The 54,914-nt window shown below is 40.4% G+C and overlaps 4 protein-coding genes across 5 annotated transcripts; 2 read left to right on the top strand and 2 right to left on the bottom strand.

Moving 5' to 3' along the window:
• The first annotated feature begins 1,226 nt into the window (after positions 1-1,226).
• On the top strand, positions 1,227-4,906 carry LOC121294586 (phosphatidylglycerophosphatase and protein-tyrosine phosphatase 1-like). Its single transcript, XM_041218425.1, has 4 exons — positions 1,227-1,452; positions 1,851-1,931; positions 2,572-2,763; positions 3,073-4,906. The coding sequence occupies exons 1-4, from the start codon at positions 1,306-1,308 to the stop codon at positions 3,202-3,204; spliced, it is 552 nt and encodes a 183-aa protein (XP_041074359.1). The 5' UTR covers positions 1,227-1,305; the 3' UTR covers positions 3,205-4,906.
• Positions 4,907-6,110: 1,204 nt separating this feature from the next.
• kbtbd4 (kelch repeat and BTB (POZ) domain containing 4) lies at positions 6,111-10,664 on the bottom strand. Of its 2 annotated transcripts, none has more exons than XM_041218422.1 (4): positions 10,576-10,664; positions 9,202-9,805; positions 8,714-8,820; positions 6,111-8,626 (listed from the first exon to the last, which is right to left on the bottom strand). In XM_041218422.1, the coding sequence occupies exons 2-4, from the start codon at positions 9,803-9,805 to the stop codon at positions 7,766-7,768; spliced, it is 1,572 nt and encodes a 523-aa protein (XP_041074356.1). In that variant the 5' UTR covers positions 10,576-10,664; the 3' UTR covers positions 6,111-7,765. The 2 variants fall into 2 exon arrangements, with proteins under 2 accessions (XP_041074356.1, XP_041074357.1); XM_041218423.1 differs by having other exon boundaries at positions 10,556-10,636.
• A 162-nt stretch (positions 10,665-10,826) lies between these two features.
• Positions 10,827-14,631, top strand: LOC121294584 (NADH dehydrogenase [ubiquinone] iron-sulfur protein 3, mitochondrial-like). Its single transcript, XM_041218424.1, has 7 exons — positions 10,827-10,961; positions 11,488-11,550; positions 12,255-12,352; positions 12,712-12,861; positions 13,123-13,248; positions 13,635-13,754; positions 14,366-14,631. The coding sequence occupies exons 1-7, from the start codon at positions 10,907-10,909 to the stop codon at positions 14,504-14,506; spliced, it is 753 nt and encodes a 250-aa protein (XP_041074358.1). The 5' UTR covers positions 10,827-10,906; the 3' UTR covers positions 14,507-14,631.
• A 7,744-nt stretch (positions 14,632-22,375) lies between these two features.
• On the bottom strand, positions 22,376-38,294 carry LOC121294377 (complement C1q tumor necrosis factor-related protein 4-like). The gene is made up of 2 exons (XM_041218004.1): positions 38,044-38,294; positions 22,376-24,696 (listed from the first exon to the last, which is right to left on the bottom strand). The coding sequence occupies exon 2, from the start codon at positions 24,689-24,691 to the stop codon at positions 23,582-23,584; it is 1,110 nt and encodes a 369-aa protein (XP_041073938.1). The 5' UTR covers positions 24,692-24,696; positions 38,044-38,294; the 3' UTR covers positions 22,376-23,581.
• Positions 38,295-54,914: the final 16,620 nt, after the last annotated feature.

Genomic DNA, 54,914 nt, shown 5'->3' with positions numbered 1-54,914 from the left:
TTATTTGGCAGACTCTTGTATCCTTTATATCAGACTACTAGGCTTGCGTTTGACAATGGTGATGTAATATCAGTGCAATCCATTATTATGAATTGGCCTTGCAGACTTCATTTTCTGATATAAAGTCGACAGTGCACGAGGCAAGAGCTGCTCTCAGTGGTTTGTTGGAACCCTCTATTCTGTAGTTTCCTTGGAAACATTAATGCGCGTTTCATAAGTCAGGTCTTTTGCTAAAGTCAGGGAGGTTTGGCCACATTGTAAATCCCAGTCAACCACAGCTTCACCTATTGTGGCTGCAGGGTGTCTGCAGCACTGGGACAGAATAATAATCTCACATGTCAAGCCTGGGTGATATGAAAGTGTTCTTGATGGATCTCTGCGCATTTCAATTTGATGTAATAACCAAGACTTTAAAATACATTTTCAGGCTTCTCATTAGCATAGTACCTTCCTTCCAAGTCTCCTTTATCATTCTGTAGATTTAGTTTCTCCAAACCCCATCTATCTTTCACTTTCTAGTGAAGCTAATTTATCCTGATATCACACTATAGATTCACTGCCTGTGCAGCAAATCTTACTACCCCACCTGACCGTCACACCATCCTTCAGGTGGGGTCCTAATACCTGCTGCACAGGAAGCTCATCTAGTGTGGCATCAAGATATAGGATCATTTAGATTTTAAAAGCACCATTTTTGACTTTATGGTGTGCAAGTTACTCTGTTGCTATGGCTGCCAATTATTATTGCTTTCCCTGTTGATGTGTGAGCTGTTTGAGTTGTGGCTTATTCGCTATGGCAAGCCAAATTATCATTTAGCGATATCTCAAAATGCATTTCAAGATATTTTAAATTCAATTGCAGATATCTCAAACACATTTTGAGATATCTCCAATTGACTTCCTGTCCAGTTTGAGATATCTTGAATTGAATTTGAGATATCTTGAATTGACTTCCTGTCCGGTCTGAGATATCTTGAATTGAATTTGAAATATCTTGAATGGACTTCCTGTCCAGTTTGATATATCTTGAAATGGGCTGGAACTGGAAGAGAGTGTGATTGTAGGTTTAAATAGTATCGAAGCCTTTTGTTTTTACAGGCTATTTTGGAGGCCATAAAACTCCACAGAAGAAATACTGAACCCTTGCTGCCTGTCCATTGAACAAACCCGCATTCTTACAGCTGTGTTATAAGTCCCCCTATCCACAAGAGAGAGCACGTAAAGAAACCACTGATCGATTTTACACTATCAAACATGGCTCATGTGAATGTCCTAAAGTAGAGATATTAGTTTTTAGACTTTGAAATGGCGGGGGTGTCGGCGAGATTTCTGTTTTATCCGACCCTCGCTTACAATGTTTGTATGTTGAAAATATCGGCGAGAAGGTGGTTTGACAGAATAGATCAAACCGTGATTCTCGGAGCTCTGCCTTTTAAATCGATGACGCAAGAGGTAATGTATTGACTTTAGTGGGGTGAATTGACATTCGGTTACGCGACAGTGTGGAATGTTTTGCTCGGCATTTTTCAAGAACAGGTTTTTTTTTGGGGGGGGGGGTAACTGCATTTCCAAATTAAAACAAAATCACATATATAGAGAATAGTGAATGGTTGTGAAAGTTGCGGGAGTAGTCGATATGCTACGTTTCATTTTTCAAATGTACAAACGTTTAGCTACAAGAAAATACAACCTGTATTGCTATCGGTTCAAATGTACAGCTGTTGGTTAACTGAATATTTTGCATTTAGGGTGGAGCCACATCTATGTCCAGTTTATTCAATGGTATTTTTCAGGGATAAGAAGTAGCACCCCCGTACAATTCTTGCACATTACTCTTACATTTCTCGCAGCTGGTGGAGAAGGAAAACGTGAAAGGCGTCATTACCATGAATGAAAAATATGAGACTAAATACTTTTGCAATACTGCTCAGGTAAGATCCTGATCCTGTTTGGATTAATTTGAAATATCAAATGCAATTCTGCTTTTCCATACGGTTCATGAACCACCCTTGTTTTCAGTTTATAACCAGGTAATGATTTGGCTAAAATTTGGCCTTTGATGAGTTTGGTGGCCGAAGCTGGCAATTCCACTCCTGTGCTGAATTGTTTTAAGTGAACCAATTAAACCTCCTTCCAGACCCGTAGTAGTTCATTCTCTCATTTTACCCATTAAACCTGGAGTGGAATGGCCCTCCTGGACTGTGATTGGACATTCCTGCCTTAAGGGGTATTGATTCTCATAGTCCACAGCACCTACAGTCCAAGTCTTTGCTACAGCCGTGTCTTTAATTAATTTTCTTGGAAGTATAAAATGGCTTAATACGTACCTAATAAATCTGGGAAGTAACGTCACTCCAAAACCAAATTTTCCTAACCTTTTTAGAGATCAATCTAAAAGAGTAAGTACATGCTGGGATGGGAATAAGACTTCCATTGCATAGCAGTTTGATCTGCTCCAGGCTTCACTATGAGTTTAATAAGACACAATTGACCTTGTTACCTATACACTGGCTAATCAAGCTTGTATTAAAACCTGGAATGGGTGCATATCTCTCTCTCTCTCTGTTTCAGGAGTGGAAGTCTGTGGGAGTGGAGCAGCTGTGTCTGAGCACAGTGGACTTCACTGGAGTTCCCAGCCTGGAAAATCTCCACAAAGGAGTTGACTTTGCCCTGAAGCACAAGGAGCAGGGAGACAGTGTGTACGTTCACTGCAAGGCTGGCCGATCGCGCAGTGCCACTTTAGTAGCTGCATATCTAGTAAGGGTGAGTACAGAGCACGGAACACATCAGCAGCAACAACAGCCCTAAATCTGACTCTTAATTTACAACTATAGGCCCGATATTCCACAGTACGCAGTTTGATTAAGGGGGAGATTATAGGCCTGTGTCCTGTTGGTCTCGTTTCTGTGCTGTGCTTGCAGTATTGGCCAGGGTTTGTCAACTCCTTTTAAAGAATGTAAAGGGTTCAGTCAAGCCCCCCTGGTTCTCCAGTCTTTGTAGCTCTAAGCATTTGATTTGTGATTAACACTAAACTGCAGCTTCACTGTCTTGCTGCCTGTCTTCCCCCTGCAGCTGCACTGCTGGAGTCCAGAGCAGGCGTGCAGTTTCATGGCGTCCGTCCGTCCTCACGTCCTCGTTCGACAGGGACAGCTGGAGGTGCTGCACCAGTACCACGAGCAAGTCTGTACTGCAAAACCTGTGTGACACTGGACTGATCCTCCATCAGAGAAAGATACAAGAGTTGAGCAAAAACAAAGGAGAAATGCCTGCCATTGCACTGAACAAGGATGTAGGGTAACTGCGGCTGGGCAGGTCAGTCTGCAAAGATAACCATTCATCTGTGATTTACAGTCACTGGTGTCTGTCTATCTCTGTATCCTGCAGTATACCCCTATATATATATATATTACATTTTTTTTTTAACAGCACAGTGATTTTGTGCATGTTTAAGAGTGAAGGTGGGGGTACAGTTGGTTCAGTGGCAGCTTCTTAGCATGAAATGTCATGGGCAGAGTTCTCAGGCATCATTCACTTTTGCCTTGTGCTGAATATTCTTCATACAGAACTATACTGGTATTAATACTGGACAGACAGGATTTTGACAGTAAGGTGGGTTTACTTGCCAGACCGGACATAATCAAGAGGAACTGAAATATGTAGTTAAAATAAATCAGCCAGCAACTGTTAATACTCTGCCAAAAATACATAATACACTGGATATATATATAGATATAGATAGAGAGATAGATAGATAGATAAACATTTTATTGATATATTTAGCTATTCTGTAGTGAGAGAGTTCTGCAGACATATTTTAGCACTGTGGCTTGTTTCTTATATAATTGTGCAGGGCAAGGCATCTCTTTCTAAGCCAATCATGTATGGCAAAAATGTATCCAGTTGTTCTCAAGGCGGGTTTGTGCAGGATTGTTGAATGCATCTAGCATCTTCCCTGCTGCATGGAGAAAATGGGTTCTGGTTTTCATGCCAGTGGCACCTTTTGTTTGTACAGAATAAACCTCGGGCATGTGCACCCTGTCTTTTAAAAACTGGGTGGAGGAGTTGTATTCAGCAGCATGCATTGCACATTTAACAAGTTAAGAGCAGAAGAATACATGTCAGGAGTGGTCTGACTTCTAAAATCTTTAAGGTAGGTAGATACATAAAGTTCAAATTATTTTGTGATATATAATATGTTCTGGCCAATAGGTTATTTTATTCATTCTGTGTTTAATCTGGGCATTGACTTGGTTTACAGTAAATAATCCATCCATGCATTATCACAAGTACAGTAGAAATTCAAATAACTCATGAATGCATGCAAAGACATTATTGTGCAGCTTTGCACCTGCCACTGGGGTTTTCTACCTTTTTTCAGTTTCCCTTCTCTGAGAAACCTGCTTTTTAAATTCCTGTAACACCTGTCAAAGTTTGTTTAATTTGACATTTCAGTCTGCCATTGCTTTAGCCTGTGTAACCGTTAAATCTTCAGCTGTCGATACACGTTTTATTTATAATGCACAAGTAATTGTGCTTGAGAAAGTGCCACTATGCTGTATCTATGCATGTAAACTATGCTGTTGCCAACTGACAGTCCTGGCTCAGTATTTTAAGTAGAACATAAACTGAATGGCAGAGATTCACTTTAACTTCTGTCTCCAGCTTTGGCTTTGTCTATTCTTGAGTTAATTTTTAAGATTTTAATTTCCTATTTTAAGATGCTGACAGAGTACTTGGGAGCCTTCTGGCTGAATCAAGCACACCTCATTTCTGGTAAATATAGTATTTATCTGATAGAAAGTATTCAGTAAGTGTTGCTATATTTCCATGCTGCAATCTGGGACAATAATCCAACCCCTGAGCAGTGCTTGTCATAAAAAAGAAATAAAAGAAAGCACAAGTTGAAGTCTTGCCAATTTGGCCACTTGATTCTCAAGTGTGACTTTTGTGTAATATCCCTGCAATGGGAGAGGCTTTAAAATGATTAATGCAATTTTACCACTTGTGTTCTATCGCTGTTAAAATGAAATCTGCAGGCAACAGCATTCGGTGAACTGCTACACAGACGTACAACAAAACTACAGTCGCTTCTTAAGAATTTCAGGAGAGTTCTCGTGTCCAGTCGTCACACCTGTGTTTACTGTACATCAGTAGTGATGGTAATGAAGTTATATAATCTCTTATCCGCCAGATGCCTTGTGTCCTAATCAACCAACATGTGAAAAGGGAAAGTACAATTGTATGCACTCTCTGAATTATCACCTGCCGAAAGTCTCGTATACAAACTACAACCACTGATGCGCTGAAGTAGAAAGTTAAAATTTCTAGGGGGGTGTGGGACAGTATGTTAAAATATCTCTGATTATTGTAAATCTGTAACCTGCCAAAAGTCTTATCCAAAACAAAACCAACAGCACCCAAAAATAAACAGGATAACTTGGTTTAAATGACCTCTTTCTAGATCCTCGAGCAATACCAAAGGAAGGTATTTTTCAAAAACTAAGATCTGTCTATCCATGTGGTACTGTTCATAAATGCAATATAATTTCATTGTTACTGTCAATTGTATTTCATTTAAATTATATGTACACACTACTAATAACTATTTGAGTCACCAATGTAATATCTTCAGTGTTATGGAAACTCTTCTGGTAAAATGTAACAGTAGCTTTCCCTGTTACTTACGTCAATAGCTGACTATATGTGGATTTGGCTAAATTTCAACACACCCTAAACAAAACGTGCTTCACCTCCAGTGCAACACCTTAAGATACACAAGGAACTGAGCGGCTGTTCAAACAGCTTCTTCTTCAAATGCATTTGAGAGATACTCCTTTATAAAGAGAAAACAGACCATTTGGATGTCTAGGCCCGACCTGTCCATAAACTGTAAAACATGTTTGGTGCACCTCATTGCAAAAGTGAGAAAGGCACAAGTCTGTTGTACCTTGAAGGGTTAAGACATAAAAAACATTTCTTGTAATGTTGTGAACTGCACAAAAAAAAAAAGTCATAATGAGAGAAACAAATAGGGAGGGATATATATATATATATATATATATATATATATATATATATATATAATAATAAGCATTGGAAGCAAAATTAAGTAATTATAGTATTCTTTTACTGTGAGACTTGCATGCATGTCACACACGCACACTCCATGATAATAAAAAAAATGATTCCCTCTTCACCAAAGCCCATTTAAACATGCCCATTTTATATCACTTGATAAAGTATTTCTCAGAATGAAAAGACACAAACTGTATCTACCCCTAAGTTAACACTTGACACTACGCACCTTCCTTCCAGGCCTACATCTTGGTGAGGGCACAACACGCCCTTTAAACATTCATACATTTAGACCATCGTTTCGATATGATGTCAAAGCCTTTTCCTCTTCGATTACACAAAGACTGCCAAAGAACTCGAAGTGCTTCTCTAAATATGCAGCAGGAACGGCTGTGGAAATGGACTGTCCCTCACCTGACTATTTAATTATCCCCACACCCAGGTGTGCTCTGCAATTTATAGAAGCTCCATCCCCTTGTTGCAAATCAGTTTCAGTAAGATGGGCAAGACAATAGCTCTTAAAAGGTGCTTGGTTGGCTGGAGCGTGTGTCTCCAAAACTGCATACATTACTCACACCAGGACCAGCCTCAAATGGAAGTGCTGTAAGTGGCCATTCTGGAATCTAGAGAACAGAGTTGACTGCAGATGTCAATCTCCTCTCAGTTGAAAGCAATCACGCGATTCATCCGTTAACTATTTAACACTACAGACGCCCCTGTTGCGGCTGTAAACTCTGACTGTGTTATGTCAAGCCTTTCTGTTTTCGTTATTCAGCTCCAGTATATTAACTATAATTTCAATGTGCAGCTTCTGAGGCTGTAGCAGACATTGAGTCGCTTCACAGAAGCCATTAAAAGAATAAAGAGAATTGTTTTGTGCTAGGTTTCAACTGAATCCAGCTGTGTCCTAAGTGCTTCTTTATTGTAATTCCACTTGTTTGTCTTTTCTTAGCTCTAATGACACATTAGGCAGTTGTAGTAAATTGTGAAAATCATGAAAGAGAAACAAAAAAATATATAGGGTCTGCCATTAGGGTACTTTGACGGCCTAATGATGCTTACAAGAGAATAAATATGCCATGAAAATTGGTAAATTTTAAACATCACACAAATGACAAGCCTCAGATTTTGGTGCTGATGGAATATCATAATACACATAAGTTTGCATCAAAGTGTTGAGGTTGTCTGATTTAATGTACTGAATTAGTTACCCCAGACACTAAGCTACCAACAGCGGGGTTGGAGTGACAGGGATGAAAATAAATGATCTATGCTCAATAATCAGCATCTGTGCGTTATGAGGCTCGCAGTAAAAACGGGAACAGCTGGAACTAAGCTATGGAAAGAGAATCTTTTTTATTTCCCCCCACCCCCCCATCACTGCAATAATGCAAAGATCACAGTGTGGGAAAATTTGAGAATCAAGAGTGGTGACTTTATTGTGCACCAGAGACAGAGCGCATGAGCAGGAATTGCACAGGCTAATGCAGTGAGACACACACACTGTTCCTCACCAATGTAAACTCCACCGCTCCGACAACAATACTGCAACCCCTACAAAACGGGAGTGGGGACATGTGGAGGAAGTAAATTTGTCTGTAACTGAACCTAATAAACAGTTAAATCAGATTAAGCTCCCAGATTCAGGAAAACAGCTTGTGGCATAACAATTCCTTCCATTAAGATGGGGTCAAGCCAACACAAACTGCCAGTTCGTCAGGAGGATTTTGATCCCCCTGATAACAGAGACGACGGAGGTGGCAGGGTTGAACTTGAGCGTGTTGGCGTCTCCCTTCTTGCACTTGTCCCTGAAGACATAGATGCAGCCGTTGCAGCTTGCCACCTTCCAGAAGGAGGGCATGCAGCTCCACACCTCGGGGAAGCGCAGCCGGGTGAAGCTCTCCAGCAGGGGGTTGTAGCACACCAGCGAGTCGCCCTCGGCCACAATAAAAATCAGGTCCTTGTGGGCGGTTGCGTGCATGCAGCCAGCAAAGGGGAGCATGTAGGGCTTGATGTGGCACTTCTGCGCAGCCGTGTCAAAGCACTGGATAAGCCGGGAGGGCTTAGTGAAGAAGTCCATGTCATTCTCCTCTCCACCTAGCAGGTAGATGGTGCCACCCAGGTTAACCCCAGCTGCTCCGGACACAGCAGTGTCCAGCTGGCGGGTTTCGGTCCACATGTTGTCCTGGACAGTGTAATAGATCACAGCGTTGGACAGGATGTCCTGCAGCGTCTTGCCACCCAGGGAGTAGATGGCATCCTCCCCTGGCACAGAGACCAGCGTGTGCTGCAGCCGGTCGCGGGGCAGCGGGGCGCAGCGCTCCCAGTCCATGGTCTGCATGTTGCACTTCCACATGCGGCGAGGGATGGAGCCTCCAACCACGTACAGATCGCCCCCATGCTTGCAGGCTGCAGTGATCTGGTGGCACAGGCTGTTCTGCCCACTGACGCTGATGACATCGTCTTCCGTGCAGTGCAGGGACATGGCCAGGGAGTGCGTGCGCGTCTCCTCCTTCCCGATCAGGTAGATGTGCACGTTTTCACCAATCTCCTGTTTTAAAAATACAATGAAACACAGTTTACTTGAATATACATTACATGCAGTAGTTTACCCATTTTAAGCAAGTCTATACGGTACCTTCAGGCTGTCCAGCAGCATGACAGAGTAACCCTCTCTTTCTTCTTTACTGTGGTTTATCCATGTTTCTATTGCAACGGTCGGGTTCTGTGAGCTTGGAACACCATCTGTAGGTTTAAAGAATTTTTATTTTTTTTTTAAACTCAAGCAGCAATTAGACTTTCAAATCAGACTTTTTTTCAACACATTTCATGGACCATACATCAGCACTTACATTGGACTTACAGTAACATTAGTAAAGTCCAAGATTAGTGCCAAGTGGGCCCTATGAAACTAGTTTGTTGAGACCCAAACTTAGATTAAAAAGAGACTTAATTATATCAATAAAATTTAAATGCGAGTCCCATTCGTCAGCATTGACACTATTCAAGTGCTATAGAAGGCTGATTTAAAAAAAAAAAATCTTTCATGAAAATGAAGAGATATAGTGTGTAAAGTCAGTTAGATGTTTTTTTTAAATATATATTTAACATGCTTCAAGTGCAAACCCTTGATGATGTCGGTGAGCAGGCGAAGAGGCAGGTTGAGGAACTCCTCTGTGTGGTGGAGCTGCACCAGATGGATCTTGGCGCAGTGCTTGGCTGCGGTGTACAGCTCCTGGTCGCTGTGCTGGTCAGCCAGCCACATCACCTGCAGGCAGCTCCTCACCTCCACCGTGCGGGCCAGAAAGCGGGAGCACTCCTCGAACAACGCGGTCAACTGGTACATGTCAGCCATCTCGTAGGTGTCCTGCAAGTCCTCCACCCTCAGCTTGATGGTCCCGTGGTAGATATAATCTACCAGTAGCTGAAAGACAGGGGCACTGACGTCCTTCAGCTCGATGCTGCGGTTGTGCGCCTCCTTCAGGTTGGAAGTGAACATGGAGCGGAAGAAGCAGCTCTGAGCCGAAAGCACCAGCCTGTGCAGCTGGAACTCCTTCCCGTCCACCGAGACGGTGACGTCAGCAAAGAGCCCGTCCTCCAGGCACAGGTCCATGATGCTCTTCACCACCCGGCCCGAGTGGGTCCGGTCCGTGAAGGTGTAGCTGAGGAAGTAGTTTTCCTCGCCAGAGCCGCTGACATTCAGCACCCCACTGTCCTCATTTGACTGCATCTGTAAATTCAGAGATGACGACAATAACAACAACAGCAAATAACAAAATACACAGCTCCCCCTTAAGTAACCTAGTACTCCCTCAATATTTCAAGATTCACTTTCTTGTGTAAGATAGAAGACAGTACTGTACATATTATTTGCATTATTAAGATATTAATATCTTATACATTAGCTCGTACAGAAAATCTGATAAATCATTGGATATTTAATGATACATTACATCAATTTCTTTATATATTAAACTAATTTCTTTGCCATTACTGCAATAACATTAATTACAGTCACACATTCCAAACATCACCAATTAACTTTTTCTTTGTTACTACTGTTAGAATTACCACAATTTAGAGAATGACTCAGTACATAAACACAAATACCAAAATAAAGCATCAAACTCATTCTGTTTACATTCCTTGATGTCAGTGGAAAAATAACCTAGGCAAAAAAATAAATAAATAAATAAAAACCACCAACAACAACGTTTATATGTGGAGAGGTGTTCTAGATTTGTTATTTGCTTCAATTATATGTATCAACAAATTCAGATTTATTCCAGAAACACACCACCACAGGCCGAACAGATTTCTAACAAAACACTGCATTTTATATTAGTATTTACTGTTTGCTAGGAAGTACCAGTGTGTGCCTCAAAAAACATGACGTACTAATCTAAATTAGGATAGATAGACAGAGTGTTTAAAACAGAATGCTGGCAGCACTAACAAGGTGTTATTGCATTTTACGCACATTTTTCTTCGCCAAATTACCTGGACTTTGGAAACCTGGCTGTTTTCTTAGTGTGAATACCGTGCGAGTATTTTAACGCTGTGGTCCTTCTCAATTATCAGCCAAGACGAGCAGAGGCGCACCACGGAGCGGCAAAGATAACGAACCTCTCCCAGCACTAGCGAGCGTGTAACCGTGAAAACAGGTCCGAGAAGAAACCCTCTCGACACACCGGCGCACGAAAGCGGCTGGCCCGGTTAGATATGGACGAGTTAACGTCTTCTTGGGTTGCGGTTTGCATTTGAGTCAGGGTGCATTTCCTCTCTAGTTTGGTTTCTATGACATCACCGTGAGCACCGAGTTCCGGCAAAGATGGCGTCCTCCTTGTGTCGGTTTGTCCGCGGAGGATTCAGCAGGAATTTCACTTGTAAGTCAAAACGATAAGGTTGATGACTAAATAGAAAAAGAATGCGGCGTTTTTTGCTTGCAGCCTTCTTTTGCTAAAAACGGGGCAGTATCGTGATTTTTTTTCAATTTATTTTTTGCTAAGGTACAGTTTCAATAATTGGTGCGGGTGACCTTTCCATGATATCGATTCTGCTGTTCTTGTGTGTCCTTTTCTACACTAGCAACGATAATGTGAAAGGGACAAAAACGAAACGCCTTTTCTGATTGATTAAAAAAAAAATCCAAATACACTGTTATTTGTTTGAAGTTGTAGCCGGAACATTCTGTATCTTTTGCTTAACGGTGCGCGTATCGGGTGGGTCGGCTACTTACACTTGAACACTTACCTGTGAGTGAATTCAAGTATTAAGATTACAGGGGAACCGGTCTCTCTCTTTATTTGAATCGCAAGAGCTGAATGCTGCATGTGACTGGTGGGCAATGCTTGCTTTGCTCCCAGTATACCCCATTAGTGATTGAATGCATTTGCTTTCTATATGTTTCAGTTGTCAGTCGCAGTCCTGCTCTGGTCCAGGCCAGGTTTGACAGCACAACCACAGAGACAAGACGTGAGTATCGCGAACAATTTCACATGGATTGGTTTTGGGCTTTTTAAATTGACCCTATGCATCTTATTTTTAAATATTTTAAGGTGTGTGTATATATATATATATATATATATATATATATATATATATATATATATATATATATATATATTATGTATGTATGTATATATATATATATATATATATATATATATATATATATATATATATATATACTTGATTGGCCACAACACAGTAAAATGTCATTGCATTTATATTTTTTAAATAAATGTAAAGCTGATTTATGAAATTACCACAACTATCACCTTTGTCACTTTGTGCATAATTGTACCACGCTAAGTTTCCAATTTCTATATCTTTTAAAAGTATTTTTAAAAAGCATGTGTAGTAGTTGTGTATATCCATAGAGAAACTTGCTGATTCATTACATGTCTGAGAAGTTTAGGTCCCAATCAAGCTAACTGAGTGTGAAATTTGACTTGTTTTCTTTCCTTTTATCTTACATATTCTGTGTGCAAAACAGAATCCTTTATTACCATACTTTATTTCAAGCATTGTACAGAAAGCTGAAGACACAACAGCTTAGAGTGCATGATATTTTTAACCCTAACATGCCACTTCTCATCACTGGCTTTGCTGCCTTGTGGATTATTTTATTGCATGAGAAACAATAAACACAAAAATAGAACTTCCCTGTTTTTCAGCGACTGTCAGGCCCAAGGATCAAGTGACCCATAACCAGCTGTCAGCGTTTGGAGAATATATCGCAGAGATCCTGCCCAAATATGTTCAGCAAGTGGAGGTGTGTTTCCAGATTCACAGCACAGAAACTAAGTGTGGTCCTGTACCAGTCAAGTTCTATATGGATTTTAAGATCCTTGTATTTACTTGCAAGCCCTTCATGGATTTGTCCCAGCTTTGCAGTGCCTTACGCACCTTGTCTTTAGTCCACTGGGGGAGGGGAGGGAGAGGGGGCTGTGTTGCTTGATGCTGTCACTGAGGGAAATTAGTTTGACACTTCATATAACACATAGAAATTGCATTAAATGGTATAACAACACCTGATTGCAATTGTGAAGACTAGGAACTAAAGGGTAAAGTGAAGAACGAAAGGTGTGTTTGTGTTGCACGTATAGGTGCTGATTTTGTGTTTCTTTCCAGGTGACCTGTTTTAATGAGCTGGAGGTTATGATCCACCCTGATGGGGTGGTTCCAGTTCTCCAGTTCCTGAGAGATCACACCAATGCGCAGTTTAAAAACTTGACTGACCAGACAGCGGTGGATGTGCCCTCTCGCCAGAACAGGTTTGAGGTAAAGCACAAGAAACCTTTTCGCTACCTTGGCTAAATTTTGTGCCATTCCTTGTGTGCAGTTACCTGCCTCTGTTATGCTGTTTTGCAATACATCCTGTCTTTGTTTTTTTAATTTCCTAGCTGATTAATCACCATGGGCATGTGGGTCAAATATCAAACCATAGTTATTGTTTTTTAAAAAAAGCCACACAGGAGTCGGTAACAGCAGGCAGGTGTTAATGCAGATTAATCCCATCTGACTTTGTCCACTTCCTTGCAGCTTGTATACAATCTCCTGTCTCTGCGATTTAACTCCAGAATTCGCATTAAGACCTACACTGATGAGCTGACTCCTGTGGACTCTATAGTCCCGGTCCACCTGGCAGCCAACTGGTATGAGAGAGAGGTGAGAATCACAGGGGTCTAGACAACGTTCTAAACAGCTGCAGATCCGATGAATCATTTAGTTCTGTGTTATTCCTGCTTGTAGCTTGAAGTAAGTATGATGTGTCCCATTCAGTCTATGTACAGTATATGAGAGAGATGGTTGAATGTATTTTGAAACAATTAAGGGAAAGCATTGTGGGCTTCGGTTCCATGTCACTAACTTTTTGGCCAGAGTTGTAAAATTTGAATCTGTCGCCATAGAGCAGTGAAAAAAACATGTCTGGACCTAGTTAAGGGTTTGCTTTTGCTTTACACTCCAAAACCACAATCCGTTTGGCTTCCTTGTTGGACGGATATGAAGAGACTTTTTAAATGTCATCTTTGTGTGGTGTTTCTTGCCCTCAGATTTGGGACATGTACGGTGTTTTCTTTGCAAACCACCCTGACCTGAGAAGGATTCTTACAGACTATGGTTTCGAGGGTCATCCATTTAGAAAGGACTTCCCTCTCTCTGGATATGTGGAAGTAAGAACTCTCTTATTCACTTTTTTTATTCGAGGCTGTACGTCCTGTTTTTCTTCATCCTCACAATCCCATGTTGAACATATAAGCTTTACAGAAAATATAGGACTAAACCATGGAATAGTCTGTAGCCCTGTAAATCTACATTTAACCGATTCAATGTTTATTCCTTTTGTGTAAAAGGTATTTTTTTCAATGAGCAAGTAGACTTGATTTTGTATTTTTAGTCATCCTTTTAGTCATTCACACAGTTGAATTATGGTGGTTTATGATGCATCGATACAAAAAATGATGGGCAATAGTGGGGATCTGTGATTTTAATAGAAATTGCTTTAACATAAAATCCTCCAAACACAACTCTGGGATGGAAATAAGACTGCAGTGCTCTATAAAAGTTACAGGGCTGGTTATTGCTTTCCTTCCCTGGCAAGTCTCCAGGGAGCTCTGGGTCATGGTAGTCTTGCAGCTCCTTACAGTGGTTTTACTATGAGTTAAATAAGACACTGTGGCTAATCAAGCTCGTAAAAAAACCTGGAATGGGTGCAGCGGCTGTGCAATGGGAGTGTTATTCCCCGATCTGGATCGTGCGCTCATGCCTCCTCTTCCCTCTTCAGGTGCGCTACGATGATGAAGTGAAGCGTGTGGTGGCTGAGCCTGTCGAGCTGTCCCAGGAGTTCCGGAAATTCGACTTGAACAGTCCGTGGGAGGTGTTCCCTGCGCACCGCGAGTCCAAGGAAACTCCAAAACTAGAATAAACCGAATCGGGATACCGGAAACGTCTCGTTGTGTCTGCAGAACCTCAGAGGGATGTGTGTGCTCCTTCCTGTTTCTCTGTCTCCGAAACAAACATTTATGTAAATAAACCCAATTGAGATACCTACCATGAAGTCAATCTGTCTTTCTATAGCTTTTCCCATCTTTTCACCCTTGCATGTGGTTTAGCAGGAAGTAGTGTCGTCTTCTTAGTAGTTCTTACTGACGTCACTACAATATTGTGTTTCTTTGCTTTTTTTTTTTTTTTATGTCTGAGCTGCGCTTCCATTCTAGATCAAGTCAAAGCATCTTTATGCAAGGGCCAGCGCCATCTAGTGTACAGCAGTGTATTGCCAGCAAATACACTGCAAAAAAAATAAAAAAAGTAAATTTGATCCAAAGCAGTTGAGCACTAGATGGTGCTGACATTTTCTTATGTAAACACATTGGCTGGTTTGGCCTGTTTACATACATTGTCTACAGCAGGCAGCTTCCGGACAACTGAAGAGCAGCTCCTCCACCCAGTGACACAGACTTATCAACTGAGTAATTGCATTGTATTTGTCAACCTAATAAAATGGCAAGGGTTACAATAAAAAATGACGTTTTTGAAGATACTTTAATTTGCATTATAGTGTGCACGGTGGAAACAAAAGCCTGTTCGTTCACAGAGAACGGCTAGTTAAGTAAACTTTTAGATGGCCTTTTTTTCTACCCTTCCAGTTTAAAAGGGCAGAGGAGGTTGGCCAGTAGAAAGTATTAATCGCAGACAGCGAGGGAGAGCTCTTACTTCATTCAGCATGTCGGCAGTGAAGCTGCTAAGAGTCTGCTTGTGAGTCAGCCTGAGCGCCTGTGGCTTCAGGGGAGCTAGAAAGAAGGAAACAGGTGGGCTGGTATTAAGAAATGCACTTGCCTTTCTCATACAGGTGCTATGCTGCCTGCCTATTGATATGCAGTTAGCTGGCAAGGAGGTTTACTGTGCACGATGACATAATAACGAGCTTAAATTACCAGGCTTTAAAAATAAAAAGTTTGTTGGAAGGAGCGTTGAATGCATGTGATGTTATTTATTAAACTTTCAAAAAGTTTGAAACAACTGGTTGATGGTTCAAAATGTGAAGAAAATAACCCTCAAGAACTTTTAGTTTAAGGCCTATGAAATGACGTTCCTAGCTTTGTAGCATTAACAGATTGTTGTGTTTTTGTTCTTAGCACTGTGTTCCCATCATAGTCATTTTCTTTTGTTATTATAAAACTGGCTTGCTCAAGTAACACATTATTAATAAATCAAAGGAGCAAACCTTTTGAGTTTAGCAGTGGGGAGATATTTATTGTGTGGTTTTTTTTTGTGATGAGACATTAAAAACTCGACAGAAATTGTAATTTGGAGTGCGCTAACACGGGTTGAATGAGAACATCATAAGAGTTGAAGTGTTGTGTATTTATCTACTAGAAATCTAGCAATTAAAAAAAAATGTCGGTCAAGTACTTTGTAAGGAGAATGAAAAGGCATTTGACATAACATGCTAATTTTAATAACCTTTAATGGAATATAAATTAGTCTATTAAAATGGTATATTCATATATGACTATTTATCAAACAATTTACAGGAACTATCCTTGCTTCGAACCCTCTTTCAGGTAGCTTTCAGCTTTATTTGACCTATTTTCTGTATTATATAACATTTCTATTTTCTGAATACTTGATGCATAACTCAGTAAAACCAACCCACTTTCTTTTTTAACGTGGCATATTCAGAATGAAAAAAAATAAATAAAATCCGCACAGAGCTCTCCAGGGTTTGTTTGTTTGTTTTCAGGGAGTCTTCTATTTTCATTAGAGATGTGTTCAGTAGCACTGAGGGAAAGCAGAAACCGTTTAGAAAGGTATAGCAGAGCAATAACGGTGTGGTTTGCTTTTACTGTATAGAAAACAGCCTGGCGTGTTACACAAACTACGTGTGTTGAGATCTCCCTCTAACAAATGTAAGGTAACGTTATCCTACAGCAGGGGTACCCAGCAGGCCGGCCAAGTCATATGCCAATCTATGTTTTTACTTGCATTCTCAAATGCTGTGAATTTTTCAGACAGCATCGCTCTTATGAGTGTGTGGTACGCGAGGGTGCAGTAGGTGTCGCTGTGCTAGTAAGTAGCAGATACAGAATGAAACTAAATAGTCAACAGCAATTTTAGCAGCTCGAAGGCAGAGAAGTTCAGTGCGTTGGGTGCTGTGGCCTGTTTTGTAAGCGTCAACATATCCCGTCTATGGCTAATAAAACAACCGTCATTAGTATATATACATAATACACAATTATGATGCCATTTTCAAACCTGCTACGAGTTCAGAAAATCGCACTTCTCAAAGACCCAGAAAACAATGACGAATGCTAGTGCTGCAAAGCCCATTTTGTTAAATAGCTTTTCCAAGCCAATTAAAAAAATATTACCCATAAAACATGTACTATTTTTGAAAAGACTAACGATGCAACGCGTATTAATGTTACGGTTGGTACTCTGACTCGTGTGAAAACACACAATATGTTAAGGTACTGTACTCATCCGTACAAAACTTCAGCAATGGCAGCACTTACTGTGCACAAAGCGTAGCGGTGAATAGATTGGTGATTAAAATGGTCAAATTCCGCGATCTAAGTCAGGCTTACAACACATGCAGTTGAAATGCTTTCTATCTTAAGCATCTGCAGACCACATTATGTGTGCGGATATTCGTTCTCCAAGACGAACATTATTAATTTTAATATCAGCGTTCTGTTCTGACTGATGCAAGTCTTTGCGTCTCTATCACTCTTGCTGAGTGCACCTGTAATTCAAGGCCCTTGAAGACCCGCCACTTCTCCCACTACTGTAACTATTAGCCGATTGGATGTAAAATGAATGTATTTTTTGTAAGGTGATTATATTTTTTAACTCGCTTGAAAGAGAAAACACAGTGGATTTTTCAGTTCAGTTTTTTTTTCTTCTTGTGATTCAGTTTTGTTTGCTACAATAAGCTTTGTTTTTGCAATGGTGAAACACAATGTTTGGCTCTGCTACGCAGGCACACAAGAATACAGTAGTTATACAAGTCTATGGTTATGGCATGGAAAGAACTCTTGCACTAAAAAATTAGTAAAACTTGAAACCTAGTGAAGAACTCTCAAACCAACAACATGTGTAAACACTAGATATGTGTAGCTCTGTGTTTGTTTGTCGGTATGGGGATGGGAGTGAAAGTGTGCTCCAGACCTTGACCCTGCTGTAACCAAGAATTCTGGACCTTCACTAAACTAATTGAGTACCCTTGTCCTACAACATAGGTAAGCATGAAATAGCGAGGTATGATAACGCATATTAATAAACATGACAAACCAGGGTAAAACTACAAAAGGAAAATACCATGCTACACTTTCATAAGAGAACACTTTTATTTACAAGCAGACTAATGCAACTGTTGCACCACTTTAAGAAATAAAAAAACAAACAAAAACTATTGTAAACAAATATAATTACACAACTATAGACTATAGCTTTTCTGTTTGCTAAATAATCTGAAAACCAGCCTGTCACAGTAGTATTTAAAGATCATTTATAGGCAACTAGAATAAATAAAAAAAGGCTTTTATTATTTAGCATTGTTCTCATCTACATAACCTGTTTTGTACTGTTCATTCATTGTGTCTTTTCAAGTGTAATATTAAATAGCTTCCTTGTAAAAGAGGGAGCTGCAGCCCATAAAACAGGCTGATACCAAATGAGTAGGCATCTGCCAAACAAAACATAGTCTTTCTCCAGTATCCACTAAACTGAGAACAAACATGAAATCCCATTGCCTCATTCCCTTGCAGCTCCAGCCTGCCCTGCTGTTGACAATGCTTTTATAGAATCCCTTGAGCTGTTTCATAACCGGAACACTCATACCAACAGAAGAGTTCTGCATTCATATTCGCGTGCTCTGTGAACACTGTAGGGAGCTACATGACTACTGAGAATCAGAGTTCCTTGCCAGAGAAGGGAAGCAAGAACCAGCCCTGTATAGCACACTGCAGGCGGATTACAATTACACTGGTTGTGGCTAACGTTACCATAGTGGTAGGAAGCGAGCTTGAGAAATCCATTCTTCAGCACTGCTGTATAATTTATTTATGGGAATGAAGCTGAAGAGTCAGGCTGAGCTATAGCTGCACATACACTTCATAAAGGAACAGGTTACTGGATATTCACTGTTCATAGACTAGTGCCCTCTAGTGAAAAGAATAATTGCATGTGTTAGTTATTAACTGTTAATTAGAACCACAAATAATGTAAAGATTATTATTATTATTATTATTATTATTATTATTATTATTATTATTATTATTATTATTGTCTAATGATTCTCCATCCCTTATAGTGTTAGCATTCTAAATGCACAATGTTAAAATGTCATACTTATGAGTTTAATTATTCATTTTATATGAGAAGTGAGGAATGATATTATTTGAACTGCTGTTCATTCACATGTCCCTTTAGTGCAGTCAAGAGCACAGAAACCAGTCTTCTGTTTCACAAGACCGTGAACGATGCTCACCTGATGTATGAGGTAATAACATACAGATACATATTGCATGACTGTAATACACATGTGTCACCTATGGGTTAGAGTAAAGATCTTGCATTGGATATTGCAGGGGTTCTCAAACTGGGGGTCGCAGAGACCGCTTGCATTTTCTCTATAATATATATTATATATTAGGCAGGGGTCACGGCAGGCCAGTTACTGGAGGTTCCAGTTTGAGAAAGTTACAGAGCTGCTGGGATAGTGGGTGTGTTTCTAATATAAGATCTGGATCACCAGGGTCATTTCGTCCTCAGGGAGAGTGGGCAGTAGTTGGGGTGGATAGAAGTTCTAAAGGAGCAAAGCATTGCAGTCTAAAGCTGAGGGAACACAAAGACACTTTTTCAGGAACAACAGTGGCTTTAAACCTGGATCCAGAAGACCGCGAGACCTAGTTTGAGGTGGCTCTATCAAACCCCCAAGTCTCCCCTGGTGTGCCGTGCAGTGCCCTGAAACCAAGTCTCCTGAAACCAAGTTCCAAGCCACAAAGTGGCTTTCATGTTCCCTCAGCTTGAGGTGCACCTGCCTGTTATAGCCAAGCCCATTCTACTGTCTGCAGTGGGAGCTCTTTCCATTTTAAGGACTGGTGCTATGAAAGAGATCCATCTGCACTGACCATCTGCTTGGAATTTGTATAGGAGCAAAATGGACAGTTAGTCAGAAATGTGTTCACCCCTATACTCCTTTAGCATCAATGATTACAGCTGAAAAGCCTTCAGAAGTTGATTTAAGCAGCAAATTATGCTGTTGAAAGTCATTTTATTAACTGGATGAAAATTTCTTTTTTTAACAACAGGCAATCCTGCTGACCATCATGTTTAATAAATGCCGCTTGCAGATGCGTACAGTATGCTGGACTCAAAGGCACTAGAACCTTTCTAAAACTGGCGGGGCGGCTAGGGCAAGGTCTGGGGGTGATGGTGTTGCAATGTACAAAGCAAGTGAGTGCAAGCATGTTTAGACATTTGAGGCCAAAGATTTCTGCACTGTCATCACACCAGTTATTTTTCAATATGTGGGGTTTAGGTTACTTTAAAGTACTGATGGGACTTTAAATCTCCATTTACCAAAATGTAACAAATATTTGTGGTCCTGTTCTCATGTAAATAAAGGAGTTTCTTTTTTAATTATATATAACTTGTACCTTGTTTTCCAAAGAAGTTACTGTAATTTAGTGTGAAATTTGACTCTGGTTTAGATTCTGGCAACCCGTATATTGTATATGCTGAACATTTAGACACGGCACAATCTGCAGACTCAAATTAGCTTTCGTACCCGCGTTTAAGGATGGGCTGGAACAAGTAGCTGCTGCAAGTAACTGTGCTGTGTTGTTTTGAATTTCAGCAGATAAAAAGATTTCTGAAGCATCTGGAATCCTTCAAATCCCAGTCCTCTTGACAGCACCCATTTCTGGAACTGTCCGTTCCACTGCCTGAGCGCACCGTTTCAGCGCTGCTGGAGTTAGTGAGCAAACACACCCTCGTTCACCACACACCAATGACAGCAATTTGCTTTTTCAGCTCAGTTCAAACTGATAGTCAAAACAACATGACAAACAGCGTGCTTATATTTTCAACGTAAGGTCCACAATTATGAAACTTACAGTTAGCATAGGACCATAAACTAGCACACTTCGTATCAAATTTACGGTGTCCTGGAACCACTAGGCAGAGCTCAATTAGTTATATTTAACATGTAGCAGGTTATCTTTTCTTTTAGTGTATATATCTAGTATATTACTGCTACTAAGTTTGTGTTGTTTAATTATATTACCCTAACCCTAACCCTAACCTTAATTGGAATGAATGCATTTACTGGTAAATGGAGAATAATGCAAACAATGACCTTGCTAATTACTGTGCTAATCGTTGCCTGGTTAATGTACAGAGCTGTGTTGATAAGCATTCTAGTAGTAGCCTATCCATTAATGAGCCAATGCATTGCCTTTGATCTTCCAGTTCCTGCTCGGAGGCCTGGATATCGACACTGACTACATGATCACCCTGCAGGATGAGGAGCTGGGCTCCCTGCGCCGTGGCCAGGCCTTCATCTCCCTTCTGAACGACGACTGCGTTCCCAGGACTCGCAGCGCCGTGGACCACTGGCTGGCCGTGCTGCAGTCACAGAGGCAGCCTCTGGAAATGGACAGCTATGAGCAGCTGGTGCTGGGGCCGTGTGCTCCGGGTACCAGGTGTGGCTCAGCCGGCGGGACGGAGAGGAGCAGAAGGTTTGGAGCGGGATCTTCGTCCGCCTGGTGAACACCACGCTCATAGACCTTCGTAAATAGAGTTAGTGGGACAGACAGGCACAGTGGCAGGAGGAGGAAAGGCTGTGGTATGCGTTTTCAGTGCGGTAATTGGATTGTTGTGGATTGCGGGAACAGCTCTGAGTACACAATACGTGTATCAGTGCCCCGGAAGCAGCTTGTTACGGACACTTCCATCCAAGCTTCTCTGGATTGAACCATCAGGCAAAATGCTGATTAGAGCAAATGTTTCTACATCCCTGCTGCAATCTGTCTCATGGTGCGTCTCAATCAACACAAATCTGGCTAAACGGAATAACCCTCGAGGTGGGTCTCTGCGAGCCTGGATAACCCGGTTCCGAGCCGGGTATGTGGTTTCACACTACACAGGCCTGTGACCCAGTTAGCCAGGATTTGGGTTCAGACCCAGGTGGGAGTGCCAGTGTGAAAGGGGCTCTAGTAAACTCACAGCAGTTATGTGTTTTGCTGAAGCTAGCTACTTGCATTATCACACCATGTTTCCAGTTTTTCTTTGTCTCAGATTTCTCTATAGTGTAGAAGAGATTAACGCAATAAAGTTAAGTCCTTTTCATCGTAGTTGGGGTTTCAAACCTTTTACAAGGTACCAGGTTATACCACAAAGATTAGTGGGGAGGGAGTGTGGGTGATGCAGCTACGTTATTTGTCGGATCTGCTCACAGACCATAGACTGGGAACCTCTGCATTAGTGAATAGATTTTAATAGAATTGCCCATTTAGGCAGTCTGTCTAGTGTGACAATGGACCTTGAATTACACACAGTAGTTCACAAAGTAAGAAAGCAACTACAATGTATTTTCAGGTCTGTTCTCTGCAAATAATGAATCTGAACTTGGCTATTTGGTCAATGGAGTGGGAAAGTTGTGAGGTATGTAATTACCCTTGTAAAAAAAAATAATACAAATATGTGTTTTTTTCTTAATTATGTTAGTGGGAGAATAGAAACTTCAACGAAAACAAAGAAAAAAAAAACATTTACCTTTGTGTCCAGCTCTGCTACATTTGTCTTGTTACAGTCACCTTTATTTTCATTTAGCATTTCAAAAAGGAAATCAAAAGCGTGTACATTTCAGACCAAACAATTAATCAGAAAGACATTTGTACAGGAAATGAGAGCATCATACACTATATCCATGTCTTACAAAATAAATGATCAATTTTAGTGCATGACCATGTAATATTACATGTACAAATTACCCAAATACCACATATACCATGATATAATATTTCACCTTCCTACAGAAATGATGAGAAACAGTAGCTGGGCATTATATCGCCTTATGATATTTTTAAAATTGTGCTTGTAAAGCTGTTTAATAAAGCACACTGTTTAACTCTGTATTGAGTGCTAAAATAAATTACTTTTTTTCTTAAGTAGTTTTTTTTTAATGAAAATGACTTTTTTGCTTATTGTACAGCTTCCAGTAACTCATTTAATAACAGCAGTTTAAGCTTCATCGAGCGAGCACCCTGCATGTAGACACACGCCCAGTGCCTGAACCCTCCTAATGATGCACGAAGATGTAAATCTACTCATTTTAGAAAAGGAGCCTGCATTGAAATAATTAACAGGCCCTGAATAGATAACAGGAGTATTATACACCTGTCAGGCAGAGGCTGGGACATCCTTTCTCCTCAATTGGGTACTAGAATGAATATGAGGCTGCACTTCATCTCACTGCTAGTCTAGTTTGTGTTCCTGATGAATGCTTAATCACAAAGGAATCGCTCTTTAGGCATTTTGCAAGGCAAATCTACAACAAGTGGACAACTAGAAGGTTTCGAATATTCAAATGCATTCCAAAATAAAAACAATTCCAGTTTTATATGAGCACGGCATTTAAGAACAACAGAGAGACGTCCAAGTGGAAAAACAGCTAATCTTGGGCTTTGATCAGTTGACACAGCAGACAGTGCTTTGTAATGCCTTAAAGAGCTCTGGATGCTCAGCATTAATGGTGAAAAAAACCCCACTTCCAGTCAGTCTTAGCATCATGTCTGTTAAGCGCGCTCATCATAATACAAAAAAAAAAAACAACAACATCATCTTAATAACAGCCATCTGGGAAGCCTTTAACATGCTTCTGAATTAAAAAAACAAACAAAACAAAGCAAAACACAAAAGATAGCTCACATCGGACACACTTTCATTTTTTTTTCATAAATAACTGGTTTGTTTTAATCTCAAGGCGTCTGATTTAGTTTTTCTGTCTCTGCTCCGGGTAGACGAGGAATCCCGTGAATGTGATGTATTTTCCGTGGTTGCTGTAGGCCCCGAAGCCGTCGTGCTGGTGGCTGTAGAGCCAGACTGTGTCCCCTTTCTTCAGGGCAAGCATCAGGCTCTGGCTCTGCATCTCCCTCCTCTTGGAACTGCTGTCATCGTATATCATAGCCTGGACTTCCAGGTGGTTTTTCATGAGCTTCACCGACATGGTCTTGTGCGGGAGCTTCCCGATCGTAAAGGAGAAGTAGTAAGCGCCAGGGACGCGGCAGGTGAACTCACCCGCGCTGGTGTTGAAGTCAGCCCCAATATTCACGAAATCCGTGTCGAACGTCATGGGCTTGTGCTGAAATATGCCCTGGTCCTCTCCCAAGACACTCTGACTCCTGGCCACTGAGAACGCAGACCTGAGGTCATCTTCTTCTTCCTCTTCCTTCTCCGCCACTGCCATCGGCTGATCAGAGAGGATGCGATCCTCCTTCTGAGCGCAGTCTTTATTTCCAACAGTAACCTTGGCATCAGAGGCATGGTTTGACTGCTGATCAGCTGCCTTTTGGTCACTCAGACTGTTTCCCAAGTAGGATGAGGTGTCTGGGTAGATGAGATATCCGTTGAAGGTGGTGTACGGGCCCGTGTTGCTGTAGAGGGCGTATTTTGGGTCCCCATGCAAGCGCAGCCACACCGTGTCACCATACTCCAGCTGCAGCATGGCACTCTGGCTCTGCACCTTCCTGTCCTTGCCGTGGTGCTCGTCGTACACGATCACTTGCACCTCGTTCTTGTTTTTCATCAGCATCACCGAGAGGTTCTTCCTGGGGAACTTGCCCACCGTGAAGGAGAAGTAATACGCCCCGGGGACCCTGCAGCGGAACAGCCCGGTTTTGGGGTCGAAGTCGTGGCCAATGTTGACGTAGACCTTGTCGAAGGTGATGACCATCTTGGGTCCTCCCTCCATGCTGCTGGTCCTGGCCACGGAGAAGGCAGATCTCAGCTCGGTGGCACTTTCTGCGGCTGCGTGGCTGGGAATCAGGAGGCTTGTCACGTGGCAGAGCAATCCGATCAGGAGCTGAAGGGTTGGTGACATCATCTTTCCTACACAAAAAAAGAATAAAAGACTATAAGAATAAAATGTTAGCTGTACTGTAGATTCTGGTTCTAGCAAGAGATTAGCTGCATATATAAGCGATATAAGGGTTTTTTAACCATTGTGACTGCAAGAAAGAAATATATGTTTACATCAAGCTAGCCCTGTTTATTTCTTTTGTAGGAAAATAAGTGAATTGTATTAGACTATTTGAAATGTGTGTCCACACCTTTAAATCACAGGTTTGAATTTAAGCAAGTTTGCATTTGGACTGTTAGGATTCCCGTGTATTGATGTATATTCATGTAGGGGATACAGGAAGTGGGAATGAGAGAGAATTGTGAGTGAGACTTGTAAACAAGACCAAACAGCTGCCCTATCCTCTTTTGCTCTGTCCAGCTCCTCATACCATGGTCTCTCTTTGAATCCGCTTATTGTGTATCAACAATTAATACAGTACACTTTTATAAAAAATATGATATTTGTACTGTATCAAATGCTTCACAGACATGACCTCTGTTTTCCATCAGTACTGTAGCGACTGTACCTACTTCAAACACTGTGCTGTGGTAGGAATAGGAAACGTATTATCGTTTTGTGTTCAAGCAGTGATTTGAACAGAAACCTATTCACCACTATTCTGTATCACTGGTCCAGTAAGAATGCCGAGCTCCCCTCCTTGTCCGTGCTCTAGGTGGCACTACTTCATCACAAACCATCAGCCAGACCTGATCCCAGGACTTCTGAAGTCCATTCTAAATGACTTGTTTTCCTTCTTAATAAAGGTCATTAGCAGATATGAAAAGCAAAAGATTTGGCCCTGCACCAAATATCACTCAGTGTATGAATGTGCAGTTTTAACACCAGCCCTCCCCTCATCGCCTGGGTACATTACACAGGCAGGTACATTATTATCTTATTAACATGCTTTCCATTCTCAGTAAACTGGCATGCTGTTCTCTGATCACTCCGGAAAAATATAAGCTTTATAAATGGCCCTCCCGTGTCTCTGACATTCTGTGATACACAAGGATTTATTGCAGGTCCTGTCAACTGTTTCTTCTATGTCACTTTCCCTGGGCTTCTACTAAGACGACTCCTGGGGTCTTGGCTTACAAACAGGTGAGCATTTTGGCCAGAAACCCAGGAAAAGAACTAAGCTCCATCTGCCTGGAAAAGGGGGTGTAGTAGACAGAGGACAATGTGATCTTTACCAAGCTTAAAGGCAGAAGGTGGATTTGTAACACGGCTCTTGCCCTCTCCTTTCACTCTCCGGAGCGCAGAGACTATTCCAAGCCAGACTGGCTACCTGATACCCATGAATAGGTATTAGAAAGTGCCCATTATGGTTTCCATTCAATAACTGTGTGACTAGCTATGTCGGCTCTTGAGTTTAGCTTTTTGCTGAACATCAGACTGATTATTTTAAGAAATGTTTTTAAGCTTTTAACCCCATCTCACCGACAGTAGACAGGACAGAATCTGTAAGGGCAATGCGTCCCACAACACTACCGGTATGTTCTCATCGGTTTAGATTTTAAGCCAAGCATCTCCAGTGAAATTGAATTAGCACACGACCGAGGCTGTTCCCGTCAGCCACTGATAAAACACCCCCACAGTCAGAACATCTCCGAGCACCAGCTTCTTAATTAGCGTGCAAAGTGCATTCCCAACCTAGGCAGAGTTTGTTATTAAAGGTACTTTAATAACATGCAAATGATTTAGAAGACCGCCGCTGTGTGTATTTGTTCGTCCATTGATAATGCTAATTTGAATTAGACCTTGATTTTAATTGCTTTTTAAGTTGAATCAAATCCCTGCACGTTGTCCATTTCAATTCATTGTAATAAATGTTATTGAGTCATGAGCATGCACATAGATTGAGTTTGAAAATGCCTAGCCCTCTAAACTAACAGGGCTTCAGAGATTTGAAACTGTTACTCAATACAGCCTAGTTTAAAAACCCTTGTTTGGATTAAAGCACATGGATCTGGACTGTTAGGGTTCCTGTATATCGACTGGGGGTTGACCTTCATGTAGGAAAGTGGGAATGAGAGAGATCAACTCATATAGCAGTCATACCCACAGCAACGGACCTTGTCTTCAGGTCTGGACACACAGCTGTTGCCAAGGTCAATTTCCTTGCAGGTAATGCCTGCTGTGTTTGATAATAGTGCTTAATTAAACACTCCTTGACTCTGCTGGCGCTTGGCAAGCTAATCAGAAAACCCAGTGAGCACTGTGTTGAGCGGCTGCTTGTGAACCGAGAGAAAACCAAACTAAAAGATGTTTAAAAATTCTTTGTTTACCAATTCCATCCATCAGTCCAGTGTTACTTTCCCAGCCACATTGCCCACATTTGCTGCCTGTGAGAATCTACCACCTTTGACCCCTAACATCTGACAAGTGTATATGTAATGCTTTTTTCCACATCCTTGTAATAGATCTCTCTCTCTCTCTCTCTCTCTCTCTCTCTCTCTCTCTCTCTCTCTCTCTCTCTCTCTCTCTCTCATTGTAAGGTGATTACACAGTTTTTTTAATCGATCTACGACCACAGGGGTGATTAATCAATTAATCATGAATTGATTGCCACTCATTTCTCATATAAAAAAAGCTGTTTGAAGGTTTCTGTTTTACAGCCATGACTTGCATTCAGTTTGAAAGACTGCCTCGTACACAAAGCTGAATCTGCTAGATCTTCAAAGGGAAGGATGAAGTCAGATGAGCAGGAAAGGTGATAGTTCAACCAGACTCACCTCTAGAAACCCATCCTGCGGGATTTCACACCTCGCACATGAAAAGCTGACCCCCAGACACCCTTTCCAAGTGTTCGGTACGTCAGCTTTTAAAATCTTGAAGCACGAAGACCACAGACTCACTCAAACAACAAGTTAAAAGACGATGCTTCCTGAAAGCCTTGCAGAAAGCTATAACACTTCACACTGTCTTTAACTTTATAGCAGGGAGCAGGGAAGTTATTCCAACAGTCACGCTTCAAGCACTGCTATTTTTGACTTTGCAAATGTTTTTTACATATCTATAGCGACACTATAACCTATTCATGTGCAGAAAAAAAGCTGTTAAATTATTGTCCACAATCGCTGTTTCCTCTTTTCATACCTCATTTTGTTATTTCTTGTTTCCTTAAAAATAAAATCATGAATGTTTTAGTACAACTTTTTTTATTGGTTCCATATGCTTGCACTATATGAAATGAATTTAATTGGAGCAAGTTCTATGCATAAACTCATTATATTAATTTCCTCAGAAGAGGGGGATTTGTAATGCACTGTATTTGTTATACACAGCTGTGTGTTTAACAATGCCCTGGCGATAATCGTACTGATCATTGCATGCATTTCCACATCTCTAATGCTGTTTCTAAATGCTGGAATAGTTTCAGTTTTTAAAAACCTCATTCGGCACAGATAAGGGTGGCTCTTTCATCAGTTCTCTTTGAAGGCGGCAGTCCTTTATCTCGACACATAATGAACTCCTATTCAGATTGTATGAAAAAAAAATCTGTTGACCTGAATAACAAACTTAAATACAGTATATATTATTGTACAAGCTTTGTATTCCTGCATAATCTCAGGTGGTTAGCTCTGCACTATTTTGGCACAAATGCGCTCATAACTTTTGTGTTATCCTGCCTCCCTCTGCTTTTTCAAGGTTAGAGTTAAGTTGCTGGGGTTTATAGAAAGCTAGATGAGAATAAAGCAATACTATTCCTGTGGTTTGACAATGGAATCTGTCATAGTCCGAAACTGGTACACTGTGCCACTGCCTTCTGTTGGAATAAAACACACACACACACACACACAAAGCTGCAGGAGATAAATGGCACTATTAATCACTGTCTCTGTTACAAAGAATCAAATCCCATGGAGAATGGCTTGCTTATCAGAGCTCTCTTGAAACAATCGGGAAAGGTTGTTTAAAGATATGAATAATACATTTCAGTAAGCAACAGAACAGGTGAATATTATCATAGCATTGAATTAAAAAAGGGATGGCTGTTCTATGAATCTTCAACTATATTGCAGGTTCCATATAGGTGTTCTAGAATCAAAAGCAAGACAGAGAAAACAAATACTGTTTTGTGGGCTGATTTGGCCTTGTTAGTTTATAGATGCAATAATAATAATAATAATAATAATAAATAATAATAATAATAATAATAATAATAATAATAATAATAATAATAATAATTACAGTGGCAATGGCAAGATGAATTAGGCTAGTCTAGGACCATGCCTCAGGTATGCACTAGAGAGGAAAGCCAAGGGTAAATGTTTCAATAACTTGAAGCTTCAAGCTGTAATCCAGACAAATATCCCTCCAATAATCAACAAGGTAACAAGCAAGTAACCAAGACCCCATTCACACTTGCAATTTAAGGCAGCCTTTTCTCATATGTGAACACTCCAAAAAAGAAAAGGCAGCCCAGGGCCAGCCTAGGCTTAGGTCACTGTTTTGGGCCAGCACAGTCGTGTGAACAGGGTCTCGAGCAATAAAGACATCCAGTATTTATGCTTATAAATAATTATAAAGACTGGATATGAGAAAATAAAAGGTTTAGCCTCCCTGAGTGTACAGGACGTATTATTCAACCACAGGGTTCTTCATTTGTTCTCAAATAAAGGATGAAGAACGAATGCTTCTGTCTCCAGGCTTTATCACTTTGTAATGTTTTCACATTTGCAATTCCCTATTCCCTCCACCCCAGCCCCTTAATAATGTTTCGCTGCTATCTTTGGAACCCCCAGAGGAAGACGGCATAAACAATCCGTTTACTGACAATTAAAGAGAAAGAAACGTAACCCATTTGTGATGCCACGAGGGGGGAGATTAATCCCAAATGTCTGGTGGGTGGGCCCTTTAGTTCTTAGAATTCTCTGCAGAGAGGCTGACAAACAGGCAAAACAAGATCCTATCCGCAATGCTTTTTATCAGCTCTCCTGCATTGGTCTTTTCCTGAGGAAATGTCCTTTTTTTTCAAAAGCATTAAAAACTCATTATAGAAGTGAGAAGTCAATTAGGGCAATATTTTTTAATACAAGCTCCATTCATATAGAACATACGTGGGTCTCAGGCGAGGGAAATGACACTAATTATTGACGTAGTGAGTGAACTTGGAGCATGACTTGTTTAACTTCCCAAACAGTAATTGTAATGACAGTTACTGTAGGTGTCTGCAATAGAGTCCAGCAATAATGCTGCTAGAAACCTAACAAAGCTTTTTGTTTGTAATGAAGGCATTTATTAAAATGTGTTTTATGTTATATTTTGGCCTGGATTGTAAGTTAGCTCACTGAGGACATGTCTCAAGACTTAAATAACGTAAACCCTACCTTGATACACAGAGCTATCAGCTTTGAAGGCTGACCTTTTCACGCTATCACGTAATGGAAGAACCACCTCATCATAGCCAATTAATGCTTGTGTTTATGCATTTGCTGTATCTGTACTTGCCTTGCGCCCTGTGCAATGTAAACTACTCAATCCTGAATTAATCATAGGTTGTAAAATGGTAGGAGATTTCTGTTTTCAAAGTAGATTGTAGAACGAAGGTCATTTTGAGAGGCTCTTGATGTTAATGGGCTCAGTGCAATACTAGGTAAGATTGTGTGTGTGCCTGAGATTCTTATCTGTGGGAGTTGAGGAGTACTGCTACTCCTCCAAGGTTAACTAAACAGTCTAGATGAGAAAAAAAAAAAAAACAGGATTGCGTGCCTCTCCCTCGTTCTTATCCTGCCTGTGGAAAGAGCAGATTGACAGACATTAACCCTATGGAGCTGTACTGGATGAGATCAGGTGATCTACAGCTCCTTCTGGATAACTGACTTCAGTGGGCACTGGGGTTATATAATATCTGTACTCCCACAGGCAGGAGCGCTGGAACTAGAGGTGCTGGGGGTGCGGTAGCACCCCCTTGGCTTTGCATGGCTTCCATCATATACAGGGGTTACAGTTTTCTTCAATGGCCTTCAGCACCCCCACTATAAAAATTGTTTCAGTGTCTCTGCCTGCAGGCTGTTATTAATATAAACTGTATGAGCCCTTTGCAGATGCTTAATTTGAGGATGACAAATGTATTAACGAACAAGTTATTAATGGTTATAAAAACCTTTCACAAATGCTTTGTAATGTGTTTTTGCGGGGTCACCTTTTTCCTGCGAACACCCACATTCCATCATTAACATGGGGTTTTATTTACATTCCTCAAGGATTGCCCAAGGATTATGACTGCCACTTTGCATCAGTGCAATTATATTGGTCCGTGAGGCGTCTTTTGAGTGTAGATTGCAACTCAAGCGGATTTACTGTACAGATCAATGTTGCCAAACTCGTAAATACAGCAGCTGAAGCACAGTCATCATGACTGTAATACCAGATTAAAAAGAATCTAAACCCAGGTGAAAAATAGACACAGATCAAGTGTAATTGAAACTCATCAGCATTACTGACAGTGGAGAACAGAATGGCATATAAATGTGCTGTTTCATATGCACAGACAGGGGAACGAAGGCACTTACAATGAGGAGGTGATCAAAATGTTCTTCTGACATTTGAGGTCAATGAGTTTAGTAAAGGGTGACTTTTAAAGTCAGTCCCTGTGCCACCTTTCAAGAAGAAGTACGAAATGGTCAAAACGATTCCCGGGATGTCTGTCTGGCTGTGTGTTATGGCATTTATTGAAATATTTATTAACTAGTCTTGTTGTTAACCCTTAAAATATGCATTTGTATTCCATTGCAACGTTGCCTGCTGACGTTTTCCAGACCCTGGATTTCTGAAGTGTATTTAATCTCTATTCAGATGATTTATATGGTCGTCTCAATAGAACACATTTCTATTTTCTCATTTTTCCAGCACGCAGTTTGACAGGTGTGAATGTGACGCGAGTCGATTTCCCAGGAATGTGAAGACACGCTGTATAAATATAGAGCAATTTGTTCCATTGTGATGCAGACCGAACACGATGAGACACGGTATTAACTTGGTTTGTTCTCTCGCTCTGGAGATTAAGCAAACACCCTAAGGGAGTATGTGTAGGGAAGGATCATCTCTTAAAAATTGCTCAAGTCTGTCATCCCTGTACAGTATGTTGAAACTTATACAGCCCCATTTGTTCAGGCTATGCAGGAGCAATATTCTAGCGCCCTCTCTAGTGAGGGACCCAACACAAGTGACTGTTTGAGGAACCTCTTAGAATGCTCTTAAAAGAGAAATGCAAACAGAACGCTAACAGTCTTTAGGGAGTATCTATTTCTGTAAAGGGCTTCCTCCAGACTTCTGTTTTTACATATGGAAAGTGTTATGTGAAAAACAAAGGTCTTTTTTTCTTTTTTTTTGAGGGGGTGGAGGGCGGGTGAAAGCTTTTGAAATGGCACACATGCTACTTTATTTCTTTATGCTTGAAAAATTCCATTGCTTTCCAAAGGACATTTCAGGCTGAGGAGCCAGCAGGAGCCAATTGTGTTTATTTTAGTCAGGTTTCCTGGGGCATCATATTGATTTGTGTGAATTCTATGAATTTCAATACAGGATTTAAAAAAAAAATGTTATTCATTCTTGACAAGGAAATGCTTTTAACTTCCCTGTTCCTGTCTAGAGACTCTCAGAGTCCAGCGTGCTTCCTTGCAGCACAGGTTCAAACAGCTAACTCCACACACAGACACTGCATGACCCCACTGCTATTAGAATCTAATAGTGTTATACTACAGCACACCCTGCAGTGTGTGTGTGTATTGCTAAATACATTAAAAATGTGTTTCTGTGAAGCAGGGCTGTTTTCTCTTCAGCCTGTCTGACTCATTGAAGTCCAAGGTTTTTAAAAGGTTTGAAAAGATTGTAAGGAGTCTTAGGTGGAAGCAAGCTAGTCAAACTGCAGCATACTAAGGTGGTGGTTTTAATTAACAGAAAACTGTGTCTGTGTAGCCCGTCCATCAGTCTGTCTGACTGTCTCTCTGTCTGTCATGCTGTAGATGATAACTGCCTTGATTTGACTCTTGAATTTTCAACAACCTCTGATCACACACTCCCAGCCCCCCATTTTCAGATTGCATTTGGCTATAATCCAATAAAATAATTTTATGCAAATATTTTCAACCTTTCAGGTCTTGCCCTCTAAGTTATGTTGCACTTTGTAATCAACAATCCGTGAATGAATCAATAACACTTTTTTTTTTTAAATGTGGACCTAAGAAAATGTGTTCAGAAGGGAGGAAAAGTTATTGATTACACAGTATTTAATAAGCAATACTAGTAATTGCAATGTCATTTTAGCTTCATTTAGAATTAAGGCCTGTTCCAGTCCAGATCTGTTGTATCGAACCAATAAAACCCTGGCCTTGCTCTTTAGATGGTTCACTATTTAAGTGGAATGCCCAGAGGACTTGTCTAGTCTCTGCTCTGAGTCCTTATAAATGACAGATGATAGCCCGTCTATGCAGACGCTACTCAATAGCACTGCCCTGTGAAACAGCATGGATTTACAGCTGTGTAATTGTGATTTGGTTCTGATTTAACTGGGGCCTGAGAGGGAGCTGCATTATTGCAGATAAGAGATGTCTCTGCAATATAACTCATCGTTAGAAGATATCTAAAGGCCAAGCAATCCTAGAAATTCAATCCTTGCGATCTTTAGTTCAGTTTTACAGTAGTACTTAATAGGAACGTACATGTTCAAATGTAAATATTGCCTTCAAATTCATGCATGAACCTGGAGCTGTTATGACCGCTGGCATCACACTAATTAAAATACTGTATCTAATAACAGCTGCAGGCACAGTATTTCACTAGTGTGCATAAAAAAAAGCTGGAAACTCATAGTGGTTAGTGAGTCTGTGTGTTTCTATGTGTGCACTAATACATATAACTATCCTTAAGAGTAAGTTGCTAGTCTGTCTCACCTGAGATAATACATGAGATTTAAAACACTGGAACTAAATAAGCTAAAGAAGCACACATCTGTATATGAAACATCTCTTTACTATGCACTTATAGAAGGATACAGTACAAAGCAAATACAATGGTAAAGGGGCACTTACTGCAGTGTACAAACATTAAAAACAGGTTCTTTTGTATGTACACAAAGATTAAATATTTCAATATTTCATGCATGACGAATTGGGGAGCCTTATGGTTTCCTATAAGTTATTGATCAATATCTTGGGTGTCGCACAATTAGTACATACAATGTGTACACACGCATGCATGCACACACATATTTGTTGAGTTGCTTTATTTGAATGATCCTACACATCGAAATGAATCAGATTAGCACTCAGCTGACAGGCTCCCACAGGGAGTTTTTATGCATGTTCTACTTTTGCACAGTAGATCAATGGACGCCAAAGATAACTGCAGAGCCGTCTTTGGAAAGATCAGTGAGTTGCGAGAAAAAAAAAAAAAAAAAACCCGACAGACAGAAGCATTGTTCCAAAGCATCAGGGACCGCGGCGGGAACCCCATTCTGTCGTGGCGGGAACGCCAGCCTGTCGCAGAGGGCCAGCCGGGCAGTCTGCCTCTATAAAGAAACTGCCTCTCGTTCCTCAAGGTTCATCTCTGCCGTGCTCTCATATAACTCTCTCATGATTCACTGTCTCTGATACTGTCAGGCTTCCCTGTGGAAGTCAAGCAGACTCGCATCAAAGACAGCATGAAAGCCAGCTTCAGTCTGACATGCTGTTTAAAGAGGCAGTGTCTCTGGTACAATCTCGCAATATGTTCGCACTCTGAGGCTTACATTAGAACGGCTCGTAAATAACAAAACTGCACTTGTGTGTGAGTTGCACCGGAAATATTAATGCTTCAACAGCGATGGTGTTATTTGCTCCTGCTACGAGGAGTGTGTGTGGCTGATAATATCATAATCTTGTTCTCAAAATAGCAACCCTTGTAAGTCTTTAAACTGTGTCACTGACTCAAGATGGCAGATCTATATTGGTTCAGCGCCCATCAATTACACCCAATTAAATAATATCTTATTAATGAATTCAGATGCATGGCAGTAGTGTTGCATGGAATATTACTCAAAGGGAGTTTTATTTATTTATTTTGCCATTGCCTGTGATGTAATAATGTTTTACTCTCTGGCAATATAGCTTGAATGAGTTTAACGTGTGAAACAAACAAAACACCAGCTCTTGGCTTCACCAGTATACTGCAATATACAACGCAAAGCAACGATACTAACGATACTACCAGACAAAATATTCAACCTTATGCCAAAAATGCAAAAACCTGTAGGGGCTAAACTAATTAAAGCAATATGCCTGGTGGATGAAAATAAATAGCACCAGGGCACTGCATTTATGTATTCGACAGAACAAAACATTGAAAATAACGTTTACTCATGTAATTAAATAAAGCCTATTGCCAATAGTGATCTGTCTTCCAAAAGCTGTTAACAATGTGCGTTTGGTTAGTGCTGTGGAATGCACTGGTGCATTTTCTTATCAGTGGGTTTATTCAGACCCTGCATTTCAAGCTGTGCTTCTGTAATGCACATTGCAGTCTCTCCTCTTGTTATAACTAAAGCTGAGGGCGCTGTGTGCAGGTGCTTGGCAACAGGATTCATGCATTTACAATGCTGCTGCTTCATCAGGGACAGATGCAGAAAGCAACCCTGTTCTGCGTAGTGCTGGCTGAAATATTTTACCTTCTTAATACACCAAATCCCCTTTCATGGAGTCAAGACATAAGGGTTTGTTTAAGGAAAATGCTACTGGATCTTAAATCACATGGTAACAGGGTAAAGGTGCATCAAAACAGCCCTTGTGTTAGCAATGCCTTTCCAGCGTAAGATTGCTTTGTGGAAGCTTAACATGATAAAAGACATTGGGAGATAGATAACACTTTACACGAAGTGTCTCTAATTACTGTGTATTTACATAGTAGTTACTTAGTAAAAACATGTGTACTTACACATAATTACAGTGTTAGTATGCATAGTTACAATGCACTCAATGTGTAAATCTTTTTTGCGCAATATAACCCTAACCCTTTTCTGATACAATACTTACATATATCATGCAAAAACATTTACACATTAAGCACATTGCAACTATGCATAATAACATTGTACTTCTGTTTCATTACACATGTATTTACTAAGTAACTACTATGTGAATACACAGTCATGTAAAGTGCCTACCAATCACACTTGCTACACTTATAGCTGTTCCTTGGTACTCTTAAACGTGTTTGAACATTGCACGACGATTGAGCTGAGAAAAATTCAACCCTGGCGATCGTTCTCTCTTGGATTGCAAGCCAGTCACACGCCTGGCGACTCGCCCACAGCGCCGGTCGAGCGATCGAAGTGTGAACCACCCTTTACTTAAAGCCTTCGGTTGCTTTCAAGCTTTCTTTTTCAACGCTACAAGCAGAGGTCCAACGTGACAGTGTGAAAATCCCTGCAAATCCACTTTCACCCGACCAGATGGACTCGGACAGGCAGGAGCGCGGTGCCAGCAGCAGAAAAATGAAAGCATTCCCAAGTGGTCTGCGGGTGAGGAGGAATAATTACACTGACGAGAGAAGGCTCCCTCCCTTGCTCACACGTAGATTAACTTACAATTGGAAAGTGCACTTGACATTAATTCCTGGATAATACTGTTCTGCTGTCAGACGTCTATGTTAATTGCCAAAATTATTAGCTCAAAGAACAGACCTTTTCAGTTTAAAGATAAAAGCATTGTATGTGTCCTGTGTAGCTGTATGGTTCCTTAGGGCTTTTTCTGTATTGGGTCAACAAAGAAGCAATGTTCTACAGAGAGGGTTCCGTATGAAACCGAAAGATTCTAAATAGAACCACAAAGAGTCCAATGTTCCAATGCTTACGGTTAGTGTGTGGGTTGTCACCAGTAGTTCCTTGCATGTACAGTATGACCGCAAATCCATATGAATTACAATGGAATAGCTGTTATAGCCGTGGCGTTGCAATTAGTTGGCAAACATTACACATATTTTTTATATTCATAATGGGAAACTTCACCCCTAGATTGCATATATATATATATTTGCATTTGTGTTGATATTATTAAAAAATGTTCATTTTTTGTGTTCAAAATTGTCCATTATGGTTGAGATCACTCCATAGCACTCCCCTTGAGACAGCAAATCTGTATGTTCAAGCTGGGGTCTCTGCTGTATTCATTCAGGCTGTTCTTTGTGCTCAACCTGTGCGTTATTATTCTAAAGAACTCACTGAAATGCCTTCTATGTGCTGTTGTGCTACCCTTGCTGTGAAGCCAAGCAGGGGACACTAGAACTGGACAGAACCGCTGAGATACAATATCTCTTCTTTCAGGGATCTCTGTGTCTGGGAAACGAGGGATAAACAACATCTACAAACACATGCATTTAAAATGTGTATCTCTATACCAGACTGGGGAAATCGTTTCTAAAGATGGAAATACATGAAATAAAAAAGCTGTTGTAGCTAATCATGGTGGTAAGACTGCCTTGGCACTGTGTCCCAACGAATGATGCAGGCATTCTCACGAGACAATGACTAGAAGGAGATAGAAGGGTACATTTAGTCAGAGCAAAGGGCATGGAGCTGACCCTAAGGTTCTTTTAAATCATGCATGGTATTCACAAAGTATTCAGATTCGTAACGCATTGTGCCTGTAAGTATTTTGCAGTCTGATGTGTTCACTGGTACGCACATGATTTATGAATAGAGCTCTGTTGTTAATTGTACTAGTGTTCTTCGGAACTGGGCAGGGGGTGATAAAGATACTCTAAGTTCCATTGCTGTAACAGCATTCTTACTTTCTGTGTACTATCATATCATGCAACAAATGCTCCCTTGAGATACTGCATTAGTCAACTGCATTAATAATTTATCCCCCACCCGCACCAGAGTATAGTTCATGTAAGTTGTGTATAAGTAAAGTGCAATTAGATCAGCAATGCTGAAGTTTTGTTAACGACTACTGCTGAAATTTTATTTTACAATGCTTGCTATAGAGCTTTGAACGAAAAACAGCACACTCAAACTTCTGCGTTTCCCTGGGTTTGCTTCAAGCAAAAACAAAAAGCACAACACATTGTATCATCCACATTTACTGAAAATAAACAGCAGCAACAATCTACCATTGCAGCTTGGCATGTAATATTACACCAGCCGCTACTACACGCTGCAAAAAGACAGGTGAGCCACTTCTAAAACGGTTAAGGTTCCTTGTTCATTATTAATGCCCATTTGATCCTTTTAGATAAATTATGCATCATCAGGAATACATTAAGAATTAGATTGATATTAACATGCAGTTGCAATAGTGTGCATTAGCAAGATGATGCATAGAATACAGGGCTCCCCATAGTTGTCACCTTACCTGTAATCACTGGGAGGACACTAGAAGTGCTGCCGAGTTTCTCAAATTCAAGTTTTCCTTCCAGTTAAATTCCAGCATGTAGCTTTGAACACCCTTGCAGTCCTAAGTGGAGCTGGGCTAGGGGTGGGGTGGAGGTATCAGTCCAACAAGCCCCTTACTGTATTCTCGGAAAGCTGTCCTTACTGCTATCTGGCTGCTCTGTGTACATGCATATACGCTGAAAGCACCAGTAGAGGGATTTAAATACAAAAGGGGTCCTTGTACTGTTCAGGGGGGTTTGTGAGGGGCTGTGCCTAAGAGCAGGAGCACTTCAATGAATGCAGGGGGGCTTCCTTATTGGGCAAGGGTGTTTCCAAGGTTCTGAGTACATCAGACCTCTGGGAATGGAATGTAACTGGGGGTTAGGTAATCAGCATACACACAGGGGTGGGATTGAAGCCCTGAGTACACAGAGAATTAAAACTAAAGTATGTGTATGGGAATACAGATGGGGGGAGGGCTTTGATAAAGAGACTAACTAGGTGTCATGATTTTACTGGGCTTCTAATGCGTGTTTCCCATGCTTAACTCTGTCTGGGATATTTTCCTGCCTTCAATGCATCTACAGTGCTTTACTGCTCTATTACTGTGTGATACTGCAGGCCATGAGCTGTTATTAAAGTGCCCTCATGCATTGTTCATACAGGCTCTTAAAATGAAGAGATAATAATATTAGAAAAAATATTAACAAAGATAATAGAGTATGATAAAGATTTATTTGTGTTTATCATAAGGTTCAGGGAATGGTCATTTTTTTCTCTCTTGTGAGATTTAAACACAGTACTTATTTTGTGCCATGTGAAATACAATAATGTTAAAATACAGATTCATCAAATGACACAAAAGCGAAGATTGAGCTGTGGTTTGCAATGGCTGCTTCATCTGTATTGCTGTGCTGCAGATTATGTCAGCATTGAAGACCTCTGATCTCAGGCATGTATAAGAAATCACATATAATCCGGCTTGGGCTCAATTCCTTTTTTAAAATCAATTCCCAATTTCAACCCCCTTTAATCGGTTCCAACACATCATTGATTGCAATTGCAGTCAGCAGTATTCTGTTTAAATGATCTTCACACAATGGCAACATACTACTTAAATTGAAGTCCCTGTTAAATTTGCTTTAAATGAAAGCAGTTGAACAATCAAAACAATTATTACAGCTTTAAAATACCAATTCCAATTCCTATCAATATAATAGGATTGTAATTACACTGTAATGCATTGTTGGTCACCACTAAGTCCTTTAATAACACATTTATAGATGTTTTATAAATGGAATGAAACACTTAAGTGCTATCATTATTTCTCTAGGATAGACTCTGTGTTGTTTGCAGAAGGTCTTGGCTGGGAAGCTACACAGGGAAGTAAAGAGACTTGTCCACACGGCAAGTAGCAGAGCTGGCATTTAAAACCAGTATCTCTGAAGACCAAGTCATTAGCACAAAGCACAAGACTGCAGTAGGCTATAGTCTACTGACTCGATCACATTAATCTTCATATTGAACCTCTCACTGTCATTGACTGTGGTCCCTCCAGATCAGGGGGAGAAAGATTATAGCACGGAAGCTTCTTGACTTGCTTTTCAGTCTGCAGTGTCAATCTGTCGTTGTCTGTAAGCACCCAATTCACCCTAATAAAAAAAACCCTATGTGCATGCTGTGTATCCCAGATTAAAAACGTGCGTCTCTGCAAGACCACTTCTAGACAAATCCATTGCTTTTGCTATTCCAGATAATGGGGTCTGTTTTAATGATTTAAATAGCTTTTGCTATTGCAAGCCTTTTTAGTGTAAATATTAAACAGCCAGTTCGGTCTACACTAGAGGAGGAAGTGTTAAGAATGTGTAATGAAGGTACATTAGAATTAGTCATTTAGCAGTCGCTTTTATCCAAAGCAACATACAGAGACTAGGGGCTGAACTGCTGCTGCTGCTGCAGAGTTACTTTCAATAGGACCTTGGTTTTAGTAGTAGTAGATATACTGCCGTTACCATTTACTAATATTGACTACATGCACTTACTGTAGCAAGCAATTCTGTCGTTGTGAAGATGGCTCTCCATACGTTAACAAGAAGTATTTTTTGCTCCATCACATCACTGCGTTGTAAGTACGTGTATTGAATAATGGACCACACAAGTGAATGATGTGAAGAATAAAAAGGAGGATATTGGATGCTTTTCAGCAGCACTGTTTGTTCATTGTTTTGATATTTCTTTTGCACCTGACTGCATGGGTGCAGGACTTGGAAAATGAAGCACAATTTCTGACATTTCTGAAGCAGTTCATTTTGAAGAGCTTTTTGCTTGGAGCTCGGGACGTTTAACCACTGATGTAATTGATCATCTGTGGCAACACATTAGATATTCCTCAGTCTGACAACAGTGATAAAAGATATCCATTAAACGGAAACAATCTTCTCTCGCCAACCCAGATTCTGAAGGAGCTGTGTGAGTTTCATCTCATTGGTGTAATCATTTGATAATAAAATCATTTTTGCCTTTCTGAAAACCTCAGCAGTGGAGATGCCCAGAGGCTATGTAGGAAACTAGACTAGAACCACATTCAAACGATGTGCCTATATAATCTGAAAAAAAAGAACCAGCTGTACCTTATTTTGAAGAATATTACAGATGCTATATGCGCGCAATCTTCTATTATACCAATAATAAATAATGTATAAAAAAGGTCTTTATAGTGTGTCCCTAATTACTGAGCATTTACCTTGTAGTTACTAAGTGAATGCATGTGTACTTATACATAAGTACAAAGCTATTATATGAATAGTTGCAATGTACTCAATGTGTAAATATTATGCATGCTATAACCCTAACCCTAACCCTAACCCTTACCCTTTTCTGATAGAATTGTGTACTTATATCATGCAAAAATATGTACACATTAAGTAAATTGTAACTATGCATAATAACATTGTAATAATAAGTTAATTTGGCATGTGTAGGGTGTCTTATTATGAGTTACTTTATATTGCACAGAGCAACTCAGCTTTGTCTGTGAAATAGTGCATACAATAAGAGACACTCTACGCATTACATAGTAACATATAATTGACATGACAATAAACCAGGAGGTGTACTCAGTGGCAGAACCAGGGTGTCATGTGTTCCGGTGTGCAGCAGCATCTGGACCATATTTATATTTGCTTTTAATCCACTGTTTTGTCATTGCTGGCAGTGCTACTCCTAGCAACGAAAGGGTTAAGAGGCTCACAGTGTAGTAATGTGCCTCCGGTGTTGTTGTTAAAATAGGGTTCCTGCAGCATCAGAAACCCACATCATCAAAAAGTAGACTTCCAGGACTGTTGCACGTTTGTTCTCAACATTAAAGTTTACAATAGTCTAAAAATAAAACCCTGTAAGAATGAATTTGAAAATGTTTGCTTGTGAAAATCGAGGAAAATAAAACAAATCTTTCTGTTATCGACTTTTTTTTTTTTTGTTTGTTGAAAACGTCTAAATAAAATCCATAAAGGATGTCTCTGATTTAATAAAAACTTGATGAGGTGAGAGGGCAATAGGGAGGTCACATTTTGGGCACATTGCAGGAGATTGAAATGAGATTCTGAACCAGCGGCTCCTGATGGTGAGTCCACAGCTCTAGCCATTAAGCCACACAACCTTGTGAACTATTTCAAAAGCTTAAGCGATACCTATCAATTCTAACCCTGCCTCATTCCAGGCCATTATCTCAAAGCAGCAATGTCATGGTATTCACAATGCTGTAAGTCATGACTTTAACATATTTTCTTTTAATCAGCTTAATTCACTCTTCAACCAGAATGACCAGCTGAAAGCACTTTACATTTACTCTTATATAGCGCAGTTCATGCCAAGGAATTCCAAGACACTTCATAAGAAAAATGACTGAGACTGCTCATGAGTTTGTGTCCAAAATCAGTTCAAACCATGAAACAGAATAAATATGTCTTTAAAATGAACAATAGGCAGCTCCTTATAAAAGTTTCCCATGGTTATGCTATGCATTTACCATAGCTTACCCTGGTTTGCCATGATTTTCTGTGTATGCTTTACTATACTTCTCTGGGCTTTTACTATGGGGATACAGTCAAAGCATCAACTGCTAATTTCCCAATCCAAGCTATCAGTATATTCCAGTGAGGCTATGCTTCAATGAGGAGGGAGTGCTGTATCGATAGAGCTAAGCTAGGAGGCTACTCTCCTGCCTCAGCATTCAGCCTCTATGTCGGAAAGCCCATCCCTCAAGCCCTCAAGTCCTCGCTGCTAGTTTAATCCACTGATGAATTTTTAATGCAACTTTTGTTTCCCAATTATGTGCAAAATTGAGTTTAGCAATTAAAAGCCCTGTGTGGACCAGTCTGTTTCCACAGTGGCAGGTGGGCTGCATTAGTGCATGTCAGATTTTAAAAGACAAAGCTAATTTTAATCGTAACTGGCTGTGCTCCTGTATTTGTTCAAGAGCAATTATTGCATTCTGATGAAATTCATGACCTATTTTATTACAGATTAAAAAAAAAAAACCCTCTTTATTATTTCCCTAAGGGATTCACAAATCAAACTTCTCGTAAGATGGATACTATTCCAATGCCCATGTGTGCCAAAGGGTTTGGTCGGGACCTGAAGGTTGTCTTCTAGCTATAATTTCCTGGGAGCCAACAGGAACGTTCTCATGTCAGCATCAGCATCTTGATCAAAGGCTTCCAATTGTGATGCTTTTATCACTGTGATGAGGGCTATTGTTCCCACAGAGCCACCAAATTAAATGAGCTAAGCAAAATCCTGCTGTGCAAAGCTGGCATCATAACAACCCAGTGCGCCACAAGCTGGCCCCTACAGATAGCCTTTAAAAAAAAGGGGGGCGCTGTGGTAGATTGACTCTGTGGTTGAGGGAACCTTGCCATGCTGAAGTGATACCCAAGCTCAGGATAATCCTGTCACACTTCAGAGAGGTCTCCTTGTATTTGGGTTAAATGGAAACAGCTAATGCAATTCAGTGTGATCACCCTTCCGACAAAGCAGAGGCGCGGAACAGGATAGGGAATGTAGAGAATGCATTAAAAAAAACAAGGCTCACGAGCACCACAGGGAATTATCTTGCTGCGCTGGGCTTGAGATAAATATATTAACCCTGTGTTGAATTGCTTGTAGCACGCTAGATTTTAACACATACAGCACTGACAGAGGACCCCCCCCAAATATGCAATTGTATACTGTAAATAAATATAAATCAAATGCGCCTGTGTCATGCTACTTATAATACTGTATGCTATAGATTCATTTTAAAGTGGAGATTTAAGATATGTGTGGTTTTTTACATAAATAAAATCAACTATTCTAACGTGTGGCAATTTATTATTGGCGACACCACCATATCAGAAATCCCAAGACTGTGATTCAATGCAATCTCTGTACTAGAAAACACACTTAAATAATACATGCTGTGTTGGAGTTTGTTGACTTCCATCGACTAGAATTAGATACTGGATCAGAGGTCGTGATAATTAATTAACCATCTTGGCCAATGAAAAGTCGTTTCCAGTCATTTGTCTTTCACTGTTATCAGGAGAGGTTTCACTGTGTTTCTGCTGAGGCAACTGACAAGACCTTAATCGAACCAGCACCCTTTGTCTATCCATTGTTTTAGTGGCATTGCAAAACAATAAGATGGCTTGATAACAGCAAGATAGGAGACTGCATGACTGAAGCAGTAGCCTGCCAAGATTCCGCTGTTGCTTAGCAATTAGGAAACACCTGTCTTTCCCTGTAAATACAGAGATGATTTGCTAGGGTTTAATCAGCAAGCATGAAACAAATAAAAGAAACAACTAATACCAGTACCATGAATGTTTCTCTCTCTTTTTTAACAATTTGTTTATCCATTTTCCTTCCCAATTTTTGGAATATCCAATTAATACTGATGACCCCAGGGATCGCTGGTATGCAGTGAGCCAAGGACTCCCCAGCCGGCCTAAACCCTACCCCACCTGGGCAGACCTTGACCAATTGTGCGCCGCCCCCTGAGAAATCCCGCCCACGGCAGTAGCATAGCTTGGATTCGAACTGGCTATGCCTTTACCGGATGTGCCACTCAGGAGCCCCTACTGTGGTGTCTCTTTATAAGGTAGATAAAACAACATTCTTAAGACAAACAGCAGGTTTGGGGTATCTGCAGAATGCAGCCAGCCTGCAATAACAAAAGCAATGTATTAAAAATGAACCACTGCTGCTACTGCTTGCAGGTGTCTTGTGAGATTTTATTTACAGAATTTGTGTGTGTGTGTGTGTGTGTGTGTGTGTGCGAGTGCGTGTGTGCGTGTGTGCGCGTGTGTGTGTGTGTGTGTGCATGTGTGTGTGTGTGCGTGTGTGTGCATGTGCGTGTGCGTGTGCGCGTGTGTGTGTGTGTGCGTGTGTGCGTGTGTGTGTGTCTGCTGTATATAAGCCAGACAAGAAAACTCCTCTAGATCAAATGAGCTCATCACCTGCATCACTGTGTCACCATGAAATGAAACTAGATGAAAGAAATGGACAGATAATGTACTGTCGTTTTCATATTGCTCGCAATGACTTTCAGGAGAATTTGTGCTTGCTATAGAGTGAGAGCAATATACTGGGGTTCTAGTATTCCATGCAGAGTAAACATGTGGTGTTTTTCACAGGGTAGTATATTATACATGTGGTGAAACTCAAGGCTCATCTGCCGTGCATGTTATACACAGCGGGAGGTGTTATATAGAGGCTGCATGTTTTATGAGAAGAATTACGGTTCTCTAATAAAGCACAAAGGCAATGAGCGAACAACACTGATAAATCCAGCAGCTGAAGACCCCATCTTCCCCAGGTGTTATGGAAACTTGAAAAAAAAAAAACAATAGAGTAGTACTAATAAGTACTAATACATCTATGCAGTACTTCACTAATTATAGCAACTGCATTTCTTATTCACAGTATGATAATTGTAATTATGAAACCATTGTAATTATGAAACCAGGCCAGTTCTACAAAAAAGGTATATATATATAGGGTATATATATATATATATATATATATATATATATATATATTATATATATATATATATATATATATATATATATTTTATAAAACTTTGTCTGTCACCTCCCCAATAGATCCTGGGGGTTCTTGAAAAGCAGGAGGAACAAGTTATCCTATGCTATACTACACTTCATAATAAAGTTACAAGTAATCTTACAAGTGTCTCTCTCTTTAAAAAACAACAACTTTCTCATAGCCAGTTCTGGGAGCATCATGCACACTCCTCACACGCTCTCATGTTTGCCCCACTTTTCATGATAGCAGCTGTGATGCTGACTGCTTTTGATTGCTGTGGGTTCTGTCAAGTATCACACAGGAGGAAATTCAGTGTGACAAATAAATCACTTTGCAGCTAGTCTGTGACAGAATTGCTCAATCCTATTACAGCTCTCTACCTACAGCTCTGAATCTCACACCATATGGTTCTCTTTTCTCCTTCAGAGATGAAACACATGTCCTGTCATTGAAAACAACGCATTTATGAAGGTGACTACACCACGGGCAAATTGCATATTTTCAGTCTGTCTGGTAATAAAGTGAGATGATACATTAATTATGACTATGTTTATTTGAATATGCGATGACGGTTACATTAAGATACAAAGTGTGTATGCTTGAGAGTGTTTAATATATATACACAAAGCTAGCTTTTGCTAGAAGTGTGTGGGTGTGCGCTTGAAATGTATGTTCAGATGCAATTGGCACTTACTGAGAGCAGCTGAAATTATTCAAATATTTATTCAGTTGTTCTTCTAGCTGATTGTATCATCGCATAGCATGAAATGGAGGGGAAGGTGCTACCTTAAAAGAGTGCTAGCTAAGGGTTTAAAATCAATTGTCTATCTCTTACTAGCTTTACTTGCATTAAAAACGTTCATTCTGGGGAAATGACATCCTGCTGTACCCAAGCACCTTTGCTGTAGTTAACTTGGCCTGATTGCAGCTAAACTATGGGAGATCAATGGATTTGAAATGCTTGGTTAGTACTCCTTTTCTCACATGTAAATCAGGTTCATGCATTTGAGTAAACGTTGGGGTAGCATAATTCGATAACACTTTACATGAAGTGTCTCTAATTACTGTGTATTTACATGGTAGCTGCTTAGTAAATGCATATGTATTTACACATCATTGTACTGTTCTTATGCATAGCTACAATGTACTTAATGTGGAAATCTTAACCTGATATTTTTTTTTCCCTCTTGGCCATTGGCCTGAGAACCTGGAAATGATTTTCTCACACCGATCCCAGTGCAATTATTCCTCTCCGCAGTCTCTATCGGAAAAGCCTCTTTCCCGCTGTCCTTTGCTCCCCTGTCTCCATGCCATGGAGAGACGGAGAATCCTAATGCCTATTGAACACCTGCTCATAGCTCCTGACTGTGTCCATGAAACAGAACTTTTCAACAGCACCAGGGGCACCTTGCACACACTCCTCTTTTTATTCCCAGCTTACTGATCGCATTTACCATATCATTATATACGAAGGGCAGTGAAACATGTTTTTATTGACATGTGATTGCAAAGAAGACAAGTTAGTTTTGAAGCTTTTGGTGTAAGTTTGCACAACTATTTAAGTAAAATAAAAAGGCACAAAGTACTGCGTGCAAGGCTGCATCTGAGAGCACAAGCTTGGTAAATGACCCATGCTTTTCAACGCTCAAGAGCAATAGCAGTGAAAGTGGATTTATTTATTCAAATGTTTCTTAGTAGCAACATAAGCCTCATTGCAACACACTTTTTTTTTTTTTTGCACAAGATTCTGCAAAATTCACAAACCTCTTTCCAACCCATTAATGCTGTGTTAATCAAATCAAAAATAATAAATCATCTCCAGGTGGATTTACCTAAAATACTTCCCCAGTTAAATTGAATTGAGCCAGCAAGTAACATGGGAATCGGTCAATTGTTGTCCCTTTTAACTCTGCTTGCTTTTAGCACTGTGCTGCCGAGTGCGTTGTCCTCCTGCCATGTTCTGTCACAGTTAAGAACTTCTAATGGTGTTTCTGCAGCAGCCTGTCCTGACAGTGCAGTATGCTCTTTTACTGCTGTGCTCTCGGATACAAAAACGCCTGAAGTTTAAAACCATGATGAAAAACGTGGTTCATGCAAAACTGTGCTTTTTTGTTTTGTAAGAGGAATAAACCTCTACCCAAGTATAATAAAAGGCTTGCACACACAACAGGGTATACATTTCCAGTAGGAGTATATTTCATTAGCACTACAGTAGGTTCTTCGAGACATTTATGTGTTCTTGAAAACTAGTGTGTATCTAGATTTTGATTGTATTGAAAAGGTGTGGGTAGGATTGTGGATTACCATGTGTTGTTCAGTTTCTGGTGTACCTGATGTCTCATTAGGTCTGGTTACTCTCTGAAGGCTTGCAGTCTTTTCCAGTGCTCTGCTGAGCAGAGCCCACAGCGACATTAAACCCACGCAAAAACAATCCTGCCTGCTAAATTATTCATCATCTTCTCACAGCCAAGACACGAAAGATTGAGAGGAGCATGAGATGATGAGAAGCAGTTACTCAGGCGTTTTGAATCACTTGTAACCACGGTTCATTATAAAGGTTTTCCCCTGCTCCACAGTAGAGAGGTAACCAGGCAGGCTGGCAGGCAGTTTCTAGGTGACTAAAGGCCATCCCAGACCCTCACTGACTACAGTGACTTCTTGATCCTTGGACTAGTTGCCGGAAAGCAGAGAGCTGGTGGTGTACTGCCTGCTCGAGCGTTTTAGAGGGGAAGGGTAAAAGGGAGACAGGATGGTAGTTATGGAGGGAGATGGAGTCGAGGAGAAGACCAGTCCCACCTCCATTACAAACAAACACTTTTAAAAATCAGTTGTATGGGTAACTGGGTAAAACTGAAAAGGCTGTTGTTTATTTTCGAAAAACACTGATAAAACTAACTGGCTTCTGAACAACATCAGCAATATCAGTACTTCTGCAAGAATGTTTTTTTTTCATCCTTGTGTCTGTAATCATATTCCTGCATGGCTTTTCAGAGGGATCACTTATGCATGGTGTTGCTATTGATTGTGTTTTTCATTTACAAAATGCTCATCCCGGCTCTTGTGTTTGAAACACAATCTTTGTTAAGAAACAGAGCTGCAGGAAACGCTGATGGTGTCGAGGGATCTGGATGTTTACAGGAATCTCTTGCTGTTTTGCTTTTTATATTCGAAGCTCCTGAGTCAGGCATGCTGGAGAGATTCTGTCCCTGAAATCAAAAGGCTGTATAAGTGCACATGATCCCAGTGCCTGCTGTGCATTATTATACAGCTGCACACACACACACACACACACATGGTCTCAGCTCCAGAGAGTGTAGCTTTTCAAAGGCTATCACTGACAACCGTGCCTTCACTTTCAATCAAATAGAAGACTAGTTGTCTCTAACGTGTTTTTAAAGACTGGAGCCAGTCTTAAGTAATAGGTGTGTAATTTATTTGAGGGTTGGCATGCTTCAGTGGTGTTTCAGGATTAAAGGGTTTTGACCCTCAGTCGTTAATAGGTATCATTTTAGAAATGCTTGCAGTGTCAGATTGTACATTTTTAATGAACCCTGTGATGCATCAAATCGACCTCACTGGACCCCTGGAAGGTGGTACTTTGCACTGCTCATTGTGATGTGTTTATTATAAGGTGTGCTTGATTTCCATTTATTTTAGTTATCAGATTGTACTGTGATTGTTCCTACTGAAATTCGTTATTAAAGGAGTCAGCTGAACTCCTCAGCTGGGTAAATGAGAATTACCTTCAAATGAACATCCAGCTGTATTCAAAACCAAAATCATTCTGTTTGTGTCTCGCGATTCAACTGATTCTAATTGATTCAGTTAAAAGTGCTTCAAACCCAGCTATCAAATTTCAAATGACTTCTCTGGGCACTGCCCAGCACAATGTAATTATACACACTGAGCTACACCAGACTCTAGTGCTTCACCTGCAATAAAAAATTTACATGCATCTGTCTCCAGCACATCAGCAAAATATCTAATTACTGCAGTTTGAAATAATGAAGTGTATTTCAGAGTCAGCAGAAATACATTCGTATTACAATACCAGAGGTACAATTACAGCAGCATGACTCCTGCTTCGAGGGGTATTTCATTTTGTCTTAAAAAGCACTGACCCCCATAAGTAACCTGCAATCGTGTTACATTTGACTAGAGAACAGAATGATTTCTCTGCGATGGTTCAATGGAATCTGAAACCCTTGTTGGCTCTTCAGTTGGTTTACATTCTCTTGCTTGTTATCCTCAAGCAAAAGTGCACCACACTTGGAGAACGTTTCTGGCTCTGACTCTTTGGAACTCTCTTCCAGCTTTGGTGCGTGATGCTCTGACCATCGCTCGCTTTAAATCAGCTCTCCAGACCCGCCTGTTCTCTTTTGGTTTCCATGCTCTTTAAGCCTGATAGCTGCTACTATGTCATGTATTATGTTACTATCATGTATTCTGCACTTTCCACTGGATTTAATTATTTAATTACAGGATTATGCTTTTTTTTTGTTTGTTTGTTTTACTGTATATCAAGTATTATGCATTTCTCTGTATTTAAAGTATTATGGATTTTCTTGTTGTTACTGCATCTTGTAAAGCGCTTTGTGATGGTGGTCCACTATGAAAGGCGCTATACAAAATAAAGATTGATTGATTGATTGAAAGCTCTAAAGCTAGTGTCCATTGCAGGAAGCGTCCTCCCTCAATGAAGCAATCATGCCACTTAGATAAGCAGGCTCACTCCTGCAGAATAAAGTCTCTGACTCTGCATACTGATCCTGGAGTCCAGTAGTAAGTATCGGAGTGGTAAGGTGGTGGAATGCAAAAAGACCAACGCGTCTCAGAAAGTACATGGAAATCAATGATAGGGCTTTATGTTTACAAGCAAGTGTCAAACCAGGGCAACAGGCTACAATAAGAGCAATGCTGTCACTGTCGGTTATTCTCTGCTCAGAGGCGTGCCTCGCTGGCAGCTAACTAAGCCTGGCCCAGATACAAGAGGCTCTGGTCCATTACGACCCATTTGTAAAATCCAGAGAAGGGTATCTCCTAGGCCTTGCATGTATAATGCTAATTTTCCTATTAAAGTATGTACTGTGTTAGGCAATGTCCCTGGGATCCATTTGCAATTTACAGAATTTGAATATGTGGATAAAATGGAATGTACAGCCACTAATTTATACAATCTTTACAGATTCTTGAAGTCATTAAGTTATAGGCTAACTCCAGTGACTTCCCGAGGTAGGACATTAAATTTACAAACTTGAGGTTACTGAAAATAAATAACTCGTAATCAATTGTCTAAGAACTCACGACTAATTTATACAATCTTTAAGATAATTGAAGTCATTAAGTTAATGGAATCACTAAACATAGTATATAATAAAAAATAATAATGATAATCATATTATTTATTCAATATAATAATAATAATAATAATAATATAATAATAATAATAATAATAATAATAAAACACATTTTCCATCTATTTCCAAGATTTCTTTTTCACACATTTCAAAGTGTGTGGTTGCTAGGATACTGGCAGAGCGGGAGAGATCAGTCCCTTGATTCAGTCTGCCACATCTCCACCGACACCTTCTTCAAGCACACATTTCTGTTTTATTTGAGTCACGAAAGGTGAAAATGAGTTTAGTTGGCACTTCAAATCTTACTTTAAGTTGTTTATTAGTAAAAACAAAAAAGAAAAAGAAAATAGAAAAACAGCAGTTACTGTACGGTAAATCACATACTGTATGCTACTGTAATAATATTGTCTATGAATAAAATAAAGCATATGTGAAGATATGATTCACACAGAGTGTTTTTTTCACACAGGGCTTCACAAGTTAAAGCTTTCATATACTGTTAGAGTTCACACGAATCATGGACAACCAGTTAGTAGACCGGTCAATCGTGTGACTGTTGAAAATGGTGGCGACCACCTCAGGTATTGGTGGGGTTACCTGTTCCTGGATACCGGCATTTTTAGCAAGCAGGGTAACAGTGGCCACCCCCAGTGGCACTGCATTCCTTCATTTATTCCTGTTTTGTATTAGCTGTGCATGGAGGCTGCAGCAGGCAATGGGTTAAATCTCTGATAGCCTTGTCTGGAAGTGAATGAGATGAGATTACAAGTAGGGTAAAGGACTGTTGAAATGCAGTTCAGAAGAGGCTGGAAGTGGCAGGCTTCTTCTAATAATTTGTTATAGCCGTGATACTTCCAAAACTCCCCTTTTCATAACCCCATTGTAGGACGAAAAAAGGTTCGAAGTTCGGTTCTAATAGCAAAAAAGAAAATGTGTTGGTGATTTAGATTTTTGGAATGGGAATATTTTTTTTCACAAGTTGAACGTCGTGTTAAAAATGTAGCCGGCTACACAACCGGGGGGGGAAAAAAAAAAGTAATCGGAAAGACAGGTACGTAAAAAAAAAGATTGAAATATGTACAAAAAATTTTGGGTACCAACAAACAAACGGTGTACCCAAAATGGGTTTTTTACTAAAGACAGGACAAAGACCGGGGAAATGGTACGAAAAAAAAAACACTCTCGGTGTACGGAAAGAAATATCAATTGCTTAAGTTTGTACTTTTTGGGGACGAACCGGGACTTATCAAAATTATACCAAAAAAAAAATAGAGGGATAATGGTACACACCGACCACCATAAAGGTTACTAATAAAATCACAATCGGTCATAGCTCTATGACCCGGAAAAGATTTTACAGGGGGTATCATTTGATAATTTAGCAAAAGTAATAAAAATAAAATGTGTGTACCTCCTCAGGAATTGTCTTTCTGTTATGGTTTGACGAAAACAACCCCCCCCTTCTAGGTGGCGGTCTTCACTGAGACCCCAAATTTGGTTTTTTATTATTATTATGTCAACTATGAGACCAAAAAAAAACACCACAATAGAACAAAGAAAAAAGGGAAGAGGGAGGGAAATAGAGGGGGGAAAAACTCAAAGTTTCGGCAAATTATCTTATCGGCTCGACACAGGGTGGTCCCTAACCTTGCATTGAAAAAAAGGTTAAGGTACGGGACTTTCCCATAGGGGGCGAACCGGGGCCGGTTACCTCTTTAATGTTAAGGTACCTGGTTTTATCGACTCTAATTATGCCGGATACATGATTTTACCCGGCGGTGTTACGCGCGCTCCTTGTATCCTCATTTACTATGTATTTGAAGTCACAACACAGTCCCTTAAGGCCGATGCGTACGTCTCGATGTTTTTTATCTGGTTGTTGACGTATTCCCCCGGGTCTGACAACTAGTTCGGCTGGTACCTCCATCACTGGAAAGGAGATTCCCAGCTTTGTCCTTCTTATTATTTCAAACTTCCTTTCTAAAACTAGTTACCCCCCCCCCCCCCCAGGTTTGAACCCTTGGGGGTACACATGGTGTGTTTTGTGTGTTGTCGTCACCCCATTATTCGCCGACCGGGGGTTCACGCAGTTGAACAAGGGTACCCGTAGGACTTTCCCCGGGTTAGATTGATTTCGGTACTTTTTTATCCATCGTTTAGTACATTTCCGTTTTTTTTACGTGGATCGAACTACCAGTATTGCTTGTTCTCTTAATGGTAAGACGGCCTTTTTTTTTTGTTTATTACCACACCCCGGTTTCCGGTCGACTGTATATCTGCTATGAGGTTCCCCCCTACTTATCATCTGAGCTACGGGGGGCAACGGCACGCTGTAGGCGAGTTTTTTGGAAAACCAAGATAAGAGAGGGGGGAGGCGATTTTTGTCTGGCTATTTTATGCTTAGAGTACAACGGTTGAGTCCAGTTTATGGTAACTACTTACTGCAACGAGAAGAAGACAACAATTTCGACCCCCCACCCCGCCCATTTTGCTCAGCCGGGGGCCCCCTGAACTTAAAACGTCTTTGGTTCTCTCTTCGTCTTAGTACAATTTGAATTCGAGAAAGCCGAGGGTAGCTGACAACTAGTTAATTAGGCTACTCTTTTTTTTAACAATGAACCCACGGTTTTCACTTACCAGTAGACTGTTCATAGAGCGGGAACTATGGGTTCCATGGTGGTGCAGTCAAATATGGATACCTATACGTACAGAGGTGTTCAACGAAGCCCAAATTGGATGGTGTCATGCGACAGGACATTAATCTTGACAAAGGGGTCACGAGGTGGTTTATGTGAACAAAAAGAGACAACGAAATTAATGTGGGGACTGAAAACCGAGTAATCCTCGTCGAAAATTCTTCCATGTGGACATAATTTTTAGAAATGGACGTTCTTAGACCCGGTGCTAACACGACGTCCAAGGGAACGGGTCAGAAGGGTGACCTTGAGAACCTACATTTGTAAGGAACTAGTTCCAACTTTAACGACGGACATGTTAACCTAACACTATACATACAACGTTCTAACTACACTTCACAGCCTTGTTGAGTGCTTAAGGTCCATGTGGTGCACTCTTTGTAAAACTACAGACCGTCTTTCCCCAGTAAAAGCAGGTAATTTTTGTTATGATCTTGGTCTGCCCTGATGTCTTTAATCGCCCTCCACAGGCGACTGGTGTACGACAATCTGTGGGACGAAATGGTAGTACTTTCTGAGGGAGGGTCCCAACAATTATTATTTACTGCGACTAAATTACCAGTCTTGACGTCTAAATTATTTCGACCCCTCTTCACATAACTTTACTTGCAACCTGTATTGTTACGTCTTCGGGAAAGCGAGTAACGTATTAAGTGAATGTGGAACTATCATGTCAACCCTCTCCTGTATTTCATTCTGGTACGCTCTTGGGAGTAAAAAAAAAAAAAAAAAAACCCCCGCAAAGGTAGATCGGAGGTGCGGGGGTCCTTCTGGGGTTTGGGGGGGTGGGGGGGTCTTTTTTTCCGGGGGGGGGCCCGGGTTGATGAAAGGTCTCATCGGTTGTTGTGAAATAACTGGTAAAAATTGTACTGTAGCTTCATTGCAGGGGGTGCCCATCGACATATTAAACAGATTGTCGTGGGTTATTTTTTACTTGGATTGTTAGAATGCTGCATGCTGATTGGTCCATCGGTGTTCCAAGCCATTACAATATCCAACATAATGTCATGATTAGGAACTACTTAGGAACAAAGATAAATCACTGCACCTGTGCTAACCACGTTTCAAATACCAAAATACCTGCTGTCATGGAAGAGACTGACGACATAATGCTTTGTTTTCAAAGTCTGTGATGTGTCCTTGTGAATGCTGTTTAGAGTTTTCAATGTAACCTGTTTTGACTAACCACTTAATTGTCTGTCTGTCTTTCTGTCTGTCTGTGTGTGTGTAATCGTGTGAGGTGTACGACTTATGCAATTGTGCACGGTGCTAAAACATGTTTAGAGAGGTACACGACATAGAGTCTGAGGCAGGACGATCTTCTGGCAATCTAATTAGAGACCGTCGTCTGCAATCTAAAAAAATTGGTGTATGTACACATTTTTGTTTTTGTTGCATAAAAGGAATTCTACATACACAACATGTTCAATAAAAATGCTTTCCTGTTCCATGAATTTAATGACAAATGTTTATAGTTATGAATAATGATATATTTTAGGATGCAACGTCAATGAGTAAAAAAATGACTTGTTTTTTTGCACCCTAAAATGATTAGTCGAGCCTCCAGTGGTTTTGTGTGAAGGCTATATTAAAACATGGCTAGTCAAAGGTGGGCATGCAGCTACTGACACCAATAATAGGGTATGGAACCTACAAGCAGATGAGAACAATTTTAAAGATGCTTATGGTTTCTTACTGACAAAGAAGCTACA

Source organism: Polyodon spathula, chromosome 19 (assembly GCF_017654505.1).
Source record: "Polyodon spathula isolate WHYD16114869_AA chromosome 19, ASM1765450v1, whole genome shotgun sequence".
NCBI lineage: Eukaryota > Metazoa > Chordata > Actinopteri > Acipenseriformes > Polyodontidae > Polyodon > Polyodon spathula.
This window is presented reverse-complemented; position numbering and strand designations above follow the sequence as displayed.

Bases quoted from the DNA above. Each gene is read 5' to 3' on its own strand.
- LOC121294586 (XM_041218425.1), top strand. From the start codon at position 1,306: ATGGCGGGGGTGTCGGCGAGATTTCTGTTTTATCCGACCCTCGCTTAC. The intron at 1,453-1,850 runs GTAATGTATTGA...CATTTCTCGCAG, and splicing joins TTAAATCGATGACGCAAGAG to CTGGTGGAGAAGGAAAACGT. The intron at 1,932-2,571 runs GTAAGATCCTGA...TCTCTGTTTCAG, and splicing joins ACTTTTGCAATACTGCTCAG to GAGTGGAAGTCTGTGGGAGT.
- kbtbd4 (XM_041218422.1), bottom strand. From the start codon at position 9,805: ATGCAGTCAAATGAGGACAGTGGGGTGCTGAATGTCAGCGGCTCTGGC. The intron at 8,821-9,201 runs GTTTGCACTTGA...TTAAACCTACAG, and splicing joins GCTCACCGACATCATCAAGG to ATGGTGTTCCAAGCTCACAG. The intron at 8,627-8,713 runs GTACCGTATAGA...TTTTTAAAACAG, and splicing joins TGCTGCTGGACAGCCTGAAG to GAGATTGGTGAAAACGTGCA.
- LOC121294584 (XM_041218424.1), top strand. From the start codon at position 10,907: ATGGCGTCCTCCTTGTGTCGGTTTGTCCGCGGAGGATTCAGCAGGAAT. The intron at 11,551-12,254 runs GTGAGTATCGCG...CCTGTTTTTCAG, and splicing joins CACAACCACAGAGACAAGAC to CGACTGTCAGGCCCAAGGAT. The intron at 12,862-13,122 runs GTAAAGCACAAG...ACTTCCTTGCAG, and splicing joins CTCGCCAGAACAGGTTTGAG to CTTGTATACAATCTCCTGTC.
- LOC121294377 (XM_041218004.1), bottom strand. From the start codon at position 24,691: ATGATGTCACCAACCCTTCAGCTCCTGATCGGATTGCTCTGCCACGTG.